At 45.2% G+C, this 62,500-nt stretch overlaps 1 protein-coding gene and 1 long non-coding RNA gene across 3 annotated transcripts; one reads left to right on the top strand and one right to left on the bottom strand.

Moving 5' to 3' along the window:
* Positions 1-37,274: 37,274 nt before the first annotated feature.
* On the bottom strand, positions 37,275-46,777 carry LOC137869530 (uncharacterized). Of its 2 annotated transcripts, none has more exons than XR_011102299.1 (3): positions 46,537-46,777; positions 40,475-40,590; positions 37,275-37,951 (listed from the first exon to the last, which is right to left on the bottom strand). It is a non-coding gene; the product is annotated as an uncharacterized lncRNA (long non-coding RNA). The 2 variants fall into 2 exon arrangements; XR_011102298.1 differs by lacking the exon at positions 46,537-46,777 and adding an exon at positions 41,252-41,477.
* otx2b (orthodenticle homeobox 2b) lies at positions 42,195-47,858 on the top strand. Its single transcript, XM_068706949.1, has 4 exons — positions 42,195-42,603; positions 44,704-44,912; positions 45,476-45,627; positions 46,171-47,858. Exons 2-4 carry the CDS (start codon positions 44,816-44,818, stop codon positions 46,792-46,794), a joined length of 873 nt encoding a protein of 290 aa, XP_068563050.1. The 5' UTR covers positions 42,195-42,603; positions 44,704-44,815; the 3' UTR covers positions 46,795-47,858.
* Positions 47,859-62,500: the final 14,642 nt, after the last annotated feature.

Genomic DNA, 62,500 nt, shown 5'->3' with positions numbered 1-62,500 from the left:
CTTCTTCTTTGAGTCTTTTTCTCTCCATCAGATCTGAGAAGGAGTCACTGGGTTTGAGCCCTTCCACTCAGAGGTAGTGGTCCTGCCTCTGCCTAGTCCCATGACTCTAATCCTGGGACTCGGGACCCAAGCTACCGCTCTCCTCCACGCTGCCTGCTCAATCCCCTCTGTCTCTCTGACATACCTCAGCTGACGTTAACCCGTTAAACGCAGTGGACAGGACTGAAGCAAAAAAAAAAAATGAATTTAATGAGAAGGCAGTTAAAGAACTGGTAAGGTCTATGACAACCGTGGTCTTATTTTCCTGTAATAATCATTTATTTTGGTAATAATAGGATTGCACAAAGTTCAAACTTCTGGGAAGATACGCCTTTTCACTATATGTACAATAATGATGAAGCTAGAGCAGCAGCCAGTTAGCTTAGCTTAGCATAAAGACTGAAATCAGGGGGAAACAGTTAGCCTGGCTCTGCCTAAAGACGATCAAACAGAAGTCAAAACGTAAAATTTGCAATACAGACAAAAACAGAATAACAATTTTAGACAAATAAAGCGCTAAAAACTTTGTGAGGGATTATTACTAATATTTCAGGAGCACTAATGATGTTTAGGTGAGTGATTCATCAAAGTTGTTCCCTTCTATATATCTCAATGTGTAAAACTAATTATAAGCATTGTTCTGTGAGGTAATATAAGGCCAGGGAGCGCTGAGCACTGAGTCAGCAGTCTGCTGGGAATGAATGAATGTAACTGAATTTTAAGGACAAATTGTTTTTAATATCAATAACTGCTAAATTATTGGATTTCAACCACCCGCCTAATCAACAGCTTGTGTTTCTTCCTCTCAACAATCACTTATGATGATGTCGATATTCCCAGATCGCAGCAACTAACATGGTCATTACTGACTGAAATAATTTACAAAACTCGGAAAATACAACCAAATTCATAATTAACTGCAATTATCTTTTCAAACTCTAACCAGGCCTGGAGCTCCCTCGGTCAGCTGTTTGCTCTCTTATGTACCTTATTCCTGTTTATGAAGGCAGGGTACCCTGAAACATCATTAGAAAAAAAAAATGATGCTTGGGAGAGGTCTTCTATGGTGGGAGGGGGGGGGGGGAGAAGGGGGGCTCAGAGGAGAGCTGAACTTTGTTAATGGAGTGTTTCTCTGTGCAAGTCACTCAGCTTTGAAAGCCAAGCCCCCCGGGTGAGGACTCTGAAGCGCAGGAAAATCAGACATGCACAATCAGTTCCACTCCTTAAATCTCCTTCAGAATCATATCTTTTTGAGCAGCCTTTCCTTAATTTATTTCTCTATCAGTTAGTGGGTTGTGATCTGGCGAAGTGCTTCGGGAATAGGAGGCAATGCTGAATGGTGAAACGGAGAAGGTTCCTCTCTTTCTGTTTTCTGCTCCCTCGCTGATTTCCACACACACTTTTACTCTCTATCTCTCCCCCTGTGCCCTCGCCATCCATTTAGGCAGCGCCTCTGACTAATTTGCCCATCACGCTTGCTGTCTGGTCCTTTACGGTTGAAGATGTTTTGACGTGTCTCTCTCGGCTCGCTCTCTCCACTGGCACTGTCTCCACCATGATTAAGAATATACTGATAATAAGCAAATGCCAAGAGTCACCGAACGGCTGAGGAATCTGGAGTGCCACGGCGTGAGAGAGTGTGTTCCTCTGCATCAGTGGGGGAAAAAAAAGAAGAAATGTTTAGAGCGAGCGGTGCATGCACAGCATTTTCACTCAAAGGAAATGTAATCCAAAGCGCAGAAAGAGTCGGGCTTCTAGAGGGCAGATTCTTTATGCCGAAGATGAAAGAGACGCACACTCACACTGTTCATTTATATCTCAGATTTCACATTCAGATCAATGACAAATGGAGTCACGTCTCTTATTGATTACAGCCGATTGTTCGGGGGGGGGGGGGGGGTTTAGGTGGATTTGAAAGTGCCAGTGTGGGTGTGGGTGTGGGTGTGGGTGTGGGTGTGGGTGTGGGTGCCACATGCACTCGCCCACGTGGCCTTTCTGCAGGGCCTGAGTCAAACGCCTCCCGCCATGCAGCGGCTCACTCCGGAGGTCGCCCTGTTTGACTCTTCCCACAATCCCCTTGGAAAAAAGGGCGTGTCACTGACAGGAAGAATGTGCCAGGCCACCACAGAAGCCCCCCCCCCCCCCCACTCACCCACCCCTCATACCCCAAACCTCCACCCTCTGGACTCACCAAGTGATTAGTTGGGGATTAAAATATTTGCTGGGCAAATATCTGCCTTGGCTGTCTGACCCAACATCACAGTTCAAAGACGTGAGCTTAACCAACTTTTCTCTTTACTCGACAAACCATCAAGACATCCCCAGACCACACCCAGAACACAGACCATGAATCATTTAGAGCCTCCAGTGAGAATAACAATCTCATGTAAAGCATCTGATCTCATGCTGCACATGGAGCTGAGATGCTGAGAATGCAAGTCGAGTGTCGATGGGTCATGTGCTCCATTGAAACTGAGGTAATTACCTAAAGAACATGTATACTGTGGATTAGTACTCACACTGGCTGCTGGAAAACACAAACCTGATGCGGTAATGGAAGTAAAAGATGTATGCCACGATGTAAAGGATAAGATTCCTGCATTTGAAATGTTACTCAGGCAAAAGAACGTTCAGCTAAATGTACTTAGAGTATTCAAAATATATAATTAAGTACATCATTTAGCCCTTTGTTTGCTAAAAATAGTCACTGTATTGAAATTAGACAACATATTAATACTCAAACGCATATACAACTTCATCAAGATGAATTATTTGAATAAAAAAAAAAAACAGTCGCTGAAAAATGTATCAATATTATCTCTAATCTGTCGAGGTCTAGTTCGTTTAATCAATGTGTTTTAGTTCTGTAAAAGGCCGAACAATGATTTTCATTCTTGATTAATTTGCAGATTATTTTCTGGATTAATTATGTAATCTTGGAAATGTCAGAAAACAGAAAAAAAAAAAAAAAGTGCACGTAACAGTTTCCTAGAGCCCACGGTGACGTTCCAAAGATACCAAAGACAAACTAAAAAGACAACAGAATTAATTTTATTCCAAAGTAGTTTATAGTCAATCGACTGATCGATCAAAGTTACATTCATAGATAATTACTGTTCTTATGCTGAAAAAAAAATGTGTTTCGTCTCGGGCCAAAACCGTACCACTTGGTGCCAAAACAGCCTTTTGATGTTTTTATAAAACACGAAAAGAAAAAATATATATTATGAGCTTTTAAGAGCAGTTTGAGTACCGAGGAAACATCTTTTTCTTTTTTCTTTTTTCTTATTTCCACATAAAGTGCTGAATTCAGGGGAGAGGAGGAGAAGCTGCCAAGTACATTATTACCCCTCAGGGCCAAACAACACGCACCCCTGGGGCCTTACATCACTCAGCAAATTAAGAGCAGACTCCGTGTGGACGGGGCCTTCCACCTCAGCAGCCTCCACCTCCCTGCCGAACAATACAAGCTTGCACTACCACCGCAGAGCATTCATCTCAACTCTACGCCTGGTCTTGTTATTCCTTTATTATGAGTCCTTGCCACTGACTCAGGGGGCTAATATTGTTTTGCTTCCGACGGTCATTTGGCACCGAGCGCTCTTAATTTCTTGCGCCCCCTCTCTCCGTCCTACCTTTTCTTTGTGTCTCGTGAGGGGTGGGGGCAGACGAGGCATGTCGGCAAAACGCAAAAGGTTTAATTACTTTTTGTTGAATTGATTAAGGAGGAAAAAAAAAACTTGGACTCGGGGGAACAAAAGTGAGGCTGGCTAGAGGCGGTGGTCGAGAACGGGGGCGTGGGGCACAGGGAAAGCGTCATAGCAGCCTGGCAGCCTCAGAGGATTTAATTTAGAGTGGGTCTCCTGGAGGGCCCATCTACTGGAGCCCTGGGCCCCAAATCGACCACTTGGAGGCTCTTATTGGTACCGAGCTTACGGCTATCCATCACTGTCACGCCGCTCTCTGGAAACCAGGGCACGCCGTGGAGAAACTCTATCAACACTTGTGGCTTCAGGAATCCAGAAGTCTCTGTCTGCACCTGAAACACTCACAAACATAAACGTCTTCCTGCGCCTGCAGAGAGTTTGCTGTGAATTTGCGAAAGTAACCAATTCTCCCTGAGTGAGCAGAATATGACTGTTTTGTTAATTTGATGCATAGCCTGGAGCTGCTCCATTGACAGAACAAAAAGTGAATTTGTTGATACATTAAATGTTTGTTTTAGTTTTAACACCCTAAGGGCTGCAAAGTTGGAAGCAGAACATGGACTCATACCCCAATGAAACCTTCCTCAGTGCTGCTACAGCTACTTTACAGATTAGGAGGGAAAAGGGAACTGCTTGTTCGTTGTTCCGAATGTGTTCAATAAACTGAACCAGTTGTAAAATAATACACCTGATACCCCCTGGCATCACTCACCCCAAATAAAAGTATTAACATGTAGCATTAGACATTAGACTTTTGACTTTTTGGTGATTGTTTAATAATTTCCTGCCATAAAATAATCAAGGCACAATACTAAGGTATATTTAAACATTTTGGAAAATATGCTTGTTTTGCATTTTGCTGGGTGTTAGATGATACCAGCCATACATCTGTATACGGTAGATGTGAAGATGTCGTCAGCAGATTTGTAGCTTAGCTCAGTATAAAGACTGGAAACATCAGCTAGCCTGACTCTGTACAAAAGTAACCGAATCTTCCTTCCAGTTGCTCTAAAATTCACCATTTAACATTAATATCGACGGGACACGTTATTGTATGGGGGGGGGGGGGGGTTATGTGTCGTACTATTTCTTGGTGAGGCGCAGATACTAGTCTTGTTTCATTAGTGAGCTTAAGAGGTGATGGTAGGCGGGCATTTGTGTTTTCAATGACACATGCATAAATCAAAAGTTGTGATGTATCAAATGCATATCTCTGTGGCCAGATAATATAAGGCGATGCACAAATGGTAATAAAAATGAGAAAAAAGTTGGGGAAACATTGGGTTAAACAATGAGATCATATACTGTGTATATATATATATATATATATATATATATATATATATATATATATATATATATATATATATACACATATCATGAGATCCACCCTGCCATTCTCTCTCATTAGATGTTATCGAGCCTGTTTAGCGTTTAAATAATAATTAACTGTAAGGTTGCACCGGGTGTGAGGACGATGTATTTTTTTTAATTGATGGAAATTCATCTTGAACAGTTTGGGGCCTTTCACTTCCTCCCTCTTATCTGGATCTATTAGCTCCGATGTGCCTCTACACCATGATTTCCCTTTGGAAATACTTATCTCCATGTTGCTGAGACTTCTTCTCTCCCTGTCCCTATTTTGAACCCTTATCTGCCCATCACACCACAACGTAGATGTCCAATAAAGACGCGAGACACGAGATTCTTTCAAAAACATTAGACGACACTTAGCTTGGCAGGCGAGATAACTACTCGATGTGTATTTTCTATGTGTGTTTTTTTGTGCTTGTGGCAAAGGGGGAGGGGAAGACTGTTTGAATACTACATCCAGTGTGCATGACAGAAATATCACCAAATTAGATGTCTCTAATCCCTCGGGAATATGACTTAGCCTGGAATGAATCAGTCCTCAAATGAGTAGGTGTTTTGAGGAAAGAGAGGCACTGATATAAAACGCTGAAGCCAGTAAACAACAATCCACAATGAAAATACAAAAAGGGAAGCGAGTAAGGCTGCCAGAGGAAGATGCCAATGAGATCTGAGACATTACATTCAGTATTGCAAACAATGAGGTAGTGCCATTGTCAACTGAGGATTTTTAGTTTCCTTTTTCTTACCTTTTGGCTTAATGTGAACAAAATCGTAAAGGACAATACGGCACCGTTTTTGCTCAGCTTCTTGGTGTGGGTTTTTACTTTTGTTCGATTTGTCAGTACATCTAATAGATGAAGTTTCAGTTCCAAAATAACATGGACGGACACACGCTGAATGGTGCTTTGTTTTTTTGTTTAAATAGAGATGGAACCTCACTGGAGGAAACAGCCTTGTGCTGTTATACTTTGATGTTGAGAGGCGGTGAATGAATTTGAGTTTTTGTGATTTAGTGGAAGTGGGTTAAATGGAACTGGTAGATGTGTTTATGTCGTCACTGCCAGTTATTCAGTGATCAAAGCTGCTACTTCTGCAGCCTTTGGGTTTGTTAGTGTGTGTGTGTGTGTGTGTGTGTGTGTGTGTGTGTGTGTGTGAGTGAGCCGAAGAGCTGGTGCTGAACTAATGCCTACCATCGCCAGGGTGTAGAGTTTCTCCTACCGGGTGGCCGTGCAGCCCCTTAGCTCTGTGTCTCTCCATGTGTCTGCCCACCCACAGTATGGAGGTGTTCAAATCTCCATTGGGACAAAATCTGCATCTCTCTGGCCCACGGCTCCCTCTCTCTCTCTGTGTTCTTTCTCCCTAACACACAGACACACACACACACACACACACACACACACACAAAGATCCACTTCTCCCCTCACGATAAACGGTGGTGATGGCAGCCAGAGTTCTCTGCTTTTTTTTACCTATACACTAAAAGTATATGACACTGCATACACACATTCACACGCAGGCATCAAAACACAGAGGCGTCCTCGCTGCAGAATCTGCAACTGTGCTAATTAATTCCCAATTAAAAGCGGTGTAGCGTGGCCTGTTACCTAAAAGTGTTCACTTTTTAGAGGCACCATCTTTCCCCCTTAATCACACTATCAAGTTGTAAGATCAATAAAGCTTAGTGCTTAAGCTCTGTTTTATTTTAGGGAGGAAAATGGAGGCCGTGTACTCTGTAAATGTTCTTACTGGCACATGTGAATTTCTTTGCACTCAAATTAAGCAGGATTAAGGAGTGTGGGGAGGGGGACGGGGGACGGGGGGGGCACCGGCGTCTTCAGACTACAGCTCATGTGACAAAAGCTGAGTGTGGTCAGCCAGACCATCGGTCCAGCAGTAAGCGGCGTAGCACAGTTGTGAGGTCGCCCTCTGTTAGCGCACACAGTGACTACAGATGGGGGACAAATTAAAAGGACACAAAAAACGAAAATCAAGTGTTTAAGTCAGGTGTCGGGCCACCACGAGCTGCCAGAACAGCTTGAATGCACTTTGGCAAAGATTCTCAAAGTCTCTGAAACCTAGCCTGATAATCAGACTGAACCGCCAATGTGCTTCACCTCCTTTATTCAACCTGACATCGTGTTCATGTTAGCCCCACCGTCTAGATCTGAGGAGGGACATTTTTGTTTGTTTTTGCCTGGACACAATCAGTAGCGAGTGACGCATCCATCGCCCTGACGTCAGTTTGAGTTTACACTGCGGTAGAAATATTCAGGTGTAGTCAACAAAATGCTCATTTATCAAAGAAATATGTCAAATTAGTTCTGTAAGTTGACTTACAACAAGTACTACTACATCTGTGTCAACCTTATCCACACTTCTCGCCATTTTTCTGCAGTACATTTTCAGTAATTCATATTGGTGGCTTGCTAAACTATTTAAAAACCTACTGGGGAGATAAAAATAATCTTTGAAAATATGCAAACTTATCTGGTGATTTTATGACGATGGTCATTTTAATTGTAACATCTGTCTGTAAGACATAGTACTGTCTGTATGAAAGTGTCAAAATCAACATCAAACACGGTGTCAAAGGTGCGAGATTGGGAGTGTTTACCTGAAGGGGAACCGGAGTACGGGTGCTACGCTTTCAAGACGAGTCCCGTTGGTCATGGGGCACGATCACATGCAGGAACATGACCCGGACCGGCTTCATCTACAAAGCAAGAAGAAGCTTCATTCATTCTCTGCTCAGGCAGACATTTCTCCACTATATCTTCAAACAGATACACGTTGTTTTTTTTGCTGCTGTATTAATGCTCTGAACGTCTTATATTGATCCTTTACTTTAGTACCGTTTTAGTATCAAACGCTCTCCAGAGGGATCATTTCTATTCGTGAACGAACAGCTTTTCACTCATTACGTACCCAAACATGTGGCACTAGAAACACATTCAACATACTGAGGAAGACATGCATGGTAGAAGTCACTGTTGGAATATCAGGATTATTACAGTTCTTATTAGATGTGTATGTAAAAAGCTTTAGATAATAGTCAGTGTGACCAAAGAGGGATACTTAGGACGCTGTAGCTTGGTGTATTTGAAAGACGGATGATTGCAGAGTGAGTTGTGCCTCAACTAAAACAGACTTAATAGCCAGGCCTCGTTATACTTATTACTGTCCTTCTGTCTCTCTACCTAATTTTCTGTCTTTATTTCTGTCTCTCTCACACACGTGCACATATACAAATAAACACTCTCTCGCACACACACACACACACACACACACACACATCCCCTCGCTCGTTGTTGACCGAGAGCAAATGAAAGCAGGCAGACCCAGAGAATGGATGAGGCTGTGGCCATAGTGTGAGGAAGGGGAGGAGGCCCCAGTGTGCTGAAATAGCTTAGGCCCCAAAAGAAATGAGATCCAGGCACTTATTTGTCAGGGTGTCTGCCTGCTCTTTCCCCCGTCTCTGCGCTGTGTGAATATGCATGAGGATTTGAGAGGTATAAATAGCGGAGGTGTCCATATTGCCACTGCGTTTTCCATCAGCACAGAGAAAGGCTTTAATGGGCTTATTATGAACCGCATTACATCACCAACGGCAAATTACAAATTCCTCACGGGAGAAGGAAAGGGAGAGCTTACTCTGTGGCAAAGTTTATGCAGCTGACAGGTCACATGGCCCCACGTTTTGGTCCAATGGGTACCATTTAATAGCTGTAGTGTATTACTTGTTTGTCTCCCTAATGAACATTTCTTACATCTTGATCATAAGATTATTGCTGAAAACATACACCTCACTCTAAAATGCATTGGTAATATAACTACATGTCAGTTGAGGCCAGTTTTAATGCAAAGAGTAATTTCACCCAAATTAAAATGTCATGTTTTGTGACATCCATCCCTGAGATTTCTGCCTCCACTCCAAATCAATGGAGGTGGGAGGAGGTGAAAGAAAAAGTCTCAGCTTGGCTTGATGAGTCAACTTTTCAACGGGATGCCTGTGTGACAAACTAGGGCTGAGGAGTTTGAAAGACATTTACTGAGCATAAAGGGTCCAATGAATTACGCTCTCCAGCTGTATTATGGGAAATAACACATATCATACATCAAATATCAAATATCACAGCCCTCTGCTGCTTTGATTTCCTCTAATCTGTCTCTCGCAAGTCCACTAAATCAACAGAAGAGCAACACTATATCGCAGAAGTGCGTGAACCTAAAGTTGTAGCAACATAACAGTGATAAAACTAGAAACGTGCTCTCAGTAAAGAGCAGATCTCCCTCAGGTATGGCCTCTGCTACCCACTGCTAACAGCTAACTTGCTCTCCTCCCTACATGAGAAGACACGCTCCGTTGTAGTCAGCGCTCGGTTCAGTTTGTCATTTGCCAAGCGATGGCTACACATACATACATACATATCTACGTGTATATACATACACGCAATCGCAAGGTGTCTAAATCAAAAGAGAGACAATTCGTTATCCATCGCAGGAACAAGAGGCAGTTTGTTGATCACATGTGGCCCAATACCGGCCAGTAGCGGTCAATAGAAAACCGTCAACGAAAGTGTGGATCACTGGTCCTTGAGCATGCAGTCATGAAACATTAAGCCGATGGGTCCAGTAGTATGTGAGATTAGGTGAGGACAGACTGACACACGCACACACTCGTACGTACACGCACGCACACACGACCGAATGCGTAATCTCCTGGTGGAGATAACAAAAATCCACTCGAAACTCAACAGCAGTTTTACGTTTGCTGGTACCTGTGTTTTGACTCTTGTTGGCGAATCCGATCCCCCTGTGCGATTCTGAATACAACCTTTGCTTATCGTATTTAAATTTGTTTAGCAGCGTGCACCCTGGCCCACTTCCAACCACAGTTCCTGATGGGGATTCACTCAGTCAGACTTCTGCTCCACTTTCTCCTTACAGTTCTGTCTTTGACCCACTTTGATTCATCTCAGGCTCCTCAGCGTCCCATTAGAACCACATCTGAAACAAAAACTGAAGGAAATACGGACGTATAAGCGACACATTCCATCCCTTGGGGGAATGAAGGGACGAGCGCGAGGTTGCGTCACCAGAGGATGGCAACTACATGGTAAACGGTGCATTCAAGAAGAGCACGGAAGGTCAGAAGCAGAAGCGCTCCCTGTATGGCTGAAGAGAACGAGTACAGCCGTGAGAGATTAACACGGGAGATACAGCCAGAGTCAGTGTAGGAGAGAAAGAGAGAAAGGAACGTTGAGGAGGGTGGGCAAGGAGGAGATGAAGCAGTGATCTCATGATAAGCCTGATAGAAAGAGGGCTCAGAGTCCTCCCAGGGAGCAGGTCGAAGGGAGAGAGGTGGATGGATGCGGCAGACGGCACATCGGGCACCCCTGCCACCAGCGGGACCTCGGCACCGGCAGGGGCGCCTGCAGCCGGGAAGGTGCCAGCGCAGATGCAGATGAACGAGCGTCGGCGAGAAACAATTGGGCAGGGGGCAACGGGATGGGCATGAGGGGAGGCAGATAGAAAGGAGAGAGGGAGCGAGGGAGAGGGTTCCATCCCTGCTGCTCTTTATCTCAGCCATTGATCGTGGCGTGTGTGCATTGATCCAAGTCGACCATCTGCTAGAGTTAGATAAGCGTGCGAGGGCCTGGGCATTGTGCTGTCACTCATGGAGTGTGCACTAAGAGAGGGAGAGAGAATGAGCGAGATGGAGGGAGAGCGAGATAGAGAAAAAAGGGAGTGGTGATGTTGAGGAAGGAGGGGTACTTTGGCTGCAGGGAATTATGGGGGCAGGATTAGCCTCCTCACTTGCAGGAAACAGAATTTTAAACGGCTGTCTCCTGGCTCCCTCACACACACACACACACACACACACACACACACACACACACACACACACACACACCACCCCCCTGTGTGTCGTCTCTCCCTGCCCCCGCCCTGACTCCTCACACACTCTCTGTTACAGTGAACTTCATCAGAGCAGCTCCAGTGTGTGTGTGTGTGTGTGTGTGTGTGTGTGTGTGTGTGTGTGTGTGTGGTGTGTGTGTGTGTGTGTGTGTGTGTGCATACCCCCAGAGGCCACACAGTGGATTGTCTCGATGACTTCAGTGGCCTTGAGCTCCGGCCCTCGACTGCTTTCTCCCTCCTCTTGCCTTAGTGGCTCCAACCATCATAAGAAAGGGAACCCCATTTCATTGAGATGTCTCATATCACATCCTCATCATCATCATCATCATCATTCTTTTAAGTTCGTTTTTTTGGGAGATTTCTGATGCAATTCGGTTTCTAGAGATGACTCAAAAGACATCCAATTTGGTCCAAAATCATGAATCACTACAGCCTGATTACAAAGGCACACAACCAGTCTGTCCCATGTGAAAATATTCAAGTAGGCAACTCTTGTTTAAGGAGCCTGAAATGAGATTCACATTTTGTTGATGATTTCTTTAAAAAAAAAAAATCACTTTTGATCCTCCAGTAAAGAGAGCCCCTTGGAAGCCCCAATCCCCACTTTTTTTTTTCCTGTTTGTTCACATTTGGCTGCCTTTTTGTTTTACTGGCTAATCCAGCAGGATTTAGAAAGAAACAATATGGTGTATCACAGTCGGTATTTGTGTACAACGGTAAGCCCATGTGCATTCGGCTGAGTGGCACCTGTCCCCTTCCCCCTGGCTTGTAGTCTTTCTAGAAAATGGGGAAAAAAAAAAAAAAATACGGAGGATTCGGGGGAAACATTTTTGGTTGCCAAGGAGACCTATAAAAGAGCAACTGCAGCAGCAGCAGCAGCAGCATCATCAGGGCCCGACCTGAGGGGGAGAGTGGCAGCAGAGGGAGCGTGTGTTCTCGCAGCGACGGAGCCAACCGTGCCCCCACCCCTCGCCCCCCACCCTCGCCCCAGAGCTCACCCCTATCTTCTGTGCAACTGTCTTTAAGTCTATTCTGCTCTGTTGTTGCAACTTTTTCTTTGCTCCATTTTCCTCTTTAGAATTTGCACATTGGGGTCCAACGCACAAGACCGCTGCTTTGTGGGAGGTGGGGGGTGGGTGGGGGGGGGGGGGGGGGGGGGGGTGGGGGGGGGGGGGGTGGGGGGGGGGGGGGGTTTGATGTGTAAGGCGAAAGTGGTTATGGAGGGATTAGTGTGGCGGTTGGATCATCTTACAGCCGCCGACCCCCCACCAGACTCGTGGACAATGGGGATTAAAACTTCTCTTATTCTACGGCCCCAAACGGCAGGATGACAAAGACAGTATTCCTCGGGGTCTTTTAACACCGGGCTGCACAGCTGAAGTTGTGGACAGGGTGGGGGGGTTGGGGGTCTGGGCAGGGGTCTTATACAGAAAATTAATCCTATGGAATTTTCTCCTCATTGCAAATGGAGATTTGTAGCTTTTGCCTTGCTATCTTGGCCAATCCCACATAACGCATCAGTGTCACTCAATTAGAGGATAACAGCATCCGGTGGAGTGAATGTTTATATCTGAGGCACCCAGGGGCCAGACACAGCTGATACGCATCTACATCCACGAGCAGCGGCTTCAAAGGAAGGTGTCAATGGCTCATTTGGAATAGATGTGATAGATTCATTATATTTCACTTACACTGGCGTGACACACAACGCAGCTAGGCAACAGTCACCGCGTCTGAAAACACGAACAGGCCTCGATTTCTTTCCTCATCATTTCACTCAGCGGGTGCAGTGAGTGTGATTCTCTGCGCGGGGGGGGGGGGGGGGGAGCGAAGGTGTTTCTCATCTGAAATTGACCATTAAACATGATGTTATGTATTGTGCCTGCTAGGTCATCTGAATCAATGTGAATGTCAATTACCTGACTATTATAACCTGCCCGCCGCTCTACGGCGCCAAGCGCAAGTCAACAAAAGGCTACTTCTAGGTTCATTTATGCCGGTGTCTAAAATCACTCTGCCCATCATCACACTGCATTGTGTTGTTGTTGTTGTTGTTGTTTGGCTTTATCCCACCAGAGAAAACTCACAATGTCACTCCGTTCCCTTTCACTGATGAATGGAGAAATGCAATGTCGTCTTTGGGGGGGTTGACAGCTAGCAATTTCCAACAACAAATGACAAACTACCCCCTCCTCCAACCGGGCGTGTGGCAAAATTGTTTCTCTAATAAAAATTTTTTTAAAAAAAGCATCTTTTGATTGTGAGGGTGGGGATATTTTAAATATATGCATATTATCTTTCTCTCTTTCACCCTAGCCTCTCTCACCCCCTCCCCCCTCTCTCCTCTCTCTCCCTCTCTCTCTCTCCCTCTCTCTCTTACGCCCTCTTCTCCCCTCTCTGTCTCTTGCTCTCTCGCTCCCCCTCTCTCTCTTTGCAGTAAATAAAAGATTAAAATGACTGTTCTAAAAACACCGACTGGTCACCAGAAGATAATTGTTTCAGCTTTGTTTACTGTGCGTGAATGTTTTCTCCCTTTTTAGTCCTTTTTTCTTTTTCATTGTGTCCATAATTAAAATTCCTTTATTTTCAAAGTAGTTCTAAAAGAGGGAGCTAAATTGCCTTTTCTGTGTTTATGTTGTCATTGGCCCACTGTCGGGAAGGGTAGAGGAGGGGGAGAACGGGAGACAGCAGCAATGTCCTTGGGCTGAATGGAAGATCAACTTTTAGTGTATAGTAAATGGCATTTACACCACAAATATGTGTGTGTGTGTGTGCGTGCGTGCGTGCGTGCGTGCGTGCGTGCGTGTGTGTGTGTGCATGGCATGCAACTAAGTTAATGTGTTTTCTTTTGCATATGTACATTCAGAGGTGCACATCTGCTGCGATCAGACATTGTGTGTCTCATTTTAATGCTAAGATTTACCAAAAAAAAAGAATCGAATCTCACTTTGTGCTCCAGAAGTAAATTCCCACCTGTCTTCTGTGAGGAGGTGCGTGCCGGGTGGGCTAATCTAATATCTTCAAATTGGTCGTTATACGCAATCGAGGTGTTGATGGATCCCCAACAACAACAACAGTATGTAAATGTGAGTGAAAATTACAAGAGCCACTCTAACACCTTGTAATGAACCCAGCGTCTCCTTTAAAAAAAAAAAAAAAACACACACACTGCACAAACACTGACCTGAAACATGCTTATGTGGCACCAGGCGCCAGAAATGAATTTCCGGAAGCCTGACTTTCATGCACATTGATGAAGCCACAGTGTAGTTCCAGTTCGCCTCCCTCAACCAGGCTTTACGTCTACACCTCCTCCTCCTCCTCCTCCTTTTTCCTAGAGCGATGTCAGAACTGAGAACACATTTGATGATCAGGGAACTCATTAGAAAAAGGTGACAATGAGTTTCACAACTCCACCAGAATTTCCACACAGCCAATTTTCCACATCTCCCTTTGCCACCCGGAGCACGGCCGGGGAGGCCTGACGTGGGCTGCCTTTGAATGATGACGAGACTCCTGGAGGGAGAGATTGGACGGCCTTTTTGCCCCCTGATTCAAGCCAGCAAGGGCAAGAAACGACACCACATTATAAGCCCTCATATATATAACTCACCCACGGTGACCAGGAATGTTCACGCATACATACACTTCACACAGATACAGAAACATATAGCCCAAGCTCCACTATATACGATCACAGTCCCCTCGCCCCTGCTCGCAGTGCTATCCCTCTTCTGCTTAGCCAGGCGCCCGTAATTGAATCTCAGGTTGGGATTAATTCTAGGAGCTGCACTTGACTCGGTCAAAAACAACCATTACAGAGAGGCAATGTATTTTTTTTACACAGCACTTCACATTGATTAGGCAATGTGCAGCGATGAGAGATGCATTGGATTCTAGATGACTGTCATTTGCATTAAATGAGGGGTTTGCCGCATCCAGTGGAGAGGGGGCTGCCTGACACCGAGCGGAACAGACTGAATAGCACTTTCCATAATGTACTGAGAGCTACACACACACACACACACACACACACACACACACACACCTGCACGCGCTAGTGCATGCACAAACACAAGCCTGCACACACGTTTGTATTCATATAAACATACCAACTCTACCTGCCACGCACACAAACACAGCTGGTCATATTGTATCGTTCAACTTCATACAATCAGAGACTTGTGACTAAGATCCGCACTGTTTTGGCTAAAGATGGGCGGAGTTTACATCTTAAGAACAGCTGATTAAAACGACACGATCACAGTATCTCCAAATGTAACTCTGTTGTCATTCCAAGGAGGAGCTCGATGAAATGCGGCGTGATCTCAGGGGAGCTAGTGGTCCACAGAAAGCTGAGGCCTGTTTCATTGCAGGGTGAAAAGAAGAAGAGGGGTGAGATGATGGAGGGGAAGGCAGAAGTGGTTGGCGAGGAGGTTGGAGGGAGGGGGGTGTGTGGGGGGTGTGTGTGTGGGGGGGGGGGGACTGAAAAAGGCCCTCTTTGAGTTTTGAATGAGAGCAGAAGAACGTTTTTCTTGCCTCCTCCCGTCGTGCTGTCAAACTCGATCAGCACTGAGGAGCAGTGACGCTGCTCGCCTCCCAGACTCCCCCTCTGCACAATGGAGTCTGCGAGGACCCACCATGCATTTCACATTCAATTTAGCCCTCCCCGGGACATGGCTGTCAGGGTCAGCATCGGCGGTATGAGACAAGGCTGGGGGTGGAGGCCAATGTCTTGGACTGTGGCAGGTTTCGAGGGGAGGCGGGGCGTAATGACAATGCTGATGGGTTTGGGCTCGCAGTCGAGAGAAGGGGTGCTGGTGCTGGTCAGGTTGGAGGGAGGTCGGCGGGGACAGAAGATCCAAGGAGAATGGACAGGAGATTTGGGGTGAAAATGGGGGTGATGGAGGGTGGCCTCTTCCCAATAATAAAAAAACTCCAAAAGAAAGGTCTGGCCAGGGCCTTTATTCGATGGAGCTTATGCTGCTTTCCATGGGGTCTTCAATGGGAGCTGGGAGACTGTTACTCTGCCGAAGCCCATTAGCCAGCATTAGGAGCGTCCACACATCCGCACAAGGAGATTTGAGACAAACCCTAAACAGCCCACAATAACGCGAGGTACAAGCCTTGAGCCTTAAGACCTCGGCTTGGCCCAAAAGGGCCTTGAATAGACGCGCCCCAAATCATGTTGTTGAACAAATCAGGTATTAAGGAGAGAGGAGTTTGTCCGAATTTACTTTCCCTAAAGACTTTAGTTAAGCTAGTTACTGCGGAGCTTTAGTTAGGCGTCGGGTTGCTTGTGTGTGATTGTGCATGTGTGAGGGGCCATCATTCTTCAGACGTCTTACACTATGACACCCTAAACCCCCCCCCACCCCCCACCCTGCAACATAAAGCCTTCCATCTCTACCCCCTCTTACATCAAAACACAGCCACAACTGAAGCCTAAATTCACCCACTCCAAACAATGGGCTGCTATTGGCAATTAAATGGCATTTGGCAATCCAGGGTGCAAGTTAATGGTATTACTGTTGCAATTCTTCTCCTGAATGGCAAAAAGGATTCCCCTCTCCACCAATAAAGCCCTACTCACTGTCTTACCAGCATTACATAGCTTACCTTAGGCTTATGATTCACGGCCTTCCGATTACCATTTGAATATTTCCTTTTTTTTTTTTTTTTTTTGCCGAAGCTCTGGCAGATGTAGTTTTAGGCGCTGCTGGGCCTCCAGCTATTCATGGGTCGAGGAGGCCGGGCTGTCGTCACCCATCGCAGGCCTGTCCTTCACGCCGGCCCGTCACTGGACAGCCACCCAGGTAGATACGCTGCACTCCTTCACTCACGTTGCTGTTTGGATTTGTCACTCACACCCTATAGAAACTTTGAGCATAAAGACGACTGGTTTAAAATGCACCAGTAGCTTTTACTGGACGCTCTAAATGCTTTCAGGTGTGACAGATGCTTGTTCAATTAATTAAAAAGTAGTTATTGACTCATGAAAGCCTTTTTTTATTTTCACCTTTATGCTATTAGAATTAGTCAGATTTTCCCCCTACGATTTTCTGTTGCGACGTGGAAAAGGCAGAAATAAGAGGAGACATTTTTATTCCTCTTCAGCGGTTAAATAATTTGCCTCCAATAGGTCTCCCATTTCTCTCTTTCTCCACATCTCTTGTTTGTCCAGAGATCTGCTTTGGCAGGCGCCTTTTCTAAGGACAAGATGCTTTGAGAGGAATATGAAAAGGCAGATTTAAAGGTGACGGCTGGTCAGAGGGGAGAGTGAGAGAGAGAGAGAGAGAGAGAGAGAGAGACTGGTTATCACAGCTATGCGACTACATTTAGAAACCCCCCCCCCCCACCCCCCCTCTTCACCCTTAGCTGAAATGAACAAGAGGGGGAAACGGTGCAATTGAACAAAGTCACAGCGAGAAAGGTCTGCTCCTTACAAAGATGAATGAAATGATGAAAGGACCCCGAAAAAAAGCTCAGGGGCAAATATCTAATGTATTTCTCTACTGCTTTACTCATTCACACCTTTATTCTGCTTTCACAATGTGAAGTGAGCCTGAAACTTTATGGCATAGATACCGCCAAACCTCAAATTCATGTGCGCTGAAATATAATCCCCCCCCCCTCCCCCTACTTCAATATGGCCATTTTGTTGTAGGGCCCAATTAAATAACGATTCCCATTGAAGGAGCGGGGCCGGTGGCAGGCCAAGGACTACACATAGGCAGGGCTCGGAGATCGGTGGAGGGTTTGTTTATAGATTTGGTTCCCACAAGCACTAGAGGGGCTCCCTTAACTTGACAGACCAAACAGATCAGGCGGAGAACAGAGCAAGCCCTGTCAATAGTGAGGATTATGGGAACGGCTGTTTGGCCTCCAACCATTTTGCCCGCCAGAAGACACAAGAGGGCTCCAGCTTGATTCAGTTCCACTCTTATTGTCAAGTGTCTCTGGCGCTAACATGCCCAGGCGCTAGCAGACAGACTGACAGAGATTTGGCGATTGACCTGCTGTCCTTTTTTTTTTTTTTTTGCCTTATTTACATGAACATTTGAATAAGCAGTAGAGGACCATGTGCTCAATTAATCAATTTCAGACGTATCTTTTAAAAAACGTGCCATGACATTGACTTTACATGAAATGTCATCACACCAGCTCACTGGGAGCCTGTTCTCCTTCATGCTTTGTTAACTTACATTAATGTAAAGAAAAAGTGTACGCAGTCATGCTCCCTGCCTGCCGATAAAACGTAATAACTGCTCTTACTCTAATTTGTGCATTCACTGGGCTGCGGGAAGATGGCGTCTCACCGGCATTGTTCAGTTCCTCTGGGACCTGACTGGTATTGCAGTACAGTTTAAGCCATTTCAGCCACAGCTATGATCTTAATTAGCTACACCTAAAGCCCATCTCTTCCCCCAGACAAGTCTAATTAAGCGCAGCGCCTTTCCCCCAGCCGGAGCCCTTCTGCTCGCTAAAAAGGGAACCCGCGATCTCTTGTCCGAAGATTACAACCTGGGACACATCACAAGCAATCATCTTCCACCCACAGCCCCAAAAACCTCGAACGCTGCCGCCGCCCACCGATGCTTTTTTTTTCCATGAAAAGGCACAATACCGTTCCCTCACTAATTTGCAGTGTGTGTGTGTGTGTGTGTGTGTGTGTGTGTGTGTGTATTAAAAAAAGCCTCTTCACCCAAGTCAAAGAGGAAGAGAATCCCTCTCACAGGAGTCTTAATAAGTCCAGGGCACAGAGGCGAACTGTGCAGCAAAAAGCAGTCGTTCCTTTGTGCGTGGCAGCGGTCGTTCAAGCTAAACGGCTTGTTATTAGTAGATGTGTGTGTGTGGGGGGGGTATCTTTTCTGCATTAGCTTCGAGCAGCGACTCTTGTGAGCCTCCAACTTTGTGCGAATGCATTTGAAAGGCGCGACTCCTTAATTGGATAGTTCCCTTAACCCTGTGAGAATCTTTGATCCTTATTGTAAACTTTCATTGTTGTCCATCAGTCTTACGGCAGCTACTGCAATTGCTGCGTCTCATCTTAGCATCCTAAACTCCTTAGTGTTAGTATCAGCTCAAGCTCTTAGCGCTGGATAAGCCCTTGCTAATGTCATAATGGTGATGATTTGGCTGAGCCCTCCGGCGTTATGTCAATTCAGCCGAGGGAAGTAAGAGCCACAATTAACAGAAATTAGCTAAATGCTATTGAGTGGTTCTGCGTATTTGAGGGCAGGGCGCTGACCCCAACAACCCCACGCTGTGTTGCCAATCAATTATATTTTCCGCTGCTGCTGCGGGCCAACTTTATGATTGTGAGCATCAGGCACAACCATTCAGTCAATTATTCAAGTAGCTGTTTGCGATAATCTCCGGAGTTTGAACACTTTTTTTGCCTCGTCATCAGTTCACCCTGAACAGATGCGAGTACACTTTTATAGAAATGTCTAAATGTCACTGAATGATGCACTCTTTGTCTCCATAATTGCATGAATGTCAGTGCGTGAGACGTAAATGTATGCTATTGAGTAAAGGGAACATTTTAATGCTTCGAGGCGAATGATTTCAATATTAAAGTATTAATAGAAGTGTTGTGGTGGGAGCGCAGTGGAAGGTGTTGTCGGCTCTCGCTCTTGAGTTGAAACAGCTGAAATGACTCGGTGCACTCTCACTTTGAAGTTCCTTAACAGACTTGTGGGTCAGACCTCCTGAGGAGAAAGAAAGACTCAATTCATCAGGGGTGCAATACAAGTGAAAGTAGAATACTCTTCATGTCCAATCACTGGAGGGGGGGGAGGGAGGGAGGGAGGGGGGGGAGGATGCAAGTGTGTGAGGCTGGAAGTGAGACTGCTGCAGGAAAGACGGAGCAGAGCAGAGCTGAGGAGTGTGTGGGGATCTCCTGCGAGGAGGCCAGCCCTGGGTGGTTCTCCCTGAAAGCCTATTTGTGGATGAAAGTGCAGCAGCCCTGGGGTCCACTCGCACAGAGAGACGAGGCCAGTGATTAAAGGGGCGCGAGGGCAGGACGGCCCTTTAATTTGGGGCTGCGGAGAGAAGGGGGTGGGGGTGGGGGGGGGGGGGGCGGCACTGGTGTATCTGTAGCCAGACAATGGCGATTACCTTCCTCTTTATCTGGCGGAGAGGGGGCTTTGAGAGAGCAATCTGAGGAGCGGAGGAAATGGCACGACACAGGATTAGTGGCACAACAGGACGGTAAATTAAATGTTGGAGATGAAAGAATGAGGCTCTGACATGCATCAATAGAGAGCATTTGCTGCATTCTAATAACAGCAGCCGAGGAGAAATACCTGTAGAGATTAGCGCGTGTGTGTGCGTGTGTGTGCGTGTGTGTGTGTGTGTGTGTGTGTGTGTGTGTGTGTGAGTGAGAGGGAGGGAAAGATACACAATCATATGAATGACTTTGGACGTCTTTTGTCATGTGACGTCCCTCAACGAGGAAGCAAACAGGAAGGTTGTGTTTGTGACCATGAACGTTACTCTACTTTAAAGTGTGTCAGAGAGAGGATTGGCTCCGGAACCTCATTATAACTGCACAAACACCAAAATGTACACAACAATCCGTAGTGCAGTACCTCTACCTGGTCAGCTGGGATTCAAGTGTTGCTTTTGCACAGCCATCACTTCATGGAAGCAGTTCTTTGCGACTCCTCTTTCACTTTTTTTCCGCTCCACGGTGACCCCTGAAGGTCGTTTGAACACATGAGAAACAGAAAGAGAGAGTAACGGAAAGTAGAGAATGATACCTATAAAAGGTGAATGAATAAACAAATATACAAATGAGCCAACAAGCACTTTGGCAAATATTCAATAGCTGCTTAATAGCAGCCATTATTTGGAATGGATCGGTTAACTCTTTGGAATTCTTCTGTTTAATCATGTTCAGTGGTTGGATTAATCTTATCATAGGATAATATAATGTATCAGTTTCTATCTTGTCAAAGCTAGGACAAACTAGCATGGGACATAATCACATAAATCTCTTTTTTTTTTTTTAAATTGGCAAATCACTACCATTTACATTTATTCTTTGCACAGGGCTAAGTATAAAAAAAATTGATTTATAAACTTCTTCATGCCAGGTTAATATCTCCGCAATTATGCCATAAATATGATAAACCATAAAGCATTAAGATTGCTTCCAGGATCTTTTCTTTTTTTTTTTGATTTATGAGGATTATGGGAACCCCATATCTCATTTTCATACAGGAGGATTTGGTAATATCATCCGGTCAAATAACTCCCATGGAAATCACCTTTTTACATAACATTTACATGATGTGATGTATTTGAGTGCCATGACTTCAGTATTCAAACAGGAAGTCCAACTCATAAAATCTAAAAAGACATTCTGCACCATTTCCTGGCCTCCTAATTTGAATATGATGTGTGTGAGTGTGGGTATATCTCCATGAGGCTGGCGCCTATCAATACAAATGTTGCACTTGAACACGATCCACAACACCCCGTTGACTCCCACGTGACGCCAAAACTCAGGCGAATTCTCCCGTGCAGCACTCTACCTATAGCCCCCGACGTTACAAAAATAATCCCGCTTTCATAGATTCCTGAGCATGACTGCTCAAATGAGTTGGTATTTCTTACATCATCCGGGGATCAAAGGAAAACCTATCAGAGACTTGATGCAATAATTAAAAGATCAAGCAAAAGTTCTGTCCTGTGTCATCATTAGTGGAAAAAAAAAATCAACACTCACAAACATTCTCATTAGCGTCTAGCATTGTGACTGACAGGTATTACAGATAAATAAAAACAGAGTTATAAAGGGAAAGAAAGAGCAGAAACAAAGTGTCTGATGCACAAGCGACAGGTGACGGGGGTTGAGCGAGAGCAGGTCCCGAACACGAGCAGAAAATGATTCAATCAAAGAGTAGCTTTATCTGTGTTATTACTACACTGGAGCAGGATGATGAAGAGCAGGTTTGCCTTAATCTCAGCCACAATGGAAAGGGAACAAAGGCGTGCTTACGAGCACTATCAGCCACAAATATCAAATCAGCTCGAGCTGCACCTAATCCTGCCAGACAGCATTGTTGATTCAATGAACCTGCGGTCAGAGACACACACACACACACACACACACACACACACACACACACAGCCACGTGTGCACGTGAGGTACACACACTGACGTGCACACATTAGGTGAGAGCTGCAATGAGCCTCATGTTGTCACGTCCTGCACCGGTCCAAACCGCTGTAACTGGCTAAAGACCGGAAGCACATTTATTATTCATACTTTCATTTTGGACATATTATGTAGTTCAGACTAGTGGTAACTTACTTTTCAAGCAGCACTGCTGCATGCAACAACGTATCATTAAAAAAAAAAATTAACTTTACCACTACACCACAGTCTGTTAAACATTATACTCCGACTAAACATCGTACTATTACCTAACAAACGGCTTTCTGTGACACACTTTGTGACCTCTGAACTCGTCGACGACCTCGTCCTCGGGGCCCTGTCCACAGCAACAGCAGCAGCAGTGATGGTGGGAGCGTCCTTGTTCAGGATGGCACTTGGCAGAGGGAAAAGGACACTGGCAACTTCATTATCCCACAATAACAGGCTAATTATTGTGTTTGTTAGCAACAAATCAGAGCACAACAGCCTGCATGTCCCTGTCCTGTTTTGAGCATCTTAATTACTTACCCCCCCCCTCCCCCCACACCCCCATCCTTCTCTCTGTTGCCACTGCTGCTGTTGTTATTTTGCATATAAAAGGCAACAGCTAATTGTCTGGACTATAAATATTCGGCATGCAATTAGCGTCCTGGCCTGCCTCTGCGTTGTGTTATCACCTCGCTGTTTGGAACGCGGTGCAGACCGCACACTCAATTCTCCATATCTAATGGGAGTTTGATAGCAGCGCGGAACCTTTGTTTCTAAGAACAAATGACAGCGAGCGCCTCCCTGTCGTCTCGCCCCTCCACTCGGCTTTGAGGAAAGAACACATCATCATTTGAGCGAGGGCACGCGAGAAGGTTAACGCCCCACAGATTACACCTGTGAAAGGTGTGCTATAAGGAAAGGCGATCTGTATGGCACATTTTAAATACAAAGGCATTTCAAAGACGCATTCAAAAGCAGCATGAAAACATTATAATGCAAAAGAAAGAGGAATATTTATAAAGGATATTAAAAAGTGGTAGGGTCATGTTGTAGCAGCAGTAAAGAGAAGTGCAGCACATGTGAGGGGATTAGGTTAAAGGTCATTTTTTGTTGTGATCTGAGAAAAGACAAAACTGATATTTGAATAGTATGAACAATCGGTCCTTCTGCTCCTTAGTGTTGCAACAAAGAGTGAGTTCACACAGCTCTAGGTGACAACAGAGTCAAGTGGAACACCGCAAATGAAACGTTTCCCACTGGCCTGAAGGGGACAGAAAAAGAGCAAAAAGCATGAGAAAGATGAGGAGGGGCAGAGGTGAAAGAGGAGATAAAACACCCAGCATGCAGACTCTCTCCTCCACCTGACCTGAAGAAACAAAAGAACGAGGGGTCTAGGGGAGAGGTGCAGAAGAGAGACAGCGGGGGGGTGGATGGGTAAGAGAGTCTTCACGGATGACTGCAGCCCAGTTTGAGCTGCTGAAGTGCAGACGTGAACTTCTTTCATCTGCCTTCAGGGTCACTGTCCACGGAGGGAAGGGTCCTGTCATCCTGCTCTCACTTCCCCACGGTGAGCCCCCCAGCTGCTCAAGATTCCCACCCAGCAGAGCCGAGTAGCATCACCCCCGAAGCTGAGAGCGAACTACGTGCAGCAGAGAGTTCAGGCATCACATGACCTGAAGCAGGTTAGAAAGAGGCCTTATTTGCTCTCATTAAGTAGTTCACTTTAGGGCGAGTCAATAATATAGAGGGGGTTCACAATAGGGCCAACATGGATGATTGGATGGAGCACATGGAGTAAAAAAGGAAGACAAAAGCTAAACTGTGCTTTGAGTATAAATGTGGTGACAAGCAAAAATACTAAAGGAAACTCTTGAGACCACCGCCGTTCAAAGTGGGTGAAACCAAAAAATGATCAATGAAAGGCAGAATAAAGCAGGTGGAGGGGGAGGGGGGGGACTGACCCCAGTCTGTGTGGAGAGGCCGACTGAACCCGGAGCCTCGTTAGAGGCAAGATCCTGAGGCTCCTAATTGGGCCGGCCAGGGCCAGGCAGTCTAAGAGAGAGAGAGAGAGAGAGAGAGAGAGAGAGAGAGAGAGAGAGAGAGAGAGAGAGAGAGAGAGAGAGAGAGAGAGAGAGAGAGGGGAGTCAGTCTCAAGATCTGGGTTTGGAGAAGGGGAGGATAGAGGGGTGTGGGAGTTAATGGTGAAGGGGGCTTTCCAAGTCACATGAAAGTTTGTGGGGATGAATGTGCCATAATTAGATTAATAAGTAGCTTAATTTATCGCGAGCAGAGGATATCAGCGGCTCCACATTAGAGGCAGGCCAGAAGATTAGCCTCGATCGGCGTTTCCAAAACACGATTAGCCCCCCCGGCACAAAGACCAGGCTCTTTCACAGGTTCCTACCACAAGGGCCGGGATTAGAGAAACATGTTGAATAATCAGCAGTGCCCCTGCATGCTCCTCTCAAGTCTGCACCGCAGCCAGGGGTGCACCGCAACCCCTTTGCCCCCCCCCCCCCCCCCTCCCTGTACTGCAACACAACACTTTATCAAATAGACTATTACAGGGCCAATTAAAGTCACGAGCAGCTACACCAACGCCAGGTCCGCCTGTACCACCCAGGTTCACAAGCCGTACGCATGTTCGCTTCATCCACCTGCAGATTCATGAAAAATCAGTGCGTAGGCAGTATTCACCCAATGGCATTTGCCCATGAAGTCAAGCCCAGTTGATGGGCGTCTGGGTGTGTGTGTGTGTGGTATGGTCACTAAGTAATTTGGATGTCCCGAGAGCCCATGGGGACAGACAGCTTCATGGCTTATTGATTGTCCCTGCGATGTCCTCTAGAATGCCAATAAGCATATGTTCGCTCCGGCCACCGGCGTCATGAATGCAGTGTTTCTACTAAGCCTTAGATCCCTTGATCCCTCTACAACCTCCACATCCGGCCTCTTGTTGAAAAAAATAATAATAATAATAAAGAATCTTGGCAGAGTAGCCCATCTATAGTAGAGAGGTTGCAGCTGTTAGTCGTCTCCTGATAGGATACTCCAGCAAAAAAAAAAAAAAAAAAAAACCCTGGCACAAGAGGACACTTGACCGGTCTTTGTTTCTGTTTGGCCCGGACAGTTAAGAGGATCGCAAGGAATGTGGAGAGAAAAAGCATGTCGTACACCAGAGACATGTATCCGACCAGACGAGCATATTAACTCCCAAACCGAGAGCCTTTGGTATTTTCAGCACATTTACAGCATCTAATGCCACCTTCTGCTGCCGATAAGCTATTCTTCACATGGCTTGCACCTCTCAGAATTACAGTGTCGCAACAAAATATTCCAAATAGCTAACAGGAATTAATGCAACGCCACCAAGACGCTGGTGTCGGCCGCCACAGGTGCAGATTTCAGAGAGCGGATGCCCCGTCATGATATGGACCCTCTGCCCAAGAGCATGTTTATGATCGGTTTGCTGTCGCCACCTTGTCAGGGAGGTGAGTCCTGTTTACCCTTGAAAAACCAGCAACTTTCCCATTTCCCCGCTGCTCCGCCGCCACTGCAGGCCAATTATCCTGTGCGACTATGCAGCGCCATGCATTTGGTGATAATGTGCACAGAGTCAACATGTCGTACAGACGGAACCCGCTGGCTGGGGTTGGCCTCCTACAAGCTGCAGCCCACCCCTCATACAGGTCACTGCAGCAGGGCTCACCTCTGTTAGCAGAGCCGGACAGTGTGTGTGTGTGTGTGTGTGGTGTGTGTGTGTGTGTGTGGTGTGTGTGTGTGTGTGTTATCATCATCCTTCCTTTCAGGGTAGAGTATGTGAGTTCCATATAGAACTGTCTAGTGTTTTAGTACACAATATATGAACTTAAATGTACAACAATATGTACAATTGATACTTTACGTTAATATTTTATTTTAAGATACTTTAATACTACGACATCCTGCAATTTGATGGAAATATTCACTCATTCCACTGCATTTATTTGACTGTTTTAGCGATAAAATTTAGATTTTAAAACATATAATAGCTCATAAAATATGTTACATGTTATACAAATCAAACAACAGAACATAAAAATTAGCTCCATCTCAACCAGATGCATTAAAACGTGTCATACACACAATTATAATCCACTAATATATAATAATATAACACTGATTGGGATCAATCTGCTACATATTGTTCTTTGGCACATTTGCTGATGAAAAAAAGTTTGTATTTATATATCACAATATTTCTAGTTTACTTAAGTTAAGGATCTCAACATAATGCAAAATCAACATTTACAGTGTGACGTATGTTTTGTAATAAAGTCTTTCTTTGAAACAACAACAGCATACTGGACCTGGAACATAGAACGTAGTTTTATGAAACTTTCGTCTTTGCAATTACATTTTTGTAAATAAAAGTCTCACAGCGAACTCTAGTGTCAGCAGTTTCCTATCCGCTATCACTCCTAGCTAAACCTTTAATACTTCTGGGCTCTTTATTATATGAATTAGTGCTTAAAGCCGAAATCAAGCTTAGTTTGACTTTTTAAATTGGTATCTTGACCTTTTGAAATCCCTCGGCGGCATCAGATTGTTAAATCTAAAGGGTTGCCTGGAGTTGAGAGGAGGACTTAGCTGGAGCGCCACCTGAGAGTCACCCAGCGAAAGGTAAAAAAAAAAAAAAGCACTTTAGATGTACAGTATGTGTGTGGAGAGAAAGCCCATAAATCATACTTTATGTGTGACCTAAAAGAAGACAAATCACTTGGAGGGAATAGGTTAGTTTCTACAAAAGAGCATCGATAACGTACCAGGCCCACGATTCGGGCCATTTTGCCAGCTCCACCGGTGGCTGGCCAGCTCTCTGCACCACCTCAGCCCAGCATCACGGCCCAGCACTCTCTCTCTGCACTCTGCTTGTTAGATAGCAGCTGTTACGCTCTCTCTCTCTCTCTCTCTCTCTCTCTCTCTCTCTCTCTCTCTCTCTCTCTCTCTCTCTCTCTCTCTCTCTCTCGGAGAAGCAGTGTCTGTTGCCGAACAAACGAGGGGGGGGGGGGGGGGGAAACAAACAAACTCTGGGCTTGATCGGGGCCATGTGCGGCGCGCGCGGCGTGTTGCGCACCCTGCTCCGCTCCGCTAGATACCCCGGCAGCTAGCCTTCGCCATGCACCAAATTAGAAGCCCTCGCCATCAGGCAGACAGCTGGCAGCCTCCCCTCGGGAATGCCAATTAAGTTTGTAAATCATTTAGACAACAAAACTGTACAAGAGAAGAAAAAAAAAAAAACATCCCATAGAGGCGGACGTCCCCACAACTCCCGGCAGTCCTCACCATGACCTCCACACTGCACCCCCCCCCCCCCCCGAACGCCCATCTGCAGCAGCCTCAGGAAACATACACAAGCCCAAGAGATCAGCAAATATGCTGAGAGAAATACATGAATATCAAATCAAAGTCATTGATTTTGTCATGCTAATGTGTTGTTATAGCAAATTAAGGGAGGATGTTTTATTAATAAGCCTACTCCATCAGACAAAGATTGGCATAACGGTCTCCTCGCAAACAGTCGCACATATTAATCGACCGCTCCAACGGCGTCGTAGTTCCTGTCACTTAGTTTGACAGCGGAGTCGGCGTCAAACAGCCATTGTTGTCTTCTTATGCCACACACCGTGTTGCAACAAACTAAACCGTGGGTTCAAACTTTAGCTCTACGCCTGATCAAGTGTCCAGAGGGGTAACCTGAGTGTTTGGCCTTGGGGGGGGGGGGGGGGGGGGGGGGGGGGAATAGGGATTAGAATAATACCTAAGTAGCTTTCTGAAAATGGAACCCTTGAGTAGGAAAGGAACTTGGTGGCCTTAGGCAAGAGTGTGACCCACGCTCTCCTGACGAACACTCGCGCTAAGACTCTAAGGCCCACTCTACAGTTGTTCCAGCGTGACACACCGGCATGTGACAGACAGAGTGACAGCGCGGGTAACTAATTGAGACGGGACGCAAAAAAAAAGATCCTCTGAGCTTTAAGTAAATGGAAGTGGGAGAATGCCCCCCCACCACCCCTCCACACACACACACACACACGGAGCACTATCCCTGCTCAGGGCATCTCAATTAATGTTAATTAGCTGAGCAATGATTAATGTGGAAGCTAATGTAATCTGTGTTTCCGTTGAAACATCATTCATTGTGTCAATAAAACTGTGAATTCCTGTAAGACAACATTGTTACGGCGAGAGAGGAGAGGTGACGGAGCTGAGAGAGCGAAAGTGAAGAAAGCAGCTGTGAAGAATGTGGTCTGCATGTTATCTCAATTTATTTATTCACGACAGAGACTTTCTTTCATTTCGTCCATTTGAACCAAAACGCCCTTGTCTCCTTGTTTCCTTTCTGCCTAGCACTGATTCAGAAATGTCTTTGAATCAATAGTACAGCCGTGTGTCGGCCATGTTCTGCTGCAGATGGTTTAGAAAAAAACTACAGTTTACACTATTAAATGCAAAAAAAAAAAAAAACAAGCGTCCTACAATTAAGCATTCACATTGTCTAAGGACACTTCTTGGAGCGAGACTGAGTGAGACGCAAGAACAAACAAACCGGATCAAGCGAAAAAGGTCAAATGTATTTTTATGGTCCTTTCCATGAATTTGTCAGACACTTAATAATAACAATCTGAGTCTGTCATTAGCAAAAAACAAGCACTTCTAGTGGACTTACATTGACAGTGAGGAGTTGCCCCGAGCGATCGCACTGCAGCTTTGTTCAGCAGCTGCATCGGTTTGGCTCAATACTCCCCATCAGTGACCTAGACGCAAGAACAGGGGGAAACAGGGTCAATGTGGAAAAATACAGAAGTTAATGCAACATCAATTTGAAATGACTAAAATGTGTGAAACCTGAGATCCATCCCCGCGCTGCAAACAAATAGAAGTCGACAAAATGGAAGTTGGTATGGAGAAAAAGTTACATTTCATTTCCACCGACTCCTGAGAATAATATCGGACTCCTCAGCTGCTAAATGCTCCACCGCGTTTACCAAGCAAGTTGCTAACTTGTGTCCGTCTATCTGCTGTTCATAGGGACGTAGCACTCAGTGGGTTCATCTGAAGCTTCTTCACTGAACACAGCTGCCAGCTGATGGAGATGTCGAGCGCAGTGAGAGTGAACCACGACACTAAAAACCAAAACAGTGAGCTGAATGACGCTAAAAAAGCCCCTCAGAGGAATCCCTCTGGCATCACACACGTCATTCGATGAATTGCTCAAATAGAAATCATTGATCGTGGCAGCTTTAATAAGCGTCGAGATAACTACTACAAATATGTAAGAAATAACAAAAATGTCTCTTTCTCCTTCATCTGCCTCTATATGGTAATAGAGAAAGGACAATGTATGGTGGAGCAGAGCATCAGCCACCGGAGGCAGTGCAGCGCAAAAAACTCGAAAATCTAACTTTCTAATGTTTCAGCTCTCTTATAAATCAAGAGCGGCAATCAGTAGATTAAACTGTTTCCATTGTCGACGTCTCTGCGCCTGATTTACTCCTCCTCTCTCTCTCTCTCTCTCTTTCTCTCTCTCTCTCTCTCTCTCTCTCTCATCATCGCTGCTATCAGATGACCTCTCTTCCCACATATGGCACAAGAGCAGATGCTGACAGCTTCATAATTGTCCCGACAAACAGCTCAGTAAACGATCACTTTGCCACTATGTAAACTGCCAGAGTGGCTGTAAAGCACTCAGAGCCAGGAATTTAATTTCAGCAGACTGTGTGCTCCATCTAGATATACTTTTTTTTTTATTAAGAAATGGAAGCTGGTAATTTCAGATACAAGCAATGTAAATGCACAGACAGCTAATGGAGTTCCAATTTAGAAAGGCCTTTTTTCCTTTTTTGGGGGCTTTTAGAATCTAATCTCAGCCTATTGTCAGGGTGGTCAGGGTGTCTAATCACCCTTAACCTTGCATCAGTGCCATAACCCCTTCTTTTTTTTTTTTTCCTCGCCCTCCAACAATTTAAACATAATTTTAACATAATAACGAGACTTTAAGCATCATAGAGACTGCACCTTCCACCAGAATCACCACAACTAATGGGATCTAATCTATACAATAAGGGACATTAATATATATGCAAATCAGCCGAGTCTACATCTCTCGTGGGGGAGATGTAGACCGAGTTGGCATACACTTGTATCATTTCTGTCACATGTGTCACTTAGTTGTTAATTACTGTTAACATTCCTAAAATGCAAATATGTAGTTCTGCAAATAGCGCAGCACGTGTATCCTCAAGTAATAATGTTCTGGTGAAGTGAAAGAGCCCCCCCCCCCCCCCCCCCCCTCCCCTTCCCCCCTTGAAGGTCCAGCAGTGTGGAGAGAATTTGAGGAATTGGGGGGGGGGTTGCAGGTCGGCTGTTCAAAGCCACTCTGTGCATTGTTGGGTAGTAAAGGATTAGGTCTCTCCAGGCTGCAGAATTTGCTTTCTAATTAAAAGGGATAAGATGTAGAAAAATAGTGAGGGGCATTACTACTGTAGAAAAGAAGGGAGAGAGAGAGGGGGGGGGGGGAGAGGGGGGGAATGTTGAAAAGAGGGGATAGAAGTTTGCAGTGTCACCACCGCTGTTTGATCACAAGACTAAGCAAGAGTTACCAGCCTCTTGTTCGGACTCTCACTGCCCCATTTTCCCCCCTCTGTGCTCCGTCTCCAGCCTCCATCTCATTAGCTCCTGTTGTTTGCTGTTCACTATTGTTGAGGCGATAAACGTGCATTAATACTGGATGACGCACAGGACGGCGGCCTCAAGTTTCTCTTCTAGTCTCTCTGCTCACAACATTTAGAACCGCATCAGAATCAAAGCTCACTTGGTACATTTTCCTTTTAGTTGGTGTTGTGCAACTGGCATATTATTTCATTGTTGAGTATTAAAATGCTACTATTCATGGTGCTATTAGTCCGACAAATCGTTATTCGAAACTATTATTCGAAATTATAAAAATTTGAGGCTGCAGCCAGTTAGCTTAGCTTAGCATTAAGATGGAGGGGAAGTCCTTTTACTCACTTTTCACATGGAAATACTACTATTTGGTCCACTAAATCTATCTGACAGTTAGTTTTCAGTTAAATACTGATAAACTACTGTAACAGTACAATGCAATGTACACATCCACAAATACAATGTGTACTTACAAGTGGCATTTTTCTGCATTAGGAATACTTTGGCACTTAAAGTATATTTTTCGAATTGTACTGTAACTTGTAAAGGAGTATTTTTACACTGTGGTATTGCTACTTTTACTTCACTTTAATCACCACTGATACAAAATAAGAGCAGATCAATGGAATCAAGTATTGGGTTAAAGTAAAGTTTTAAGGATCTCCAGAACATTGAATCACTTCATTTGAGCCACTTAACTGTATAACACTAAACCCGGGGGGGGGGGGCGGGTCTGAGACCCAGCATGTGTTTTTATTTAACCCTTTACTCAAGTGTCCCTCCTTCACTCAGCATGCTGCTGCTGTTTTGTTACCTTGTCCTCCAGCAGGGGTCCAGCTCTCCCCAGGCACAAACGAAGCCTCACTTTTAAACGCACACACACACACACACACACACACACACACACACACACAGATTTGCTTATTTTCCCCTGAGCCCTGGGAGGTTAACGACATGCCAACGACATGCCAGTGGAGAACAAGACCTCCGTCTCACTCCCCTCCTCTTCCAGCCCCAGCCCCAGCCCCAGCCCCAGCCCCCCCCCCCCCCCCCCCCCATCCAGCACACATGCACTGGGACTTTGTGGTTGTTCTTCACCAGCACAAACCTCTCTCTCAAACCTCCGAGCCCTGGAACCTCCATCTCAAACAGAGCTCATTCCTTGTTTTCTTACACCACCACTACCAACACCACCACTACTACCACCTCTATTTTTATTCCAAGCTCCATGAAGCTCTCTCACCTTTTACTCCCAGGCAATCCGATCCTATTTGGAGTGTGTGACGAGGGCCATTCTCCATCACCTCACTGATCAAGAGCCCCCCCCCCGTACAGCGGGCCCAGGGATGAGCAGGTACAGATTTGGTGAGAAGAGGGAGTGGGGCATGTAGTGAAAGATTCTGCAGTGAGCCAAGGAGAAGATTAAACGGGGGGGGGCTAACCGTCAGTGCTCCTCTACCCCCCCCCTCTTCCTTTCCTCCAGCACTCCCTTCTACTTCACTAGTGTCCTGAGGGGGAGAACCAGGGGGAGAGAGGGGAGGAAGAAAGCCAGGGGAGGCCGGTGGCACAGTGGTGGCTGAGCCATCTTGTCATCATAGCAGGACAAGTACATTCAAGCGTGTCCTCTGTACCCTCCCATCTTATTCCAGACAGTGTATTGCCCTCCGCTGAAATCCATCACCCCCCCCCCCCCCCCCCCCCCCCCCCCTCCTCCCCCCTCTTGTTGGAAGAGTGCTCTCCGCTGGTGTCTTTTCTTTTTTAAAGGGCAGAGATGAGTCCTGGGCTCTGCAGTCTTTCCAGGCATCCAAATTAATTTGCGTCTGGGCAGCAGCATAAGCAGCACGGGGCTATTTGATGAGAGTGTAGGGCAATGACATGCACTGGCAGTCATGCCTTGATCTCTTGCTTTCTTTCCTTGTCACTTTCCACCTCACCTTAGTGCCAGACTCATGCCAGCCTCATCCACATGGGTGGCACATCCTCGTGTTTCTAAGAGGAGTAATAACTGAGAAGACACTTCAAATCGAGTGTTCCTGGTTTTGTGTTTGTGTTCAAACATCCGTCTTAATGCAATCTTAAATTACCAAACTAAAAGCACCAGCAAACCCCAAAAAAAACACATAAATCACAACGCGTATTGTCCTCACAGTGAATATAATGAGGACGCGCTACATTGAGCAATTTATGAAAATCCCTCCTGCTAATTTTTGCTGATCAATACCTCAAAAACAGATCAGTTTCATAATAACAACCACACTGAGGACATCTACAAAACAGCATTCCTTTAGTTTGATAAATGGATGTCAAAGTGAACTTAATGCAATTTGACACGCATTTGAAGTTGTGATCCAAAAAGGGGGCCCACAGTTAATGCCTAATTAGCGTCCCTAAATAATAAAGCAACTTAGACTAATAATTATTGCATGTACCCATTCTACCAGTTGCACTGACAATTAACCTTTCTCAACTGGTGATTCGCAATTTGAGTAAATCCTGTTATCAGCAAATATAACACATGGCACACACACACACACACACACACACACACACATACGCGTTTCAAACACCACTCAAGGAAATCTATGCAGTGTTTACGGTCGGAAAGCAGAACAACAAAACAAACAGCAGATATCCACTTTCAGTAAACACCACCCAACCACTTATGCAGTATCTTCCCAGTGGCTTAGAGTGGGTGGGGAATCAACTTTAGGTGGCTGCTGTGAATGTCATTGAACTACTTGTGTTTACCCAGGCTTAATACTGGCATGACAAGGTCTCTTTAAGCACACTACGAACGCCTCAGAACGTACTGGGTCAATTCTGCTCCAGGGCCTGGTTTTATAAACGCCTGGCAAAAAAAATAATAATTGACAATTTGAATTTTAGAGCCTAAAGAGCGGTGGAAGAATTCAAGTAATATGGAGCAGTGTTGGAGGAATCACAAGAGAACGTGTGGTTGTCTCTGCTGCTGCTGACCGCTGTTCAAATAACAAATGCTGTCCAAGTCTCTGATATCAGATCAGTGGAGCCAAAAACACGATTACTCAGAGACAAAATAAAGGTGAAAAGACTCGGGGTTGAGCATTATCCCAAAATGTCTCTCCCTCATCCCAATTTGGAAGCACTTGGCTTGTTGCCCACTCACATTGTGTGGACGAACCCTGCCACTGTTGCCATGGGGATGTGTGGACCTTGCGCAGGCCCTGAAGGCAGAACGGCCTGGTGGTTGAGGTGGGGGTTATCGTCAGCAGCAGACTCCGCTGGGCCCTCATCCAGAGGCCTGGGTGCATGAGGAGCACCCCCCCCCCCCCCCAACATCTCTGCGGGGCCTCTCTCCCGGTGGACACTGCTGCCGATTCAAACCCAGAGTAGAGGCTCTGAGGTGGGACGCCGTAGCGTAGGGCTCCGGCCTGTCCGCCGGGGGGGGTCGGCTGCCTGACTCCCGTAAGCCTGGGCCAGACGGGGTGGGCCGGGGTGGGCCGGGGTGGGTAGGGGCCAGGCGAAGGCGAGCTGGACTGCGGCCCAGTGCGGTGACTGCCTGTCTGCCCAGGCGCTGGGCCACGCTGCCACTCCTCCCTGGGCTCGTGCCCCTGCACTTGGATTTCAAAGGGATGTGACAGGGGGGACTGGCTTTCCCTCTCCATTGCAGGATGCCTGCCCCACCAACTTCTCCAAAGCCCCCCCCCCCCCCCCCCCCCTCAAACGGCTTTCAGCCCCCACTCTCCCCCAGCCCCCAAATGCCCCACCAACAGCTTTTCTGTTTCAGCCATGAACCCAGGCTCCCTCTCACACTGTGCCATTCCCACCACTGCTGCCTCACATTCGGGAGGGGAAAGGGGGGAGGTTGTGCTGCTACACTGCACCCATCTGCCCCATGTCTTTCCATGCTGTGGACCATGATGCTGCAGCATGGCTCTCTGGGCGCCGTAAAGACTTTGGCAAGTACGCTGGGCCTTCAAGCACCCCTCCCGTTGTACTCTCCCTGTCCGCCACATGCACACACTGATGCACACCATCTGATTTAAAATGTACTTACACAAAAAAAAACAAAAAAAAACGAGTGCATGCGATCACGCTCATGTCTTGGCGAGACAGATGGTGGTTAATACAGATGGATGATTTACACTGAAACTGTAAAAACAATAATGGGTTTCAAATGCACTGATTTTACTTCAAGCTACCTCAGTTACGCCCACTGAACCCCGAGCCATCTGCAAAGGATCTAAGTCGGATGCGGTGCCACTGTGTCTGTGTGGCAAACCGGCTCATTCAGCAACTGGCCCGTCATCAGTAAGCATCCTACAAAACTGAAATGACACTGACAGGCTGTGTTCAATTGGCTGAGATCTCCTTTTCTCCCCTCTCTCTCTCTCTCTCTCTCTCTCTCTCTCTCTCTATCTAGGTTTCTCTCTTCATCGCTCCCTGCATGGCATTTCTCTGGCAGGTCCTCCAGTAAAATTCCTCCCCTCCTGGTCTGCGGCATTCCCGCAGCCAGCCTCCCTCTGCCTGGGCAGAGCGGAGTGGCAGGGGCCGGGTGGGATGGCGCTTCCCCCCGAGCTGGTCCCAAGCTACGGCTACAACTCCAGGCCCACAACACATTCCTCCAGCCGCTGACCAGTCCCCCCGGCAACCAGGAGAGAGGTGAAGAGAGGAGGGACGGAGGCTCGGTGGAGGGTTTTTTTTTTATCTGGTGGGGTGGAATAGGAATAGGAATAACACGCATGTGCATGAAATGCCTCGCAGGAAACAGCTTCCACTCATCAACGCGCTCATCGCTGTACATGTTCTGATCTGCGTAGCTCTCAGATCATCTGGAGTGATCAGTTTCTTTGTAGTTTCTCTACAAAGACTCAGTTCAATGACGCTCAACAAGGTACAAATGGAAGTGTGACGGTTCTCAGCATGTTAACACACTACACCACCCCTCCACATCTCAGAGATGTGATGGGGTGTCAGTCCAAAGTTGCTCCTGGACAGCTCAAGCAGCAGTAGGGACAGGAGCCGGACGGTCCCCTCCTCCGTTCCCTCCTACTTCTCCCCCAAGCCGAGCCAGGCGCTGTGTTTACTCTCCTAATTACAGGGGAGGGGCCGGCTGACAGGCGAGCCATCACAGATTCCCCACAGGCCCGGGGCTGGGAACGCTACAAACACCCGCCGCCGTCTCCCAAATGTGAGGGCGATGTCCAACTGTCACAGGGGAGCCTTCACTGGCAGAACCCAAGGGCCCAAAGAGAGATATTAAAGACATGAGAGGAATTGGCAGAGTTGGCGCTAACAGGGGGTATGCTTGAGAAGTCGAAGTGGGGAGCTGGGGGCATCGCCAAAGTGTCATTCAAAGCAAAGTGGGGTTTGGACAGGGCATAAACACTGATTTACACACACACACACACACACACACACACACACACACACACACACACACACACACACACACACACACACACACACACACACACACACACACACACACACAACACTGCTCTCGCTCTTATCGAACTAAGGCGGGAGAGTTATGTGTACCAGACAAGAAATCCAAAGCAGTGAAGCCAGCAAACCATGTGATGGACCATGTTCCTGTTCAAAGTGAATCTATTGGATAACATGTTTGCTTATTGATACTTCACTTGGATGGTTTACCTTCACTGAGCAGAATGATGCATGTACAGAGTTTGACACTACAAAGCTGTTAATTCATCCGCTAAAGGAGAAACTCACCTTAAATATGAGCCGATGTCTGGATGTCAAACACACAAGTGTGACGTGGAAACATGCAGCGATCAAACACTGAGAACGGACTTTTACACAAAGTAGGAGACAACTTCTGTCCAGCAGTTCAACTTTTTAAAATTCTAAATATTTGCGTATTCATAGACTCTGAATGCTTGAGTTTTCTACTTAACTGTATTAAAGTATGAAGCACTTTACAAGGAACGATGGAGAAAAGAGAACCGTGTGTGTGTGTGTGTGTGTGTGTGTACACTAACCCTCCTACCAGGGAGGTATAATCCACTAGAGGTTGTAGTAATGCACCAGTGCTGTTGGGGGGGTCTGAGAGAATCCCTCTGGAGGCACAGTGGCTGACCCTATCACTTATTCAGGTCCAGAAGAAAAAAAGAAAAGTGTTGAGAGAAAGGTTAAAACGCAGGAATCGTCTCCTCAACGGCTCCACCGGTCCGACGGACGACACCTTCCCGTTCCCCCGCCGGCAAACACACACACACACACACACACACACACACACACACACACACAAACACACACCTCACCCCCGAGAGGCAAGACAAGAAAACCATTTGATAAATCATGAATAGTCACAGTTGTGCGAGTGCTGTGACCATTTCTAAAATTTATTATGGGGATTACACACAAAATCACACAATGTAACATTTTTCAAATGTGTTATGAATGCCTCCCAGAATCCAATTCAAATCCTAGGTTACCAAATAAGCCTGAACAAATCCCCCACATTGAGTTCCTACTCCTTTGAAGACTTGAGAGGTCCGGTCTGCAGGGCAGGTTTTACTCGACATGCAGACACCTCGGCACACAGAGGAGAAGGCTACCGACGGCCACGGTCGAGAGAGGGAGGGAGAGAGAGAGAGAGAGAGAGAGAGAGAGAGAGAGAGAGAGAGAGAGAGAGAGAGAGAGAGAGAGAGAGAGAGAGGAGAGAGAGAGAGCAGGGTGCTGGGTGGACAATGATAGTCTTTATTTGGCAAATTAGTTGTTTTTTTTAATTACTTTCGAGACATTGTGGAGGCAGAGAATAAACAGAAGAAAGACTTTTTTTTTTAGCAAATACAGCAAAGTATAACATCAACTACGAGTTATTCCAGGGTGTTTAATTCAGAAAGTGTTTGTAGAAGAAGGGAGAACTATCCATGATTGCGTGAAGTCGAGTTCTTAACACAGTTCAAGTTTAACCTTGAGGAGGCCGAGTCTTCTTCCCCTCTTCCGTTCGTCCTTGTTTGGTTTGTCTTGACTTTGCCTCCTCATTGATGATCTGAAGGCGAGTGTGTTTAATTGCATCCGTTTGTTTGTTGGCGAACTCCTGCACAAACAGAACACAAACAATTATGGCACTAATTAAAAAGGCATGACATATTAATGGAAAGAGCACACTTGGCAAACACACAAACACACACACACACACACACACACACACACACACACACACACAGCCACGGCGTTACTGAGGCACCGCGTTTGAATTGACGGAGAAAATGTGTGTTTGGAAAATAAACCCAATACTTTCAGGATCAGCGCATCTTTTTTTTTTTTTTTCTTTCATCACAAGAGGCACGGCACTGAAAACTAGAATACAGACTCATTCAACGGCATTCTCTATAATCATCTTAAGCACAGCGATGAGCCAAATCTAAATGTGTAACATTGTGAATGATTTTATGGAGATAAAAACCCCCAGATGTGCGTCTGTCTGTCTGTCTGTCTGTCTGTCTGTCTGTGTGCCTCTGTGTCAGTAAACTCTCTCCAAACCGACAGTGAATGGGCTTTCTCCCTCTTTAATCCCCGGGGAGGAGACTGAATGTGTTTTGATGACCTTTGGGGTCAGTTACATGTTACATTACACAAAGGTTTAGCTCCTTTGTGATAAGGAAACAGTGTGGGGAAAGCCCTCTGTTTAGAGACCTTTCTCACTACGCACTGCACCTTGGTTTGGTTTTTTTTGCAAAGCAGCAGCAGCAGCAGCGGCGGCAGCAGTGGCAACGTATCTATCAAACCTGCCAGGCTAATTAAAATACAGCTTGTGATTATCCTACTTCAGCTTCTCTCTCTCTCTCTCTGTCACCCACCCACACACACACACACAACCAAACACACACACACACACACACACTGCATATCTATCCACAATAATACCAGGTTTTAAAAAAAAGATACGTACACACATGACCCAATAAATTGAATTAAAAGAATTTCAAAAACATGATAACACCATTTAAATGTCACAATAATAACTGAGATGTGTCTGTATCTGTGAAGCAAGATTAGTTTAAAGGTGTGCATATCTAAAAAGAGGTGTTCACCCAGTAGTGGAGGTATAAATTATAACTTTCTGGGTTTAATAACAAAACAAAAAAAAGGACAGTAAAAAAAAAAAAAGATATTGATAAAAGCAACTGTAAAGTAGCCTATTGTTTTAAAGTCAAAAGTATCGACTCAGGTGCGTTTAAATCCCAAATGCCGAAGGAAAAGCTTTGTCTTGACATTACAGATTATCATAATTTCTATATGAATGGACTTTCTTGGATTTAATTCCCTTTTTTCTGGTTCTTTTTTTTTTTTTTTTGCTCAGAATTAATACCACCAACACATTCCTCATATTCAGCCATGTGGATATCAAATGAGGAGGGAAACAGAGGCTGAGGAGAGTGAAGCTGCCTGGATAGTTAGAAGATATATATATATGTATGTGGTAAATATACATATATTCTTTAAATTCACATAACTCACCGTGATTTATTTAGCAAAAGAGAGGACATTTAAATGCTAACGTTGTTGTGTCTCTATTTGTTCTATTAAATCTTTAGAACATACATGAATCCCTTCTATAATTTGTTGATTATTTCTTTTTATGCCTGGATGAGGCGCCGAGCAGGGGGATGAAGGGGGGGGAGGGGGGGGTGCTGCCTGCTCGGTAATTATCCAATCTTGAAAAAAGATTTTTTTTTTTTTTCCTTTTCAAAGCTATCAAACAAGGGTCAAACATCCATGCCTGTGCAATGCATTAAGTAAAGACGCATAGGCTCCGCATTAACCGGTAGAAATCACAGGTTGGAGCCGGCCTGGTGAAATCCTCGCCCTCAGGTTGAGTGTAGCAGAGGCGGAGATAAAAGCCGTCGTCGTCAATTAGCCGGGAGTCAGTGGGAGCGCTGCTCGCCAGAGGCGTTTAACTCCTTCTCCCTTTAAACGTCCTTTTAAGATACAAAGTCCCCGCGGAGGGCCTGGCTTTACACTTTAATAAATTATTTAGCAATTTAAACGGTGAGATCCGGCAGATAACTGCATCACACGTCACGATTTTGCACGCAGCAGTTTGAAAGTCTCGCGTTAGGGGTGCATTACCATGCAGCTGCTAAAATATTAGCAGCTTAAATTCATGTTTTTTTTTTAGAAATCTTTTTTTTTTTTCTTTTTTTTTTGAGCTGCAAGCTGATTACTCTGAATTCTCAGGCCATAAAGTAAGTAAAAGAAAGGGAAAGAATATTAAACATTTCATGTCTCTATAGCGTCTCAATGTAAACTTTGCACCCCGCGATAAATATGGGGATTTTTGGCTGGAGTCTGGTGGAGTCTGTGTGCAGGCTGACCTCTGTGATAGGCATAAGGCAAACAGCAACATAATTAAAATACCCAAAGAGTTGATCTTCCCACCCGCGTGAAGCTGCTCTCTATGACAGGCTCCATGACATGCGCTTTAAATCAACATAAACTGGTGCGTTTATGTGGTTTTATTCCACTTTTTTCATCTCGTTAGCTGACAAAATGCATGTGTATTATCCATCAGTAAAAACATGAATAAAAATAATAAAAAATAAACAAACAGGGATACCTGATTGTGCTGCAGCTCCTCGTCTCCTATCAGACTCGCAGCTTCCCTTGTGCAGATCGGTTGTTAAAAGAAATCCGGGGGTTATGATCCATGCAGCGGCTTCTTCTGATCGAAATCTGTCAAAAGAGATGTCACTGAGTTGGTGAAGTTGCTACACGTTGTACCGGCTTGTGTGAGCGCCATGCAGGCTGCAGCTCTGAGTGGAACCCAGTCCTCCCAGCAGCTGTCACTGCACCTTTGACTCTGGCCTTCCACACGAGCCACAGAGAGAGGCAACATGACGATTCATAAAACCCACGGTCTGCCTGTGTTTATAAATCTAAATCAATATTCAAATCTGTTTGAAGTGAGCGGGTGTGTCCGTGCAAGCGCGCAGTGTGTGTGTGTGTGTGTGTGTGTGTGTGTGTGTGTGTGTGTGTGTGTGTGTGTGTGTGTGTGTGAGAGAGAGAGAGAGAGAGAGAGAGTGTGTAGGTGTTCCGCAAAGCCTCTTAAGATGATACATTTACCAAGCCGTGACAAAAACCTTCGGCATATTATTTTGAGATGGGCACGCGGGTTCAAAACGCAAGTGACACAGAGGAAGCTTGTTTGTCCCTTGCAGCTTTTCCTCCGGTAATTATGAAATAAGAGCTAAACGTCATCAGAACATCACGGTTTTTTTTTAAAAACGACACATTATTATTATTTTTTGCTTATTGCATGCTATTTCAATGTTGCAACATACAACTTAAAAAATACCGTTTGTTTTTTTTAACAAATCAAATAAAACAGTCCTACCTTCATATTTTCAACATCTTCCTCTTGCAGAGCGCGTGTCAAGTGAAATAAGTGAAAATGTCTCCATCAGTAGAACCGGCCTGTATCTACCTCCCCCTCCTCCTCATCTCTGCACACTGCAGCTCCAGTGCTGCATGTGGAAGTCATCGGCTGCTTGGTGCTCTCTCGGTGGGAGCCCCCATGTAAATATTGCCGGTGGATGATGTGTTTTTGGTGCAGGCCCGTAGCGGGCTGATGGGAGCCGACTGACTGGCTCTGTGGATGGGAGGACAGTTTTAAGGAAATAAGTCGCTCTAAATCCCCCTTCTTTTTTTTTTTGCGACGCGCTGGAATGTGAGAGGTCGGTGCAGCCTTCGAGCTTCAGACCAGCCGATGTGTTTCCCCCCTACGTGTCTTTTTGTCACATAATTCATGTTAAACTCTTCTATAGGAATAAACAGACCTATAAACAGCTGATATTTGTTTAGTTTGGGGTTCGCATGTTAAGATGCTTTTATATTCCTCGACTGTCTGAAACTTTTAAAATGTGAATACATCTGAAAAACTGAATGATCATGATTGGATGACACTATTAAACATATGTATAGGCTATGCGTTACCACTAATAACCTGGACATACATTATGTTTTTAACTCTTTATTTGCGCATTTATCGCCGAACCAGCAGTCGTGTAACTTTCCTCAGGTCAGTGCCACCGGACAACAGCAAAATGTCGAATATAAAATGTCTTCAAAACGGGACTAAACTGACTTTTCCTCGATTTAAAGTCCACTTCTCGACATCCACCGGCACACCGTGTATTTAGCGTCATTGTACCCTCTCTGCGGAGGGATGGGGATGTTGTCAGTCGCCCTCTCGCTGCCATTGGCTGAGGACTGTGCGTCAAAAAAAAAGAAAAAAAAAAAAGTAGCTGGAGACATTTGTTTCCCAGGAAAAAAAAAAAAAAAAAAAAAAAAAAAACCTCATCCTCCCCACCGGTGTGAGAGACGGAGACAGAGACAGACCTCAGCTCAGTCCCGCGGCTCCCATTGGCTGGCAGTTTGTACAAAATCCAACTCGAACCACTTCACTCACAACACACCAACAAATCCTAAAGGCGTACACGCACTCTCCTCCATCACTCCGCCGCTGTCGCACCGCTTCTAAACCGGATGCAGACGCTCAACCTTTAACTTTTATTCCTTTTTATTTTAGCTCTTCTTCTGCCACTAAACAACACCACTGCCTCTGCTGCTGCTTGGTTTTCTATTGTTTTACGCGCCAGGACGCCGTTCATCAGCACCGAGGTGTGTTTTGTTTTTCTCCAGGAGGAAACCAAGTAGACAAAGAACTTTACAGTCGTCGATACCAGGGTAAGTTCTACTTGTACTACGAGTAGTATTACTATTTAAACTGCCATTATTATTATTATCGTTATCAGCATCGTTATTATTAGCCTATTATTTTCATTATGATCCTATATCAAAATAAGTAATCGAAGTCAAAGAAGTCAAAAATAATTAGAAGCTGAATCACACATTAAAACCACATTTTAAAGGCTTTGAAAAGCATTTCTTTACGCAGCGTTTAAACAGTGCAGAATGAAAACACACTCAGCAGAAACGCCACGAATGTTCTTATAAACTCAGCCTTTCGCGAGCACAGAGAAGTGAGTGTGTGTCTGTCACCAAAACCCTCTCAGATCTACGCAAAATCCACGTAAATGATGCACATACACACAGAGCATCCGGTCATTACAGTAGACTACCAAAGTGATGAAGTGACACCGTGATGGTCTCTGCTAATCGAGACAAAGACAGGTTCAAAGATGAATTAAAGATGTTCTAATATTATTATTATTATTATTATTATTACTGCATTTTTATAATAATACGATTCATATTTTATTAATTTCACACCCTCAACTGAAGCTCAGGACTAATTCAGTGAGTGAAGTTTCAACTTAAATCGAAACCCTATTCATGTCATGCTGCACACTTGACCTCGACATGATGGATAACTGAGGCTGAACGCTGCACTGGAAACGAGAGAACATTTAGGCCTGATATCGAAAAAGAGACCGTGTCGAGGCCTTTACTCTCCGCTGCCTCCAGAGAGGAAACATGTCGGGGACAATAAACGCATCACGTTTTTCATATTTCACCGGTGGTTTCGAGGATCCATCCGGTGACAGATTGTTTATATGCGTCGAAATTGGGAGTTTAGCTCGATTAAATAAACGTTTACAATAATTAAATACATCTCCTCTGTAGATTTTATTTTTTTCTGAAAAAGGGGCTGATGATAATTCACGTCAGACTGAAAAAAATAATAATAATTTGATTACAATTCACCACAGTTGCTGATTTGCAGCATCACGTGAAGGAGCCTGCAGCACTTCAGGCTGTTTGAATATCAAACTGCAGCTCCAGTATAGATGCCACTCGGATTATCTTGTTAATTCATCAACAGAAAAAAAGAAAAAAAGAAAAAAAACAACTACATTTATCATAATTAATTCTTGGACAGGGTGATCATTATTGAGCGGGTGTGTGCAACTGGTAGACGGGCGTGTTTTAAGTGTGACAGATTGGGATGAGGGGGTTAAAACCGTTGGATGTTGAAAAAAAAAAAAAAAAAATGCAGCTAATCAAGACACGCAGTGGGGATAGCGCGTGAGGGTCACTGAAGTTGAAGTGACAGCAATCACACATATACCAATCAACATCACAGAGCACATGTATGTCTGATTAAACAAGTGTTCAGTGAGGAAGCACGAGGTATTCTACTGGAAATAAAGCGTCTCTGCACCAAATAATGTCCAGTTTTAAATGTGTTTTAAATTGCCTTGAAAAATTAATACCAATCGTGTTAAAAAAAGATGACAGATTACAGATTATTCAGGATTTTTTAAATGACAGAGAATATAATTTAAAAATGTTTTAAATTGATAAGTAATATTCATGTTGACTAAGCGTGTTTCATAGAAAAGGTTCAGTTCAGCTTCTTCTTTCTGATTTTATTTCACATCTCTAAACATCACTTTAAAAAAAATGAGGTCAAACTATAAAATAGAGCCAAATAAACCGAAACAAGGCGAATATTAAGATTAGTTTTTTAGATCTATTTTAAATAGCCCGGACTGTTTTGTTTTTTTTATTTCATTGTACTTTATATACAGGAGCCATTGTCTCTAATTTAACTTTCAAGTGACTTGTTGCGATCACAGTGCCGGTGTATTGCTTGTTGTTTGTGGGAGGGGAGGTGGGGGTGGTGGTGGTGGGGGGGTGGGGGGGTTGTAGAGACGAGGACAGCTGGACAAGTGCTTGGTGCTTTTTTGAGGGGCGCCGTACGTTTTGGAGAGAGGGCTCTTTTTTCTTTTTTTTTTTCTCACGACAGCAGACGTAACATCTCCTCTCAAGGCGCATCTTCATCGGTCTCTTCTCCTCTTGTCGTTTTCTTTTTGGAAACAGGTGCCCGGTGTAAGACGGACCACGCGGCGAGCAGAGTACCCCAAGTACATATCGGGAGCTCCATCCATTTTTCAAAATTTTTTCCAACTTCAGCCCTCAGACAAACATTAGCATGATGTCGTATCTAAAGCAACCACCTTACACAGTCAATGGCCTCAGCTTAACTACTTCCGGAATGGACCTTTTGCATCCATCAGTGGGCTATCCAGGTGGGTTTAAACGTTTTTGAAAAATACAAAAAAGGTGGAATGAAATGACTGTAATTGCTTGGGGACTGGAAATGTTACAGCGTGTAATCAAAACGTCCAAATCTAAAGACTTAGTGAATATTGCATTGTGGGGGATACAATACAGACGAGTTAGAATAATTGCTAAAGAAATCCAACATTATATTACAATCGTTATTTTACCAAACGCACTCAACAGTGAAGCTCTCACTGTGGTGTGTGTGTCTCCTCTTGTGTGACTTTATTATTTGATGTGCCTTTCAAATGAATTACTGACATATTGCTTTGATTTCTGCTCAAACTGCATCATTTTTTTTTTGGCCCACTAGTCTAAAGTACCGTCGAGTGATTTAATTTGCCACCGGCGTCTAATTCTCACAGGACTTGTGCGTAATTACGCAAACAAGAACCCATAAATATACCGGGGTTCCGTTAGACATCTGCCTTTGATTGACTTCGTTGCTTGCTTTAACTTCTTCTTTTTCAGTCGGACTTATACGTTACATGTTTTACATTTGATTTACATTTTTTTCTTTTCATTGCAGCAACGCCACGGAAGCAGAGGCGAGAGAGGACTACTTTTACGCGCGCACAGCTCGATATTTTGGAGGCGTTATTCGCCAAAACTCGGTACCCGGACATATTCATGCGCGAAGAGGTGGCGTTGAAAATCAATCTACCTGAGTCCCGAGTACAGGTGAGCTAACCAGAACATCTGAGTAAAATATAGAGGAATACTTTAGGGATGAAAAAAAAAACATGTATCTGTGAGACCAACGCGAAAGTGTTCTAAGACATTTAAACGTTAAGACAACTATTTATTTTATAATGTGAAAAATAGTATTGACTACTCCTACATCTCTTTAACGGAGGGGTGAATTAAACTAAATAGATCTGATGTCTGCACTGCAAGAAACACTTGTCTTAACTGTCTTAACCCGTGACTGACAGAAAATCTAACGCTTACAATTTCGTCTTCCTTAAATCAAGTGGAACACTTTTGCCGGTGGGGTGAGATAATTCAACTAAAATTCCTGTTTCGAGAATTCGAGCAGTGAAATAAGAGCGATCCGTGTGCTGGTACCAAACACTTTGATTATTATCAAAGAGAAGCTAGAGCTCGAGACATCTCGGTTTGGACTGAAATATAAATGCATCACTATTTATTTATGGTTTTATAAAAACTCCATATTATTTACGAGTGAAACAATATTTAACGCAGCTGTCTCTACTGTTTCAGGTCTGGTTTAAGAACCGGCGGGCAAAGTGTCGCCAGCAGCAGCAGCAGCAACAGAACGGGGGCCAGAACAAGGTGCGACCTGCCAAAAAGAAAAGTTCCCCAACCAGAGAAGTGAGCTCAGAGAGCGGGGCCAGCGGCCAGTTCACGCCCCCCGCAAGCACCACCACCGCCCCCGTCATCTCCACCACCACCGCCCCAGTGTCCATCTGGAGCCCGGCGTCCATCTCTCCGCTCTCAGACCCCCTGTCTACCTCCTCCTCCTGCATGCAGAGGTCTTACCCCATGACCTACACCCAGGCCTCGGGCTACAGCCAGAGCTACGCCGGCTCGACGTCCTACTTCGGCGGCATGGACTGCGGCTCTTACCTCACCCCCATGCACCACCAGTTGTCAGGCCCCGGCTCAACTCTTAGTCCGATGGGCACAAACGCGGTCACGAGCCATCTGAACCAGTCCCCGGCGTCCCTCTCCACCCAAGGCTACGGGACGTCCGGCCTGGGCTTCAACTCCACAGCGGACTGCTTGGATTATAAGGACCAAGCGGCGTCGTGGAAGCTGAACTTCAATGCCGATTGCTTGGATTATAAGGATCAAACATCCTCGTGGAAATTCCAGGTCCTGTGAACAGAGCAAATCAGCTGTCAAAAAAAAAGAAAAAAAAAAGTGCACAAACAGTGACGATCACATCAGACACGGCGCTGCCACCCCCTCAATAAAACACATCGGACTGGTTCAAAAGTCAGCCGGGCTCGGCGAGGCAGGGCTCTCAGGGGCCTCGGGTTGTTGGCATGATGGTCCTTGATCCTCCTAGAGGAGAGGTTTAATTTATTTTAGCACTGGCTAAGAGATTTTTTTTTTTTTTTGTTCCGTTCGTTCACAGGTTTTGTAGCCCCTCATCCATGTCTGTCAGTGTGTGCCTCGATGCGTAAAAAAAAAAACACCTGTTGAGGGCAACACAGAATGGACTGTAAGACAAGTACACCACAGCCACGGAACTAACGTTTATCCAAGAACACAACTCACGATCGTGCTCCTCGTGAAGGGCTCGGGCTGGACAGACCTCCTTAAAGCTTCTCGCACAACTTTGCCCGACCTGCTGGCAGAGACACGTGAGGATGGTGTGTGGACAATGGATGCACTACTTTATTTAAGAAAAAAAAAGTGTTTATAAGGAATCAATATGTAGTTTCTAAGAGACAATCAGTGTGTGTCTTATATAAATGGTACATATGTGTTATTTTTTTTTTTTTGTTGTTTTTTTATCTGTGCTAGCCTTCGAAACTGTGATCTGTTGTATTGTATGCAATTTGTGAGCCCCCCCTCGCACCAGACTCTCTGCTGTGATTTTAATAGATTTCTAACTTTTTTTGAACAACGAAATATGCTAATGGTTAAATGACCGGCATCACAAAGAGAGACGAGACTTTTCCAAGCAAATGGTAGGTATAATCAAGAGTTAGCCATACTGGAAGTGACTCTCGGCTGCTGAGAGCTCCACACTTGCTCCCCTCCATTGATCTCAACACACGGTGATGGTGGATCCTTAACTGGCTCCAAAGATGGTGTGACCTCACCGCTGAAAAGACATGAATAAAGGTCCTGTGAGCTTACTCTTTCATCAACAAACGGATCTGTGTGTGTGTGTGTGTGTGTGTGTGTGTGTGTGTGTGTGTGTGTGTGTGTGTGTGTGTGTGTGTGTGTGTGTGTGTGTGTGTGTGTGCGTGCGTGCGAGTGTGTGGTGGGGATAGAAACGGAGAATGAACAAAGTGACAGGCAGTGTGTGCAAAAGAAAAGCGTGTATTTTCAATATGCTTCATTTGAGCTGCAGGCATGTTTATTAGTTATTAAATACATAACTACATTTAAAAATCAATAGTAGAAAAAAAAAAAACACGAAGGCACATTTGACCTTTTATCAACCGAAATAATAGTGATAAAAACCATCAGAAGCTCAATTTATGACGACAATTTTCATTGCTAAAAGGCAATAACTTCAAAAATTACACTCAATATTTGAGGGTAAAATAAAAAAGGAAAAAGTCACTGATTTGATGAGAACATGAAGGCCTATTTTCAGTTGTGCACGTGCGTTAATTAGAGCAATAATTACCGTCCTTTACTTCTCAATGGCGACCACACTCACGCATCATTACTTACTCAAATATACGTGACATCATCAACACGCCTATATTAACACGGTGCGAATTTAAATGACATGTATCGGTTGTATTGCATAGTAATATAATAATATGGGACGATACATTAAAAAAAATACATATTTACAAAATATAGTAAAAAAATATATGGGGTCTAGTTTATGCTGTACTCAGATGGCAGAATTAAAAAATAAATAATAAATTCCCTTTTCTTAGTTTCCGGTCGTTCATTTCAGACCGTCTCAACAAAGAGAGTGTGCGGCTTGAGAAAGCGGAGTTTAATCCCGGCCTCCAAGAGACGTTAATCCCAATCTTCTACCGGCGGGGGGTTCTCTGAGGCGCAGGGGCAGCAAGGCCTCAATCAAAGCCCACCACATGGGTTTACATGCCTGATTCTCAAACGTTGCGCTCTAATATGAAGCCTGATATTTCATCTGACAAAAACACACGTTGATATTTCATTAGTCCATCAAGAACCTGCAGCAGTTTGCTTTAATCACTTATTGTGTAAAAATCCCTGTAATGCATCGGAAACACTGCAGCACCGCTGTAAATCCTCACGGTTAACAAAGTGAAAATCACTGCACGTATTGTTTTTACTGAGGAGTTTTGGTAGCTGGTGATACTTTCTGTAAATATCATATTTACAGAAAGTATCACCGCTGGGTGGTGAATTTAAAAAGTGAGAAATCTGAAGAAACTCGGCACTAAAACCCACAAAGTTAAAGTAACTGTGTTGTATTTTTATTTTTAAACTCATAATAACATTCCTAAAAAAAATGATGATGGGTTATCAGGAGTGTAGATGACTTTGAAATACTTTAAACAGGATTACAGCTGGTTCACCTGCATAAATAGGTTATTTACACATTTCATGTGACGGTGCACGTGAGAGGTTAAAGCTTCTTAAAATAAATCGGAGGAGTCAGAAGGTGAAGGCTGCTTTTTATAAATTGAATTATATTACATTTATTTTTTTAAAAAAAAGGAGCGTTTGTTTGTATTTACTTTTTTTTTTGTCTAACGTTACATGTCAGCTTGAGGAGACACAAAAAAAAGAAGAAAAAGTCAGACCGGCTCTGGGATCTGTAACGAGTCGACATGGCTCTGCAGCGGGCTAATTGTTAGAAGTCCAACATTCAATTAGCATCCTTGACATTGCCAATAATCTCTCTTTCATTGGAGTCTCCGCTAAAGGAGCACACTAATTAAAAGCGTTGCTCGAAATAATCGAAGCGTTAAAGAGAGGAGCGACTTTGATTCCACTCCTGCGTGGACAGAAAAATAGGTGTGTGTGTGTGTGTGTGTGTGTGTGTGTGTGTGTGTGTGTGTGTGTGTGTGTGTGTGTGTGTGTGTGTGTGTGTGTGTGTGTGTGTGTGTGTTAGGCAGTTGGATTGTACTTTTGAAAGACTTAATTATACAATAGCCCGTATCCATAACTTATTCAAGGGTGAAGCAGAAATAGCTGTTTATATCCGGGTCCTGCTGGTGCCTTTGCTCTTTCAGTGGATCACACAGGCCCGCTTTAACGTTAGAACATTCAAAGAATCGGTTATAATATCGCCACAATACAACGCCAAGTTTAGCAACACGCACATGCATCGTTATGGCGATAAACAATGCCACAATTGAACTTGGAAACAATAGCCGTGGCTCCCAGAAGCCTGAATATTCATGAGACGCGTCTCCTCTCTCGGTGTCAACAACTCCTCCATCCAGACTGCTCGAGCGAAAGAGAGGGAAACTGTTTCAGGCTGCAAGAGGTCACTGTGGAAAAACAAGCAGGTCTAAAAGGACCGAGAGAGACGCGCCGAGTGACTGAAAGAAGAAAGAACCACGAGGAAAGTTCAAAGACTCCACCACCCCCCCCCCCCCCCCCAAAAAAAACACGTATAGCTCTGACAAACATCTCTCAATATGAGGTGGTACCACATTATGAAATGATGCGTGTTGCGTTCAAGTCACTATAAACTGCCAATTAGGAAGTAAGGCCCCCACAGAGTGATTTAAAGATGTAACACGACGAGTCACGTCACAGCTCCACGCTAAACAATGCACTCACGTGGCCCTTAATCAACGCGCACTGATATCAACCGAAATACAATGGCTTCACCCCGCGTGTTATTGTAACCTTGGAGCCTCGTGTCTTCAAAGTGCACAAGTCACGAGGAGGATTAGACATCCGGCCCGCACAATGCTTCATACATACAATGAGTTTTAATCAAGACCAAAGCAGCGCTGAGGAGCATATGGGACCAACAGACGCTGCATTAATCCCTCTTGGGTTTTTTTTGGTGTCTCACAGCGCCCCTCGTCCCCCTGGTCTGGATGCTGTCCGGTCTCGGTCTCGGTCTCAAACACGAGTCCTTCTCCGCAATACGTCGGCCTGTTTAGAGTTGATGCAAAGCTGCAGCGCCTGCAGGAGGGAGGAGGGAGGAGGGAGGGGGGGGGGGGGTCCGCGTATCATAGTTAGGATATGGTGGTGGTGAGAGCACGACTCCCTCAAGGTCCTGCACAAGTCTGCAGGTGTCTCCCCTTAAACTAAGTAATCCAAGTCCTGAGATCTACTTTTGCTGCTGTCGCTGGAACTGTCGATGAATGACGCGTAAGTATGAGAGGCAATAAAAGAGAAGGAGAGACAATTACAACTGCCCAGGAATGTGGGACAGTTTGCTAAAAATGTAAAAAAAAATAAAAAAATAAAGATAATAATAATTAAGAACAATACTTATTTATGGCTCTCAATAAAAATAAAAAAATCAGTCAGTTTAGATTGAAATTGCCAAATTGCTTTTAGATCTCACAACTTGTTTGAAAGCCTGTAGGGTGCATGAGATATACAGTATATGCATGTGTATTTATTGTAATGAAAATAAAAAATTAAAGCAATAACATAATGATGTGGAAAATGTGCCAACAACTAATAAAAAAAACAAACAAAAATAAATAATATTTTTTAAGCTAATCCAGCAGTATCCCCTTGAAAGTGCTTATCCAGGCTTAGTCGACATTTTCTGAAATTATTTAAGTTTGTGACATCATCAATGCAATTTGATAATCTTGTCAAAGATTAAATTAAAAGGGTTTTGTATAGCCTACATAATAACAGATTTAGATGTTTTAAAAAAAAATAATAAAAATGAAGTCTAAAGAGATTTGAAGTAAGCGCAGTAAAAAGCATGTTATTTTAATTTCTCAGACTGCTCACACAAATCCAATGGATTTACATGAGATCCAAACCTGATAATGATACCAGCAGCTTGACTAGCTGGAGGTCTGACGAAGCAAAGGGCCACACATTCTTTGCATCGCCAGCCAGCATCACAGAATCTATGATAAATCCCCCCCCCCCCCCAAAAAAAAATACTCAAAATAGTTCACCATCTCCTCCATAACCTGCAGGGATTTATCAAAACTCATTCTCATACTGGTGCAGCTGTAGGCCCTATTTTTTCGCAGCGGTGGTCCTTTGCCCACATAAGTGTTCTTTAAAAAAAAAACAAAAAAAACCCCGCTCTCACCAAATATGCCTAAACATTTGGCTTATGATGTTCATAAGCCCCACAGGACACAGAGGGCTTATCAGTTCATTAGCCACTTGATGGCCTATTTCAAGTTAGAGCAGGTGGGAGGAGGGCGATGGATGAGGATACAGCCGGCCATTACTGAGGCCTGTTCTGTTAAGCTATTATACAGAGAGAGAAAGAAAAAAAACTCAAACCCATAAGAAGATTACCAGATCTCAGCATATGCTAAAAATAACATTACTACTACGCTTATGGGTCGAGTTAATGCCTAGTTAGTTAAAGCTCACCTAGTTAGCACTAAGGAGGCCGCCTGTATGGAAGGACATTCTTTTAATGAAGAATTTAGGTTCTATATTGACAGTTTAGGACAAATAACACAACATAACAGATATAGTGTATGAATTAATGTCCGATGACCTCATTGTTCTGCATAGAAACATTATTAAAATGTTCAAAAATTGAACAGTGGTAATGCACTTTGGGCTGCAGGTCTTTCAAACTCCTTGGATTAAATATGTACCGACCATTCATTAAAATCTCTGGAGGAGACGTATGGAAATATTTTCATAGTGGATTATGCTTCCCCCCCCCCCCCCCCCCCCCCCCCCCCCACACACACACACACACACACACACACACACAGCGGGACAGTAAAGAGTAAAAGTATAATCAGCCCTAACTACTAATCACAGTTAGTTATCAAAGTATAGAGTTCAAACCGGCAACTCAGTATTAAACAGAGCAACGTTAAACTGTTGCTGTGTTGGTTTCTCTCATATATGATATCAATCAGAGGTCAAAGGTGGAGGAAGATGTAAAGAAGATTTCAGGTCTTGAAGATAAATATATATTTAGGTTTTTTTTTCAAGCTGCTGCTGCAAAGAATGAATCTTTAAGTTTTTTTAAATGTTCTGTACGGTTCAGTCCACATTTACACGAGGCGCTTTTGATATTCTCTTCTGGTTTTATTCTTCGCAGGAACCAGCTGACGTTTGACATTGCATGGAGGCCCTGATCAAACTCTATAGTTAATGGCCTCAAACGCAACCTTTTGATCACAAACGGCTTACAAATTTAATGACTTCATGGTGAAACGGAGCCAATTTCTCACCATTCCGCCGAGTATTCTCACCACAGGCTAACGCAGGTATTTCAACAACAGCTACAGCAAGTAGTACAATAATATAATGTACTCATAATCCCTGGCCCCCTTGAAGGCAGCAGTGTCAACGAAATCAATTCATAAAAGCCAGGACTTCGATAAATGTGACGTAAAACAACAATAATGTTTCATTTCCATTTCACATGTTTTAGACTGCATCAGCACATGCGGTGCCTCTGCTTCTCTTAAGCCACATGGTTCTGTAGCTACCTGTGAAAGACCCACTTTTCCTCCTCCTCACCGGGCTGCAGAGCCCACGAGACTCCTCATCAGAACAATCAGCACAGGTGCATGATGGTCATTCACACCTTTAACTCACACTCTATCTCCTAATCTCCTGCAAACACGAGTCTCTTGTGAGACGGCGGGGCCTATAGGAAGAACCAACAATTAATTAGCTGCAGATTAGAGCTTTGAGACCCCCCCCCCACCACACACACACACACACACACACACACACTCACACTCACACACACTCACACACACACACACACACACACACACCACACACCTAGATGGACAGTTAGACTCCAGTGCAGAGAGGGAGGAAAGGCAAATCAGCCTAAAAAGGCAGGCATCTCTTCTTTGCTTATTTCAATATTTCATTGAGTGTTATACATCAATGAACTGTTCCACGGTGTCATTGCTCAGAAGCTAAGCCTTTTGAATTCACGGCCCACACGCCTTCATCCGACGTGCCTTCGAATACACGAAAGCAGCCGTTTCTGTCGCGCAACTTCACAACACAGTTCGACTTCTGGAAACATCCCATCCACAGGAACCGAGACGCGGTTCTACCAGCAGAAACCGCCGTAAAACCCCCCCACCCAAAAAACAAGTCGATACAGCGTGCACGGCCTACGTCTAGTAGATGTTCTTACTTTTCCAGTGTGAGCACATGATGTAAATACTGTACTCAAAACCCCTTTAGAATGAGCGTGCTTTATGCGACCAGGGACAGCTACAAGAGTTGGAAAATAAAAGGCATGAATGTAGGCCTTCTTCATGGCAGACATTTTGGCACGTCAATAGCGGAGAAAAAAGCGCAGTGTAATTGATAACGTTAAAAACACACAAGCAGCTCTCCTTTCAGGTGAGCTGGTTCCAGGGTTCTGGTGTTGTGTGTGTGTGTGTGTGTGTGTGTGTGTGTGTGTGTGTCGGCTCACTGGCATGGCTTACTGGGACACTTGATGGAGCTGAGCCATCGGTGCATTTTCTGTTTCCCCTGCAGTGACGAGTCAAATGTCGGCCGTGGAAAAAGGTCCATTCTGCTCCACATCAGCGGCTTCAACTGCTCTGTGTGAATGTTGTTTTGCCATTGATCTCCTGCCACACACACACACACACACACACACACACACACACACACACACACACACACACACACACATATATTAAATAGGTACAGCTCAGGGAGAAACTACTTAAAACACAGCTCAATATGAGGCTACTAAGTAAGCGTCACATTTTAGAGTACAGGTGAGTTTCTGGCTTGAAAACAGAGCAAATTGCCCGAACACACACAAACGCAGCAACAGTTCGTTCAACAGCCTGTGAAGAGACGGACACTCCCGGGGTGGAAAGACAACATGGCCGTTAGGCGAAGACAAAAAAGTGCTTCCCAAAATGCAGGCCAAACATTTAATACGGCTCACGGGATGAGAAGCTCCTCTAGTGAAATCTTCCGGGAGATAGACAAAGCTCCTTCTTTCTTCTTATACAGCTAATTTGACAGTTTCAAACCCCCCCCCCCCCCCCCAATCCTCCTCTGGACAGTTTCTACCTCTTAATCCCCCGTTTTTTACCCCTCCACCTGTTAGTCTGGGTCTGCATGCGTGCCTCCCTCTCTCCTCGGAGCATATGGGGCAGTGGCTGACCCAGGGAGTCGTTGAGTGCGGGGACAGATGCAACCTCTTCTCTCCCCCCTCCTCTCCTCCCCTCCCCCCTCTCCGTCCACCCGCCACCGACCAGCCATCCCTCCGATCCACCTGTTTGGGTCACAGACCAGGGGGATGTGTGGCTGCGCGCGTGCCACACCAGCAGGCTTGGCCACTGCTTTGTTATCCCCACCCCAAGACAAAAGGGGTATTTAGGGAGGCCGGCTGCCCGCCCAAGGGGAACACAATGCCGTGAGGCTGGCAGGCCCGTGGACTCGGGGGCCGTCGATCACGTGCCCCGCTTTATGTGAATGAGCGTCAGGGGGCATCTGTCGTGTGTGTGTGTGTGTGTGTGTGTGTGTGTGTGTGTCTAACCTGAGGTCTTATGCCAGACGAGGGGGCAGGAGACAAAGAATATGACGTGTGTGTTCATTTTTGTGTGTGTGTGAGAGAGAGAGGCAATAGGGGGCACTTAAGAACAAGTGCATCTATTATAATCAAATGAGGTCTACAATTGAATACATTGTGGTCCAACTAATAACGGGTCAACTTCTGCTGCTAATGAAATTCATAATGGAGGACTTGCCAACTTGTGCTTCATAACGTATGCTTCTAACTGATTTTAACGTGCAAGAAGAATGCTGTTCAGTGTTCAAAATGTGTCGTCTGTCCCTCATAGTGAAGAGTGGTTCAAATACAAATGTCTTCAGAACTCCATTGAGGAATGTTGAGGAACATCAAGCTGATCCAAATCTATCAAAACGTAAAAACGATAACGTCCTGATATAGCGGCCTCTGTGATGGAGGTTAAAGGGAAGGTTTACTCCAAAATCAAAAGAGCATATTTATCCCTTTACCTGCAGATTGTTTTGTTTAGCGTTGCCTTTAGTTTTGGAGATATCGATCGTATAGATGTCTGCCTTCTCTCAAATATAATGGGAGTAAATGGTGCTAGACTTTTGGTGCTAAAAAAGAGAAAAACTCAACAGAATCATGACCCGGATTTGTCAAGATGATCAACAGACCTGTGGAAAGTTTCATGAAGGAACTATTTTCTTTCTCACAGTAAGGTCTGTGGAGTAGATTTCTGGAAACGTTGCTATTTGCTGTTTCAAATGTACCGTTTTGAGAGACACACCAACTTGAACCTCCACTTAGTCATGTCCTGCTGTAGAACTAATGTGCTCTGACCACTTTTCGTCTTGACACTACAGTCTTTACTCACTCACATCGCCTCACAGGTCAATAGAATCGATCGGGTTCAAGCGAGCAACGATCAGCTGCTCCCTTCAGTTGGTGACTGTGCTGCTGAGTGATTAATGAACTCCAGTGGGGAGCGACATTTCAATCAATCCTATTTGACCTCTTGGATTTCTGTCGGATGACTGACGTCAAAAATCTTTCTTATAAAATCTTAATTATTAGACCTCTTAAAAGCGGACATCCCAGCAGCAGTCGATTGAGGTACATGAGTCTTAATAACTGCGTTTGAGTCATTTACGTGACGTTCCTGTTATTGTGTCCACTGCCTGTCAACTGATTTATTCATGCGTGTGTTTTGTTTGGTCTAGACAAAGTTACATCATTCTGGCAGGGCTGTTTGTATGTTATTGTGTCTATTGAGGCTTACTACATCGTGTCATGCTCTCTCGTCAGGCACGGTTACACATGGCTTGTGGCGCCCTGACCTACAACTCCCCCCCCCCTCCTCCCCTCTCTCTTGTTTGTCAGCGGTTGTTTGGCCTACTTTCATAAAGACAAACACAGCCATTTGTTTTGTTTTGCATTTCCATGAAAATGGAATAAACAAGTGGCAGGAGGGGGACAGTTGGAGGTTTTTGTTTTTTGTATGAAACGGGGAATACATAACTGCTATAGAGCAACGGTCATAAAAAAAAAGAATAATTCCTGGATTTTTTTTAAAAAACAAACCAAATAAAGACACTTAAAATAACATATTTTGAAAAACAACAGGAAAAAATATGAATTTGCTTTGCTTTTCGTCTCAGTGGGTCTCCCCTGACCTTCTGGCCACGAGGCCGGCAGACCCTTAAATGCTCCCTCCCTCCCCTCACCGGACAGTAAGGATGCTACAGTTCGTTAATGAGTGTGCTCCATAGCTCTCCAAGAGTCCCTTAATTAGTGGCGCACTGACACTGGCCAGCCATGCCGGGAAAGACACGGGGAGGCTCCCCGGGGGAGGGGGAGTCACCCCGGGGGAGGGGGAGGCCAGTGAATAAACCCACTGTTGGCTTCGTTGTTGAACAAACTAAAAATGGACATGTAACCTATTCTGAATTCTACGTCCGCCAAATGGATTCCAAAAGAAAATCAATTGTTTTGACACGAGGAACTTGATCAAACACAATTGATTAGGTCTTTGAAAGGGTGTGACACGGATATGGCACTCCAAGGCGAAGGCAATGGACTGTAGCAAACACATGTGATTGAAAAGCTTTAAATGGGTGTCAAACAAGCGCGGACATAATGTTTGACTTAAATTATCAGCGGTCCCACAGGAGGCGTCTGGGACCGCTCCCCAGAGCTGGGGTGTGTGTGGAATACAAACAGGGGATTCACCGGTGACCGGCGGGTCAGCGCTGGAAGAGGGACGGGTGCCGGTTGCTCCTGTGGGACTTGGCGAAATTCCTACAGCAGCTTTTTTTAATTTGCTGGACATGACCCCCCCACCCCCCCTAGCAGGCTCTAACAGGACAGGCAGCACTTTAACATACAGCCACAGTCGAGTGTGTGTGTGTGTGTGTGTGTGTGTGTGTGTGTGTTTGCGGGCAGGTGGGGGGTGGGGGGGTGGGCTGTTGTAGGGTCCCAGATGGTTAATGGGGAGTTTAGCATCAGGATTACAATGCAACAGTGTGGCTTTGGATTGAGTAGTGATTACCCCACGCTCACACTGGTTACCCCCCCTTCTACCACTCACCACCACCACCACTGGGCCAACAAGACGGGCGCTGATAGGGGGACAAATGAACAAGATATTAACATTATCAGGCCCAATATTATAACAAAATGTAATATTTTATGATAATTACTGAAAAGGAAAAACAATTTACAAAATCTTTTGGCCTTAAAACAAATGTATACCACCAACTCTCTTTTAAAATGAGTTGTTTTTGGTGTACAAATGAGTTTTGGGATTCTAATAAACGCAAGTTTAACCAAAAATATTGTGCAGAAAACAAAAAGAAACAAAAGAGTTTCTCCACAATACCAAAAAAAAGCTATCATATGTTTTTTTAATAAATAATGTATTCTAAGATCTCAATATAGCTATCAGCATTAGCTACTGAAGTGATTTAAATAAAAAGATGTGCTCCCTCTCATGGCCATAGCTGGTTATGACGATTAAAACAAATCATTATAATAATGTTTCCACTCCTAGGTGCGTTCAGGCCAAAAGGTAGTCTTCATATCTTCTCTACTCCATCCTTCTCCATCGCTACCCCCACCAGGAACACTCCACCAGGTGCTAGACTAATCTGTTTGTCAAACGCGTGTCCTTCCTCTGCACCCTACATCATCCCCTTCCTCCCTCCCTACCTCCTTTCCTCCCTCCCCAGCTGCTAGCCACCCCCAGGTCCAGCTCCAGCACCGCCAGCCAGCCAGCCCAGGGAGATTGAAATGTTAAGGGCAGGGACGACAGCTCCACTAATAAATTCCCCAGGTTAATCCCCGCCGATCCCCTCGTCGCACTCTCCAACCGGGGCCCTGCAAGGAGACGGGGGGGGGGGGGGGGGGGGGGGCAGCGACCGGTGGAAACAACAAACAAACTAACGGCGGGCACGAAAGAAGAGGCCGAATGTGGAAAATGAAAGGTGGGCAAACGAGCATCTGTGGCGAGAAGCAGGAAGGCAACGCCAAACAATCGTGAACGCTAATGCACTGCAAGGACTCGTGTTGATAATTCGTCTTCACCCTACGTCTTCCTGACACATGATGTGGACACATTTTGTTAATCAATGTAAAGTAAAACAAACCTCCCGCTGATTGCAGAGTCTTTTCCTGGAAACACAGGCTTATTAAAGTGAACAAGTAGCTCCGACGTCGCCTGCCTGTGTGAGGTGCCCTCACACTCCCGGTGTGGCCTCAGGCCTGTCATCATCTCAGCGTGTACAGTGGCCTCGCGTCTGACCCCCGAGCCACTGTACCGACGTGATGACCGACCACCAGCAAACTGCGTGACCGACGGCAGCATCGCACGAGGTCATGCATGCCACCCCTTCACATGCGCAGGGTGGAGAAAGTACTTTCAAACTGGTCCGAGGGTAATATTATGCTTTTTTTTTTTTAAAATAAGCTCTTATCCTGAAAGAGACCACCTATTGGCCTTCATGTCCAGAGCAAAACGACACTAAAAATAAGGAAAGGGGAAGCTTCATTTGCAGGCTGCCGATGCTCCTTCTGGAGTATAATAAGTTATCATAAACAGGGCGAGCAGAAAAACCTTATCTACCGTTGCACACGTTGAAACATCACCTCTTATTAAACTGACACTATGTGCATCTAAGTTCTAATCTTCACAGCAGATCCATCATGGAAGAACAGCTCTACCAGAACAAATATGACCGTCTCAACAGATCTGTAGTAAATGGATGCAGTTGGTACAGGAACCCAGATTCAATAGGACGTGTGAGAGCAGGTGCTTCTGTACATGGTGGTGGGCGTGGTGCTGGAGGGAAGACGCGGGCGCATCACACGGCGTGGGCGTGCCGCGTCACAGACGCTGCCGCCGCGCGCGCCTGCGTCGTGGCTTCGCTCAGAGGTGTAATGCCTGATTAGGGGATTACAGGAAAGTGCTTCTTTGCAGTTCTGTGAGAAACAATTATTAACATGTTGGTGTCTCTAATCCTGGATAAACACAGCTTTTCAAGAACAACAGCGAGTCTTTTCTTCCCCCCCTTTTAAAAAAAAAAAAAGAGAAGAAATCTGTGTTTAAACCCCGTAGTCTCTTGAACTCCAAAGCCTAACTAATACCAGCGGAGGAGACAGGCCAGTCGTGTGGAACACTGTCGTTACAGAGGTTGTGCTCTTGGTGGAAGACATGGCCGGCCAGCAGGCCTGCACATCAGAGGGAAATCCAAATTTAGCTTAGGGAGAGGAAAGCATTGTGCTGAGCGCAGCTTGTTGAAAGGGCATTAGACTGAAACATGTTCGCAGCCTGTAAATCTTTTATTTGTTTTGTACACTTTGCTCGTGTAATCTGCTTTCTACTAATACAGAGACGTTTTCCTAAGTCATGCTGGGGAAGCCGTGGATAACAGATCCAGGTGGGTAGAAGAAGCAGCACAGCCTCTGTGGGATGCTATCAGGGCTTTTAAGACCCGTTGTTCAGTTAGCATTAAAGCTAACCTGAGACGGTATCCCGCAACTGACACAGTTGTGAATTAGACCTGCTGGCAATCATAAAATCCCAGTTGTTGCTCCTGTAATAGTACATGAAGTGTGATTGAACACGATTAAAAGGAAGTCTTCCAGAGATCATAAATATATGCATCAATAAACGAAGAAATAAACTAAATCTAGTGGCTCACGAACTGAATCGAGACTATTTAGTGCCGGTTGTGTGCTTAAAAGTCGAGCAGGAGGCAATCAACACACTGCCGGTTCCTGAGCCACCAATCTACCCTCACACACACGTGTACCTGCACACACACACACACACACACACACACACACACACACACACACTTTATCATTTCAGTGTTGCCTGTGGCTCTGAAATACAGCACATCAAAACAACCTGTAAGTTTCATTTCCGATACCCTTGAACCTGCTGACTGGCCATAATGTCCACTAGCTGACACTTTGAAGAGTACCTCATCTCAGTGGTTTCTGCTGCCGTGCGGTCCTGTTTAGAGACGACTGACGACTCGTCTACGAGAACGTGCTGCTATGAACACGCGTCTCATTTAGTTAACCTATATCAATAACAAGCTAAGATATAGTAAGTCTAAACGTTATGTAACGGGGAAGGGATATTCTTTAAACGTAACAATTAGGAATTTCTTTCAAATTGAGTTTAACGCTGGGTAAACTCCACATATTAATGTGTGACCATTTCAATGTAGTGTAATTGACCTCTGAGTGGTTGGAGAAGCGTACCAGTGAGCGTCGCCTTGGTTCCAGTCGCCCGGTCTCCTCAGAAGAAGGCTGGTGGTGCTGGTGCTGGTGCTGGTGCGCGATGCCGAGTTTGCGTTGTGCCCATCTGGCAGGGCAGGGTTTAGCCCTAATCCCAGAGCCCCTCGGCAGGGGAGCCCCAGTCTGTTGATCACTGCCCCCCCCCCCCGCCCCCCTGCTGGCTTGTCCACGCTCATGACCTCCTCAGCGCAACGAAACCCTCCTGTCACAAGAAAACAAGCCTGCACACCACATCAGCACATAAACTGCAGGGCACTGTATGCCAGATTAGTTCATGAGACCTTCATATTCCACAAACCCGTCTCTCATCTTTCTAGGCATATGTCAATATTGGGTGAAGAGTTTGGATGTCCAGTAGAGACATACAGGCTTAGGCAGCAGCTCCGCAGTACACAAATATAAACAAACACTGTGAAAGACAAGAAAGAAATGTGACCCCAGCCAACCGGATAACACACAGACACACATCCACGCACACGCAGAGGGCGCAGGGACTTGTTTTTTTTGTGAGGCAATGTAGAATAACACATTTATCACACACACACACACACACAAGTAGAGACCGAGTAAATATACACACACATAATTACAAAAACACAGACAGATAGGCAAACACAGAAAGACACCCAGAAGCAGTCACCCAGCCATACACACCGCACACCTAACCACTGATAATCCCCTAGACACAGGAGCACACTCACACTCACACACACACACACACACACACACACACACACACACACACACACACACACACACACACACACACACACATACAGAGCATCATTATGTTTATCACTGTGAACCAGCCCACCGACACCCATCACTCTAATTCCATTTGTCTGTTTAGATTCGTTTTGCTTTAATCCTCCCTTGTTTGTGCACATCTGCAAGCACTGCAATAGTAGAGACACAGCGAGACCGGGAACGAGCGGGAACGAGCGGGAGAGAGAGAGAGAGAGAGAGAGAGAGAGAGAGAGAGAGAGAGAGAGAGAGAGAGAGAGAGAGAGAGAGAGAGAGAAGCTCACGGGGAGCGCTCTCCCTCCTGACACACTGGTCCCCGTAGCTCCGGCAGAAGAGGGGAGACAGGCGTATCTCCTTACCCAGGGAGAAGCTCCCCGTCCCAGCCGCGAGCCGCCGCCAGGGCCCGCAGGCCCCTGTAATCACTGCAAACAGTCAAACATCCAGTCACACAGGCTCTTACACCAACACAACATTACAGGCTTTTTACACAGTATTACACCACATCTTATTATCCCATTCAAGTCGCTCTATTAGCTCAATTGGATGGTGGGATTTTCATTTGTAAATTGGGGGGGATTTTAGATTAGCTTGTCTGTCAGCGATGAAATGCCCCCTGAGACTGTGAATTATGTGACCGATCACATATGAATCAATGCTTACGCATACTGTAGCGCGCGAATGAACGGTGTCAGCAAGAGAAAGTGAAAC

This window comes from Cebidichthys violaceus, unplaced genomic scaffold, assembly GCF_023349555.1.
Source record: "Cebidichthys violaceus isolate CVI_PGR_0920_01 unplaced genomic scaffold, fCebVio1.0.p SCAF_126, whole genome shotgun sequence".
NCBI lineage: Eukaryota > Metazoa > Chordata > Actinopteri > Perciformes > Stichaeidae > Cebidichthys > Cebidichthys violaceus.
This window is presented reverse-complemented; position numbering and strand designations above follow the sequence as displayed.

Excerpts from the sequence above, each read along its gene's own strand:
- otx2b (XM_068706949.1), top strand. The coding sequence starts at position 44,816 with ATGATGTCGTATCTAAAGCAACCACCTTACACAGTCAATGGCCTCAGC. Across the intron at positions 44,913-45,475 it reads TCCATCAGTGGGCTATCCAG|CAACGCCACGGAAGCAGAGG; the intron begins GTGGGTTTAAAC and ends TTTTCATTGCAG. Across the intron at positions 45,628-46,170 it reads TACCTGAGTCCCGAGTACAG|GTCTGGTTTAAGAACCGGCG; the intron begins GTGAGCTAACCA and ends CTACTGTTTCAG.